Below are 57,524 nucleotides of genomic sequence, written 5' to 3'. Positions count from 1 at the left end.
CATCAACTTAACATAAATGTAAGCATAAGTAATGCTTGAACTTAAACAACAAGGAATGTAACGAGCAAGAAGGAAATCATACACACTAGTGGGAGAGTTGAGAATCGCTTCTCAACGCCCATACTAGGTTCAAATATCACACTTTAGATCATTCAGACATTTCTACAAACACTTAGAATACATAAAACAACATACATGACGTATGTTGAAATACACATATTTGGACAATTCCTTTTGCCAAGGAGTTATCGCACATACATCTAGCATACATACAAGACAAATAATTATGACAAACACAGGTTCATATTTTATACGCATACGGTACTTTATACATACACATAGAATACACAAATCTCAATATAACACATGCATATCAGGAACGCAAAGTGAACATAACATTTGGCATGTGAAATCTCATCCATAACAAGAATAAATCATTCACTGGCATTGAAAGCCTTGAAAACCATAACCTATACACTTAAAGTCCACACCTTAAGTCAGAAAAGAACACCGAATTGATTTCAAACGAGTTGTCTTCGTCAACGGCAATAAAATACCCTAAAGCAAGAATAGAAATGAGATACAACAATACCAAGACTATTCTAAGCTCTAACATAGATTAGGGTTAGGTTAACTTACCCAAAGATGAACTCAGAATCGTCAGAATAACGATTCAAAGTGAAGGTTAAAAGATGAAGAAGAACAGGAAAGAATCTAAGATGATTCACGAACTTCTCTCTCACTTTCTCTCTCTTTTCCACTCTCTTTCTTAGGTAGGGTTAGAGAAAATTCATATGGAAAAGAGAGCTAGGGTTTCAAGGACTATAAATAGGCCTAATATTGATTAAAATAACCCCAGGGCCAAGGTATACTTTGGGTATAACCAAAACCTGCCTCTCGCGATCCAACGAAGCACTTCTGGTGGGCCTATTACCACGAAAGGTCGGACTTAAGCTCATTGACCATGGATCTAGGTCAAGCTGAGTTTTCGTACCAACCAGATCTTCAGATCAGCCGTGGCGGACCACACTCAATTCAACGGTTATAGAATCTTGATCAGGTCCACAAGCACAAGGACATGCCTGGACCACCTTCCCTGATCAGAGGGTGAAATTGGGTCAGAATCCAACGGTCAGATAGCTTAAAATCGTTACGCAAGCGACACGACTCAGATTTCATAAAAGCTTATTAAATTTCCAACCGTTCTCACACTCTTCACTCCGAACTCAATCAAATCGACCCAAAACATCACATGGACTTGATTTTTGAGGTGATGGTCAAGCCCAACATGGTGATCGCAACAGCCTAAGATCATCGCTATCGGACTTTCGACGCGCGGTCCAGGTCCGATCCAGAACTTCCAAAAATTCTCCAGAACAACTGGATTTAGTGATGGATCCCAGATTTCAGAGTAACATAGCGCTAACTAATCTACAAGTTTTGAGTCATGCAGATACAGTTTAAAGTGATTGATGCAAATTTCACAAGCAATCGAGTATAGCGCTAATTACCCCAAAAACAACTACTTAAGGAAAGATTAACACAAAATTTCCAGGGTCATTACAGCTCTTCTACAAATGCCCCATAAAGATGCTATCATTGAAGCCTTTTGAACTACACTAATATGAAAATAATTATATTGCTTTTATGCTATCTATTCAATGTATTGTTTGATATCATCATACAACTTTAAAATTTAGTAGTATTTTCATTGGTGTGAAATTTATGAGCCAGACCAATTCAATGATCATAACCATCTGATTGATGGCCTCTAATATGGGCAACCAAGATCATTTGTATAAAATTTAGGTCTAACAAACAATCAAATCCATCTATTTGATAGTCCTATCATGGATCACCTATGATTTTAAAGAATCATGTGATAATGAGGTAGATCAAAAACACATATAAACCATACCACACAAAACAGTGGGGATCGAATGGCTGAGGGTGACAGAAGTTTTGGATCAGGATGATATTTGCGCCCACAGTTTATCTGAGTGATAATAATAACCCTATGAACAGTTTGAATGGCATATAAAAATCATGGTCAGCTCTGGAAAGGTTTCAACAGTGGACGATTTCACTCCCACTGTTTCATTTTATGTGGCTCCCCTGAGTTTTAGAATCCTGTTCTATTTTGGTCTTTCAAAACAGATGAACTGAGTGGATTCGTCATGGACATCTCTAATGAGCCCCACACAACTATCCACTTCCCATAAACAGTAGTTCTCCTTGCATGGTAAAGAGGATATTACCTAACTATCCTTAAGTATATTTCTTCAATCTATCCATGAAAAAGAAAAAGAAATTCCCTAATTCTAAATATAGCAAGAAAAATAGAGAAGCAATTGGCTCCAAGGAATAAGTATGGATATAGATTTAACCATTCTAAATATTATATATAATTATAAATATCAAAAAAATTTATAATTATTAAATTCCCAGTCGAGTTAGGTCAACTCACCAAGTTAACCCGCCCAAAATAACATCAAGTCTAGTTGAGCTTTTACATTTTTAGACTATTATCAGTACAAATTTTCATGAAATGTAGTGTAACCAAACACACCTTAACTTATTTATTTTTTTAATTCAATAGTTTTTATTTTAACATTTCTACGTTGCTATTGCAGGAGTTGCTATGGAATTCCTCCAGGAGATTGCCAGGTATGCATGGGTTCAATACGACTACTCTAGAAGGCTTAAAGAGAGTTTTGATGTTCAGAAAACTGAAATGCAAGAGTTAAGTAGCCAACTGCAGACATCCCACCCAGGCTAACATCGAAGGCTAATTAAAGACAATCCGGGGATCATGATTATATCCTAAACCCTAATCCCAGCTTAAACCTAACCCAAAACCCTGACCCAAACCTCAAACTCCCAATCCGCAACCTGAAACCCTAATCTAACCGTTTAACACACATGCAACCACTGCCTATACCCTATACCCTGATCTGAGCCCTTTACCCAAACCCAAGTCTACCTATCTGAACCCCAAAACCCCAAAAAGGGGACTAGCGGACAAACTAGTACACCAAACAAACCCACACGCTTGAGCCCGGCCCAAGCCCTTATCGGGTGGTAGTCCAACTACCGCCAGCAGTAGTTTAACTACTGTCGGCGGTACTTGGAGTGCCGTCGCTCGCTGCCCGTGTGTGAATCTCTGGGGACAGCTGTCTCAGCATCCGAAAGTCAACTTTCTCCAAAATTATCCCCTTATCCGACCTTATTTACCGTTTTACCTATCCCAATAGCCAATGGGAGTGCGCCACGTGACGTTTCTCTCCCCTCAACCATTCACCACTTGCCACACAAGTATTCACCCCTTTCAAACCCAGTAATTATAGCATGCCATTGGAGAAGGCTATAAATAGCCCTCTCCTCTTCACATTTAAAGACAACTACTCCTCATTTCCAAGCTTAAGTGAGAGGGAGAGAAAGAGAAAGGGAGAGAGTGATGGTGAGGGAGAGCTCTCAAGCCTCTAAGATCAGATTCTTCCAACCATCTCTTAGCCTCCTCCTAAACTCCTCAATCCCAAGTCTAGCCCAGATTGTTCATGGTGCAACCCATGTCTTACCCTATTCAAGTTCCAGCCCAAGATCCTCTTACTTTATACAAGCATTTATCATGACATTTATTCCCTTCTCAACCCCATTGCTCCTTTAGATCTCTACTGAATGTATGCTCTGTGACTTGTCGTATACCGAATCCTATCACATCATAAATTTCTAGCGATATAGTCCTGTTTTCTTACTTCTTTGCATAAGCACCATACATCCACCTTCTAGACACGCCATTGGACGTATGCTCTGTGGCTTGTCAAAATCTCGAATCTTGCCACATCAAAAATTCATGTGTGTGCCTAGTCCTATCTCGACCACATCATCCATCCTTTAAGATTGTTTTACCACACAAAATAAAGACCGTACATTCGTATGGGTAGAGAGGGTGCCTAACACCTTCCCTCTTTGTAACCAAGGTCTATTACCCGGAATCCCAGTTCGCAGATAAGGAGTCAATTTAAGGTAGGAGAGTCTTCGGATTTCTCCAACCTTACGTTTTCCGTGTGTTTTAGCCGACTGCGAAATTATGAAATTAATTAGCTAGTGGCGACTCGAATATCCACAAATCAACCTACTAATCCCCACCTGCCAAACTATAAAAAGCATTTAAATTTACGTAGGCGGTGATTTTTCAGTGCCTACACTGGTAGATCGACATAATTATTGCACTAAATGCAGCAGAGGTAATGCATGAAAAGAAGCCAAAGGCAGAGGTGAGTTTATGGCTATGTAACGCCCTGAAATTTAGGGGTCGAGTAGGAGCCTAACTCTCGAGTCCCAGCACATCACTTATGCAACATAGATAATGATGATTAAATGTTATTTGTATTAATGCCTTAAACATGAGTGAGATTATACCGAACAACATATCATACTCCAGAGACAGTTAAATTTCGCAAGCGGAAGACTGTGATAGATATATAAAGTACATAGATGTGTTTCCCAACCTCCCGAGTATGATGGCATTACTGAGCTGAATAAATACATATCCGTTCCAAAAAAATACAAAATGTGAATGTCCAACTAATCATATATCCCTGTAATCCCGTCGATCAGAGCGGCCTACGTAAACCCGCCTGATAACTTCATGTATGAGAACTCCTCCTCATCATCATAGAAGTCTGGCTCGGCCTCATACGTCGCGCCAGAATCTGCATCTAAGACAGAGTCTGGTTGGTGTTTAAAACACCGTCCCAGAATGTGGGAGTGAGTGATCAACTCAGTGGAACTATGAAGCAAAGGTTAACATATTATCAATTCAGTCAAGCAGTAATGATAAAGCAGTACAACCATAAGGTCCTAAGTACTCTTATTAATGGAAGGATAGTATGTGTTAATAATGCATGTCATCGCCTACACTCCCTCTTGCGACAACATCTTACGATCGCGGCATGCACCCCTTCCTCTGTGCACTTCCTTGCCAAAGCACCGTGCAATGTGATGCATGGCCATGTTAGCCAAGTTCTTAATTAGACATATTCATATAGCAAGATTAGGAACTAAGGCACCTCCCTTTACATCATAACCCAAACATTGATCCATCTAAGGTCGTCAATTCTAGTAGTCACATATGATAGATGGTTTCCAGGTCGCTATAGAGAGACTCGTCACCGTCAGCGTAGGCCTAATTTATACTCTAGTTTACTATGGAAAGGCTCGTCACCTCAACGTAGTTTCTAGTGTATGCTCGAGGTCACTACGGGCTCGTCATCTGATCGTAGGCCGATAGCTCAAATACAGTGTCTCATACCACCGTATTCGGCTAACGAGTCTAGGTTTCTCACTGGACACTACGGGGAGGCTCGTCGCCCCAGCGTAGGCCAACCGCACAACCACGGTGTCCCATACCACCATGCCCGGCTCATGAGTCTTAGCGGATCGAAGAACCAAGGTTAAATGGGTTTTAGACTGGTAAGTTGGTACCTTAGATTCAAACAGTAGTGTTTATACATGGTGAACATACATTGGGTCAATCGAATTACTTGACAAGCTCGACTGGTACGAGCGTACGTATACTTAATCGACATGGAGTGCATAAGCATTCCGCGTGACCTAACCACTGTCGTCAAATGACGTATGACTCGGATTCGTCGAACGCATCCGTCGTGGCTAAAACAATTCGACCACCGATTGTAAACCATTACCGATTGCCTGGGCTACATCGTAGCCCCAAACACACTCCAACAATGGTATTCGCATGTGATAATCAACGTCAGCATATGATAACCAATGTAAATATAAATCTTACTTAAGCATTTAAACAACCACATCATACACATGTTATCACACATAAGCATTTCATCTATAATCACATAGTAGTAAGATAGGCTTAACACAAGAACTATAACTACGTATAAGGGGATTGAAAATCCCATCTTAACACCCTCACTAAATACATTACATCAAGCATTTTCTCATTCAGGCATTTTATCAAACACTTAGACTACACAAAATATATACATGTAATAAATTGGTTAAAACACATATTATAGCATATCCTTCTACATAGGAGTTGCCACATGTACAATAATCATGTATTCGCAACCAATAATCATAGCAAGCACAAATCATAATTACATACTCATTCAGACATTCAACAAATACATGAAATGCATTAAAATCAACATAGTTCATACATATATGTAATATACGTAAAACATCGCATCTAAGCATGTGTGACAGCAATCAAGTCAGTCATAAATCATTATTGACATTGAAAACCTTGAAAACCATAACCTAAACGTTTATAGTCCGTACCTTTCTCCGATAAACAAGTATCGAACTCAGTTTGTATGTCGAGTCTTTATCTACGGCACGTCGGCCACTTATAGCATGAAATAAATTAATTATTTCATCACTTACACTATTTGAAACCCTAAAACAGATTAGGGTTAGTATTTCTTACCTACGAACGAAGTCGGAATTGCTGGAATAGCGATACAGACGAGGTGGTAAAGCACGTGGAGCGGAAGGGAAAGATCCTATGAACAGACGCCAACGCTCTCTCTCTTTTCCTCACTTTCTTCTTCTCTTTTCTTCTCTTTTCTCTCTCTTCTCTCTCCTAGGGTTAGGAATTCGTATGGAATGAGAGAGGGGTGGGTTTAGGCCCTTATATAGGCCCAGAACTGATGGGAATGGCCCTAGGGCCATGGTATACTTAGGTTATAGCCAAAGACTGGCCATTTCGAACCAACAGAGCACATCTAGAGGCTCCTTTTCTAGATGCGGTCGGACTTAAGCTCCCTAACATTGGATCTAGACCAGGCTCAATTTTCGATCCGATCGGATTTACAGATCGACCGCGGAGGACCAGTTTTAGTTCGATGGTCACCGGTACTCGATCAGGGCCACAAGTACACTGACAGGTGTTGAAAATTTTCCCTGATCCGAGGGTGTAATTAGGTCAAATTCCGACAGTCTGAATCCTTAGATTCGGCTTGTAAGCGAACGACTCAATTCACTTAAGTTTCAGTTCATTTCCTAAAGATATTCGCTTTTCTCACACACTTCGCTCCGGGCTCAAGTTGTGCGCTTTTGGGCACTATTAGGACTTGATTTCTGAGGTGGTTATCAAGTCCAATAATGCAGTCATAACCGTATAGTTTTGGGGCAATCGGACTTTCAACGTGCAGTCCAGGTCCGATATGGAGTTTCATGATGCTCCCGAGAGCAACTGGGTTTAAAGATTGATCCTAGATTTCAGGGTAATGTAACGTTAATGATTCTATAAGTTTTGGTTCTACAGATCGTATTTAAAGTGATTAATACTAATTTCACAGGTAATCTAGTTTAGCACTTAGTTAATTCTCGTTTAATTTCTAAAGGATTTGGTCCTGAGTGATTTTTGCCTGAGGTGGTACTCGGGTCCTTGTACTAATTTTTCCGAGACGTTACAATCTACCCCCCTTAAAGAAAAATTTCATCCTCAAAATTAGTACTTTTTTGTACTCCTCGAGAATCTGAGGGTAGTTCTTGCGAGCCTCGACTTCTGTTTTCCAAGTAGCCTCTTCCTTAGTGTGGTATGTCCACAGAACCTTCACAAGTGGAATCACCTTACTATGCAACACCTGCTCCTTTCTATCCAGAATATGCGTCGGTCGTCGTATATAAGTAGCACCTTCACTCAACTGTACCTACTCCCATCTGATAATGTGGGAAGGGTCAGGAACGTATTTCTAAATCATCGATACATAAAATACATTGTACACGCCTACGAGTGGTGTGGGCAAAGCTAGGTGGTACGCTACCACCCCCACTCGATCCAGTATCTGGAATGGGTTAATAAATCTCGGCGTAAGCTTCCCTTTCTTCCTAAACCGAAGAGCTTCCTTCATTGGAGAAATTTTCAGGAATACGTGGTCTCCAACCTCAAACTCTAGTGATTGCCGTCTCATATCGGCGTAGCTCTTCTGTTTACTCTGTGCTGCCAAAAGCCGACGTCTGATAATGTCAATCTTCTCTGAAGTCGCCTGAACTAACTCTGGGCCAATCAGGCTCTTCTCGCCAACCTCCCAGTAATGCGGTGCCCGACAGGGACACCCATATAAGGCCTCATAGAGAGTCATGCCAATACTCGCCTGAAAGCTGTTGTTATACACGAACTCTACATAAGGAAGACAGGCATCCCAACTGTCCTTGAAATCCAGCACATAAGCTCACAGCATATCTTCCAATACCTGATTCACACGCTCCGTTTGCCCGTCAATCTGTGGGTGGAACGCGGTACTGAATTTCAGTTTCACACCCATTATTTCCTGAATACGGGTCCAGAAGATAGATGTAAATCGCATGTCTCGGTCCGACACGATCTCCATAGGAACTCCATGAAGACCTACAATCTCCTTGATGTACAGCCTGACCAAGTCATCTATAGAGTTCAAAACTCTAATAAGGAAAAAATGAGCCGATTTTGTCAACCGGTCCACGATCACCCAGATGGATTCATGTTCCTTCCTCGTCTTCGGCAGCCCTGAGATAAAATCCATAGAAATGAAGTCTCATTTCCATTCCGTTATGGGCATGAGCTGAAGCAGTCCAGGAGGTCGGCGAAGTTTGGCGAAGTTCGGCCTTAACCTGCTGGCACGTGAGACAACATGATACATACTTTGCTATGTGGGCCTTCATATTATCCTACCAATACGATCGCTTCATGTTACGGTACATCTTCGTACTGCCAGGATGCATTGCCATCCTCGAATTGTGAGCAGCCTCGAGAACTTTCTTCCTCAAGTCGTAAAGGTTCGGGACACATAGGCGGCCACGGTAGCGTAACCCCCATCCATACCAGCTCTCCATTCCGAGTCCTCACTGTCACTGACCTGCTCTCTCGTCTTCACCAATAGCTCGTCGTCTTTCTGAGCTGCAATGAGCCTATCATCAATAAGTGGCTATACCCAAATATGTGCGATGCTCTCAAATGGCTCCTCCACCGTGAGTTTCTACTCAAAGTCTCATACAAACTCTACCATATCCCAATCTGCTATCATCAGCGGAGCCACAAATGCTAACGTCTTCTTGTGGCTCAACACGTCTGCCATAAGGTTGGCCTTACCAGGATGGTAGGAGACCTCGAACTTGAAGTCCTTCAAAGTTTCCATCCACTACTGCTGTCTCATATTCAAGTCCCTCTACATGAATATGTACCTGAGGCTCTTGTGGTCGCAAAAGAGCTCGAACTCCTCTCCATAGAGGTAATGTCTCTAAAGCTTTAATGCAAAGATGATAGCTGTTAACTCTAGGTCGTGTGTGGGATAATTTTTCTCGTGTTCCTTAACTGTTGTGAGGCATAGGCAATCACCATGTTCTTCTGCATAAGGACGCAACCCAAACCAACACGAGACACGTCAGTATATATCGTATACTTGACCCCTTGCTCTGGCAATACTAGCACAGGGGTGGACGTCAACTTGTTCTTCAGCTCCTGAAAAGCTGCCTCTGCCTTCTCATTCCAGGCGAACTTGAGATCTTTCTGAGTCAGTTGAGACAACGGTCTGACCATCTTGGAGAAGTCCCGAATGAATCGCCGATAGTAACCTCCCGGGCCAAGAAAACTCCTCACTTCAGTAACTGAACCGGGCTGCTCCCAGTCCTAAACTGCGGCTACTTTAGCAAGGTCCACATCTATTCCTTCATTGGACACCACATGTCCCAGGAACTTGACTTATTCTTTCCAAAAGTTGCACTTCTTGTACTGTGTGAACAACTGGTTCTCCCTGAGAGTAGTAAAGACCGCCCGCAGGTGCTCCTCGTACTCTTCCCGACTCTTGGAGTATATCAAAATGTCATCTATAAATATGATGACGAATTGGTACAAGTACGGTCGAAACACCCAGTTCATCAAGTCCATGAATACGGTCGGTGCGTTCGTGAGTCCAAATGACATCACAAGGAACTCGTAGTGCCCAAAACTAGTCCTGAAAGTTGTCTTCTGCACGTCATCATCTCTTACGCGCAACTGGTGATACCCTGACTATAAATCGATCTTCGTGAAATACTGTGTCTCCTTCAACTGATCGAACAGATCGTCTATCCTGGGCAAAGGATATTTGTTCTTCAATGTCACTTGGTTCAACCGACAATAATCAATACACAATCGCAGTGATCCATCCTTCTTCTTCACAAACAACACAGGTGCTCCCCAAGGAGATACACTCGGTCGTATGAAGCCTACATCCAACAGATCATCGATCTGTTTCCTCAGTTCCTCCATCTCATATGGAGGCATGCGATATGTCGACAGTGAAATGGATGTCGCACCAGGCACTAAATCGATAGTAAAATGATCTCACACTGAGAATGCAACCCAGGTATCTTTTTGAACACATCCTCAAAATCCTGAACTATAGGCGTGTTCCCAAGTGTCGGACTATCAGTACTCTCCAATAGAGAAGCGTAACAACTCAAACGAGAAGGGTGACTGATCTGAACAGGAAAAGTAAAAGCCGTGCCCTTAGGTCCATGGGCTGTCACTACCCTAGCCTCACAATCAATCTCTGCCCTCATCTCAATGAGCCAGTCCATACGAAGGATAACGTCATAATGATACAGGGGGGCAATAATCAGATCGACTAGTATCGCCCTGCTTCCTAAATCTATCGAGCAACCCTCACAAATTCTGCTAACATCTGAAAAAGTCCCTATCGCTGTAAGGATCCTCACTCCCTTCATAGGAGTTGTATCCAACGCTAGCCACTTGACTATCGCGCATGATATGATGGAGGTAGTGGACCCAATGTCCATCAATAAGAACACTGGAATACCTTGGATGAAAGCCATTGGTGCCATGTCTACTGTCTTGGATGCCTCCGCTGTAAGTGAATGCACCTGAGTCTTTTGAGAATGGTTTGGCTGCGATACTATAGGTCACTGAGGCGGCCTAAATCGAGGTGCAAGCTGCCAAAAAGATGGATGTGCTAGCGCTGACCGTAGAAGTGGAGCTACAATCATCTAAGGAAGCGGGCGATTGATCCTCTGAGGTGGGGAGAAGCCGTTGTCCCTCATCTTGGTGAAACAGTAGGTATCTGCATGGCCCTACCTCTTGCAGTAAGCGCACCACAAGTCTGGTCGTCTCACAGGGGCTGGTGGAGCTACAAGTCTAGGAGGCGAGTTTGCACGGGGTCTCTTGCCGAGGAACGGCCTGCTTGGCAAATCTGGTCGCGGCCTAGGAACCATAAGCATGCGCATGTGGGACAATCTATCCCCATCCTGCTCCACTCGTAAAGACATACCCACCAGCTTAGCATAGGTAGATATGCTAGCGTAGCACATCTTCAAGCGTATCTCGGGTCGCAGGCCCTCTGAAAACTGCTGTATTCGCATCGGCTGATCGGCTAATATCAACGGAGCATACCTAGCCAGCTCCGTAAATCTATTCTTGTACTCAGCAACAGACATCCCTACCTGATGGAGGTGAAGGAACTTACTCTCCTTCTCATGTCGATACATGAGAGGAAAGTATTTCTCATGAAAACGGGTCTCGAAAGGCTCCCACGTCCACACGTATCTGGCAGTAGTGGTCCGGAGGACACTGTCCCACCAGAAGTTGGCCTCCTTCTAAAATATATAGGTGACCAGTTCCACCTACTCTGCCTCAGTGCAGTGCAGCGGCTTCAACATCTTAAAGATGCGATCAAGCCAATACTCAGCCTCCTTGGGTCTGCGAGTACCTGCAAAGGTAGGAGGGCGAAAGCGCTAAAATCGCTCAAACAGGCCACTAGCGCTCATATTGCCCGCAGGCTACATAAGAGGTGTAGGTGGAAACACATCCATGCTCTTGGCAAAGACCCCTGCGATGGTGGCCAAAAACTGTTACTGCTGCTGCATCAGTAGTATCATTTGCTCCAACCTATCAGTAAGAGGAGCAGACTGAGGCACGTAAGGCATCGAGGTAGACGCACGGTTCTGCTCAGGAACTGATGGTGCAACAGGTGCAAGCCCATTAGTGGAGCCAGTAGTCGGCTGCGAATCCGGCATAGTATCGTGAGTCGGGCCCAAAATAGGGTCCGTATGGCTATCGCTCATGGGAGGTGCCCCGTCAATCAAATCTACAAGAGTGAGACGTGCCGTACTCCATGTGGCCTTAGGTGGCATTCCCTATATACAACATTGGGTGCAACCTAGGTCAGATTCAGCTTGCTCACAAACTCAACTACACAACATTCACACACAGCTTAAAGGAACTTCATACATTTCATTTACCAAAATTGTCATAATACATGAGATACAGCGTTACATGAATCATCACAGAAGATGCATGTGAGCTAATACAATTAAGGCTTCAAACACTAAAACATACAACCAAACTACCACACTACTAAGCCTATCGAGGCTACACATAGAAACAAGCAAATAAAGCAAAATAAAAGACGACTACATGCACGACTAATCGTCAGAATTCGGTGATGGTGGAAATGCACCCTTATCCTGTACACAGCACAGGATAGCCCTCAAGGTGCGAGACACCTTCTTGAATTTCCATTTCATGAAGACCTCGTTCTCTTCAAGCTTGGCTCGGGTCTCTCCAAGTTCGGCCCGGACCTGCCCGACCTCTTGTCGCAGGGCGGCTTGGCCCTCCTCGATTCTAGCCCAGCGGGCTTCTGATGTAGCCCGATCACTGTCACGCTCATGCATAGCAGGAGGAGAGGCCACATCAAGGCCTTGGGCCTCCACTTCTTCCTCTTCTTGCCCTTCCTCCTCACCACTGTTGCCATCTCCATCGCCATCCTCACCACTTCCTTCTTCTTCCTAGCCACTTTGTTCCTCATCCTCGCTTTCCTCGATCTCATCACTTTCCTCCTCGATATCGTGACTCTGGTCCCCAAGGCGGCTTTGGCGTTGCCTTTTGCCAATCCCCATATTGTCAAGAGTGCCTGCATTGGTAATATGGATTGGGGCGACGTCATCCATATGGAGTTGGAAGTTGTAGTGGCGGGCGATCTTGCAAATCAGTCGGCCGAATGGCAGCGTGGTGCTTTCCCTATTGGACCTTGCCGCTTTAATTATCTGCGTCAGGATGAGAGTGGACAAACATACTTTGTCTCCTTTTCCAACTCGAAACAAGAAGTCCACCATGAACCTCATGCACTCGGTGCGGTTACTTGATTCGGATACACGTTATACATGCATATGTTGTGGAATAGACGGAAGTCATTTGACATCTTAGTTGAAGCGAGGCCAGTCCCCCACCTCCAATGCTCGAGCTAGCCACAGAGGAATCGTGTGTGGAGTCTCTTCTCCCGCTTACTAGTGCAATCCTTTTCGTTAGCATGCACCAATCCCTTCTCAACACCCATGACACAAGCAATCTCATCCACACCAATTGTGTTCTCCTGTCTTCCCAAAGGGATAGAAAACTGGAGAGGCTTATATATCGGATTCTGAATAAGGGCATAAAAGGTGCGCATAGTTTTTGCACTAGCAGGAACTTTTCACTCCAATATGGGACCCCACCCATGGTCTAGGAGGAAGTCGATGACTGGATACGTCCCAAACATTTTCTCATCAACATGTGCCTCAAATACGACCCTGCAATTGTGGAACTTACCCAGGTCGATGTTTGGCAGTAGGAATCTTTCCAACGAGATCTGAGGATCGAGGTCCCGCTTAGACCTCCGTTCATGCTTGGCACCAGTACTTGCTTCGGCGTCCGCCCTCCTCGCAGGATGACGTGGTTGGCTTGGCCCGGCTTCATCCGGGGCCGCTCTTTTCCTCGTCATGAGAGACAAGAGTGTAGAGATGGAGAAGATGGCGGTGACCACTTCAAAGAAAGCCGTTGGGAATAGGATGGGTTGGTGGGTCTTGGAGTTTTGAGACACACAAGTGGGTTTGTGTACTCAAATGGGAAGGAAAGAGGGAGATGGTGTGAAAAATGAAGGAAAATGTGGTGTTTGGAAGGTATGGAAGAAGATTTGAGAGGGATTGAAAAAGTTAGTGGGGTTTGACTCACTTGGAAAGAGAAATAGGAAGGTAGTGATGATGAAAGAAGAAGATTTGAAGCTTGAAGATGGGTTTAGTGTAATGGATTAGAGAGGAACAAAGATTTGAGGGGTTTGAGAGAGAATATGGAGTGGAGGGGGGTTGGGATTTTACAAAAACACCCTAAAATGAATTTTTAAAGGGAGGAGAGGGGTCCCACACGTGTGTGAACAACCAAGCTGGATTGGACCCACCATGCTGCACATGTAAAATCCACTCCATCAATCCATCAGTTGCACTTTCTAATGTTAGGCCATGGGACCAAAAATCAGCACCAGTCAATAGGATATTATTTTGATATTTTTGTATGCACCAAAGAAAGGTTATCACCGAAAGGCCTTAATTCCAGGTTGGATCACGTGCTCAGTGTCCCAGCAATGTCCCCACCCTGAGGTAGACCCGAATTCCCGCTCCCCCTAGCTAAATGGGGCTCACCAAGATGTCTGTGAGAAATCTACTCCGTTCATCAGTTTCCAAGCTCACAATATGACAGAAGCCCAAAAAAATGAGGCAGATTAAAGACTAATACGTGCCAATTACAAGAAACAGTAGGGTTTGAACACCCACCATTGAAACCTGCGCGGGGCCACAAGAGTTTAAGAGTATGCCAATATCATCCCAGTGTCAAAATAACCTTTTGAACTGCTTAGATGATATATAAACATTACGATAGGCTCCAGGAAGGTTTCAAAGGTGGGCATTTTCATTCTCATTATTTGCTGTCATGTGGTCCACCTGATTTTTGGATATTTCTAATTTTTGGGAATTTATCCTATTTTGAACTTTCTAAACCGATGATTAGAGTGGATTTCTACAGGATTTCTCATGCATAGGAAATTCGCTTCCCCTAAATTGCATTGATTGAGCTCATGAGCAGCGTGTTGCATGCGCGAATCATTCCGCATTTCTCTCGTGGATAATTAATATATATGAACACCACCTCCAACACGGGAACGGATTGGCTACTCCCCCTGCCACCATCCCCTTGTCTGGTGGCTGGTTCTCTGTGGGACCCACCATGATGTATGCGTTTCATCCATTCCATTGATCCATTTTTAAAGATCAATTTAGGGCTTTATCCAAAAAATGAGAGGATATAAATCTCAGGTAGACCACACCATGGAAAAAAAAAAAGTGATTGGATATCTACCATTAAAATCCTCCTAAGGCCCACTGTACTGCTTTTTTGATACCCAAACTGTTTATTAGGTCGTACAGACCCAGATGGAGGTTTTAAAAAAAGATCAGCTTGATCCAAAACTTTCATGGCCCTTAAAAAGTTTTTAATGGTCGACATTCATTCAACACCGTTTCCTGTAATGTGGTCCACTTGGGATTGGTATGTCCTCATTTTTGCTCTAATACCGTAAAATGATCTAAAAAATAGATGGATAGCATGGATGAAACACATACATCATGTGGGTTCCCATAGAGCACCGACCATCAGCCATTGGCAGGTATCAGGGGACGGATTGGCTACTCCCCCTGCCACCAGCCAATGGTTGGTGGTCATCTCTGTGAGCCCCACTATGATGTATGTATTTCATCCATGCCGACCATCTATTTTTTCATATCATTTTATCTTAACAGACCAAAAATTAGATATATCACAATCTCAAGTGGACCACATTAAAGGAAACAATGTTGAATGAGCATTAACCATTAAAAACCTTTCAAGGGCCATAAAAGTTTTGGATCAAGCTGATCTTTGTTTTTTCCCTTCATCTGGGCTTGTATGAACTAATCAACAGATTAGATGTCAAATAAACAGTACAGTGGGCCTTAGGAGAATTTTAATTGTGGATGTCCAATCAATATTTTTTCCTGTGGTGTGGTCCACCTGAGATTTATATCCTTTTTTTTCTTTTTTTTGGAACAAGCCCTAAAATTATTTGTAAAAATGGATGAACGGAATGGATGAAACACATACATCATGGTGGGGCCCACAGAGCATCGACCATCAGCCACTGGGCTAGTGGCAGGGGGAGTAGCTAATCCATTTCCCTCTAACACCGCATCACCGAACCATGCGCGGATTGGATGCTGAGAAGGTCAGTAGCTAAATCACTATTGAAGTGACGTCACCAAGCTCTATGGACCCCGCCACGATGCATGTGTTATATCCATATCGTCTTCCCTTTCACAGACTCTCACCATTCATAAAAATTTAAAAAAAAAAAAAAAAAAAAAAAAAAAAAAAAAAAAAAAAACACAAGGAATCAAGGAAAAAAGAAGAAAGAAGGGAACCAAAAAATATCATCATATCCCTTTCACGGCTTCCTTCCCTCTCGTGAAAGAATCGAGAATTGAAGAAGGAAACAACCAAATGGCCATCGTGCGGCAATGCCACTTGTTTTGAACTCATCCACATTTTACGTGGAGCCCACTAAATTGTCGTGAAGTAAATCCAACCCATCTAGTGTAAGGGGTTTTAATTTTATATTTTTGGCCTAAGTTTCAAGGTAAAACTCATCACAGATGGACTACATTGAAGGAAACAGTTCAAAATTAATGCACAATATTAGTTAGAGGTGGGCATTTTTGACTCGATCCGGTGGATCCGACCCGATCTGACCCGATCTGACCCGTTCCGAACCGAACCGACGGCCTGGATCGGGTAGGATCGGGTAGGATCATTTAGATCCGACTAGTTTTCAGATCAAGATCGGATTGTGGTTAATCCGAACCGTTCCGATTCGAAAACCGGATCCGAATCGATCCGGACCGTTCCGATCCAGCCAGATCCGGAGTAAAAAATCAATATTTTTACTTTTTCTTATGGTGTGGTCCACTTGAGCTTTGAATATTCATCAATTTTGGGTTCAACAGCTAAAATAATTTGAAAAAACAAATGGACGGCGTGGATACACCACATGCATTCACGGTGGACCCCAACAAAGTTCACTCACATATGAGAGTTACTTGCACGGCAAGTCAACAGGCGGGCAACAGCTGTTTACTTGCTTTGCAAGTCAACATGGTAGGTTGTGAGAGTATATATTAAAGTGGCTTAACCAAGTTACTTGGGCCCCACCATGATGTATGTTTTGTATCCAACCTTCCATCCATTTGGAGAGATCATTTCAAGGCAATATCCAAAGAATGAATGAAATCCAAAGCTCCAGTGGACCCCAACATAGAAAGTTCCATGGACAGAGACGCCCACCATTAAAAACTTTTAAAGGCTACAAAAGTTTTAGATCAACCTGGTATTTGTGTTTTCCCTTATTTCTTTATTTTTCAACTTTTGAAGAGGTTGGATTTCAAATAAACATTACGGAGGGCCTTAGGATAGTTTCAACGGTGGGAATCATTCTCCCCACTTTTTTCTGTGATGTGGTCTATCACAAATTTTTATCTACATCATTATTTGGCTCATGCCCTAAAATGATATCTCAAAATTGATGGACGGTGTGGATATAACACATACAGTGTAGTGGGGCCCACAGAACTTGGTAACGTTACTTCAGTAGCCTGCCTGATGGGACATAACTTGCCCGATACGACAACACATGCAATAGGCATTGATACAAATTTTTTATAGTCATGTGGGGGCCACCTTGATGTATATATGTTATCTAAGCCGTTCATCCTTTTTGACATATCAATTTAGGTGTTGAACAAAAAATTATGATACATTAAAGATTGAAGTGGACCACACCATATGAAATGATCCGAATAGTGTCCAACCCGATCCAACTCGGTTTGCCTCACCGAGTCAGACTTGGATCGGGTCAAATAATTCAAGCATCGGATCTGTTCGAGTCAAGTGACCTGAACTCGGTCTCGAATCGGATCGATTTCGGGTCAACCCATTAGAATTTCGGATCTGACCGGGTTGGGCCGAATTCGGTCCGACCAGGACCGATGCCCAGCTCTAATATTAGTGTAGTTATGGGCCACAAACATCTTCATATAGAAAAACCTTTTCATGGGCTCATGATTGTCTGATTAAAATGAATGTATCAAATAAGCCAAAGAGAGGTCGAATCCTTATTTTTGATAGGGCCCATGCCTCTTTTTTTCAAAAAAACCTTTCCCCCTCTGAAAACAAGTTTTAACATCTTACAAGGAACAGGTATAGCAAAAAAAATGAAAAAGTACCCGTAGGGCTAAAAAAACCTTAATTCATGAAATAAGAAGCTAATGCCATGACCATATTATATCACAAGGTTATTTTGACTTAAAACCTGTCCATGACACATTTTTCACAAGACAAGGTGCATTAGAGTATGTAACAAATAGGAATCCGGATCCTCTGCTTTCTACATATAGAAAATTCTTATTTTCCTACATTGTGAATGGTCCACATCATCACTAATGTAGTCAGCACTGCTACATTAAAAGTGTTGATAATGCAGCCCAATCACATTGCAATAAATAGAAATCTCCTGTTTGTGACAAATATAGGATCCATATTCGACATATAGACACATGAGGTGCTTATAGATTAGTTGGTAGCACATGTCGTAGATGGGAGCACTTAAAGATGATGACATCATGCAACATATTGAAACGCTGGATATATTAACATGTAGGGCAATCAAAGATGGTGGTGGCACATTTGCACTTGTTGCACTGCACTTGGTACACTGTCGTACGGTGCTTTAAGATAGATGGGAGTCTATTTTGAACATGTGGTGCATTGGCACATGTGAAGTGAGGAAAATATTAATTTTATTAGAAGCCATGTTTCCATAATTTATCTTTTAGTGAATCCAAGAAAACCACACTATATTATTTTTCCGGTACCGGCTATAAGTGGAGCCCACATGATGTATTTGGACGGTCCAACCCATATTAGAGGCGTCATCTCAATAAACACCTAAGGCCAAATATTTATAACGATCCAAACAGAAGTGACCTACAGTAAAGGAAACAAGCTAGGAGAGAACAGCCACAGTTGAATTGAACAGGGCACACGTAAATCGCAAGACAGCCTCCTGGCAGACTCATCCTCTGGCCTGACCTAAGGGTCTGAACGTTCTAGCTAGATTTTATATATACAACATAATAGGATCCCATTCTAATTAATGGTGGATATTCCTTCCCAAATGTGCCATGTGCTATGGCTCACCTGAGTTCTGGATGGAGCTGGTTTTGGGAATTGAGGTTTTTTTAGGTGAAACATTTGATGGACAGGTTGGAATCCATATCATGACCAAGCGCACTCCACGTCATGTAGGGAGATATATAGGTTTGGATGGTATGAACGACCAAGAATGCAATTAGAGCCGCGCATCGAGTCTAGTTGGACCGAGTTAGTGCTGTCCCGACTTGATTCGGTTTTGAAATAGGCCTGACCCGAACTCGACCTGACTCGGTACCGAGTCCAGCATGCCTGACCCGATTCGAGTCGGGTCTGGCCTGGACTAATCTAGACCGAGTCTGACCCGGTTACAAGTACCGAGCTGGGTCAGGCGCAGCGGGTATCCACGGGCTGAAATAACAACTCAAAACCTTGTCAGAATTGCAACCTCTCCATCAACCACACAACATCTCATATCTGAAATGTTATGTCTAAGTTTTTTTATTATAAAAAAATTATATGTACAAGCCGAGTTTTGAATTGAGTTAAGTCAATATTGAGTAGGATTTCGAATCCGGTCGAGTAAAGTTACCGGGTGACTGGAACTCCACTCGGTTTGAGTTCGGATTAGACAATGTCAACTCGAATCAGATCGACTCACCTACTCATTTCGAATTAAGTTGGATCCAAACGAGTCGGGCGAGTCGAGTTTGCCGAGTCGACTCATCCCGTGCCTATCTCTGAATGCAATGTACCGACATGGGCCTGTTGGGACTAACCAAATGAGTCACCAAAGTTTCCCTGGAATCCAAAGTAGATTTGCTTTGCACCCAGTAAGTCAACAAAGTTACCCCTAGAATCCAAAGTAGATTTCTAGCTACCCAGCAAGAAATTTCATGGCACTATCGTTCCAAACAAAAAATTCATCATCAGCACACTTGCTTTGCACCCAGCAAGAAATTTCAGGGCACCATCGTTCCAAACAGAAAAATCATCATCAGCATCATAAGAGAGAATTTTGGTATGCTGTAACCTGTTTTCTTCTATTTGTTTTTTTTTTCTCTTCTTTTCTTTTTTAATACCTGTTTGGCTGCACCAATATTGTAAAATTTCATGAGATTTTGCACAATAAAAAATATCACGATATTTGTGCAACAAACGCACATCGACTTTTAAGTTTTATCTAATTTATTGTGAACAGAAACCAAATTGCTTCTGAAAGCCGTGAAACAGAGACTACGGCTGTGTACATCTTCCTTCCTTTCTTTTTCTTCTTCTTCTTCTTTATTTTTAAGTAGAAATGATTTGATTTTAGATAATGGTCAGATCTTCCTAATTAATGTTTTGATGGGAAATAAATAAGTGCATGACACGATAATGGCCAAAAATCAGATAGATCCAACCATTAGGTGGGCCACACTGCAGAGAATAATGAAAAATCACCTAAAAAATCTCCGATTTCTTAGATGTCTCGCCCGAATTTTGTGGGAAAGCCTCTCGTATGAAGTTACTGCAACGGGAAGTTGGGTGAGGCCTACGGTGATGTTGTGAGAAATTCACCCTGTCCATGCATTTTTCCGGATCATTTTAAGACATGTGAGAGGAAAAATGGTGCAATCCAAAGTTCAAGTGAGCTGCATGAGAGGAAACACTGAGGATTGAACATACACAGTAGAAACATTCGTGAGGCTAGAGAAGTTTTAAATCAAGCTAATATTTTTGGGTTTTCAGTTCATCCTATTATGAATGACCTTATGAACAGTATAAATGCCATATAAAAATTGTGGTGGACCCAGGGAGGTGTCAGTGGTAGGCATTTCCCAATCCACTATTTCCTATTGTGCGGCCCACTTAAGTTTTGGATTAGCCTCATTTTCTGTCTCATGACTTAAAATGATTTAGCAAAATGGATGGACCGAGTGGATTTCTCCCAAAGATCACCGTTGATCCCACTTAGCTTTCCTCTGCAATAACTTGTAAAGGTTTTGGTAGGAAATCGGCATTCAGACCACGGGATTGCCTAACAGAACACAGCACCTAGCGGTTACCTTGTTGATGTGACAAAGTTCTGTGGGCCCCACTGTGTTATATGTGCTAGATCCACACCGTTTATATATTTTTTTAATATTAATTTAGGTCATGAGCCCAAAAATGTGGCAGACCCAAAGTTTGAGTGGACAACATCACAGAAACTGGTGGAGATTGAACACCTACGTACAATCCAAAACTTCTTGGGGCCACCAAAGTTTTGGATCAAGCTGATATTCGTGCTTTCCCTTCATCCTGATTTGTGTGACCTTATGAACAGGTTGGACGGCTAAAAAACATCATGGTGGTCTTACGAAGGTTTCAATGGTGGGAATCATTGTCCCCACAACTTTTTGTGGTGCAGTCCATTTGGGCTTCGGGTTTGCCTATTTTTTGGTTCATGCCCTAAAAATAATGTGACAAAAAGGATGGATGCAGTAGATATGATACATACATCATGATGGCCCCGAGAACTTTGCTATGTCAACTTAGTAGTTACACATTTAGTGATTTAGAACAGAAAGCTTGAACAGGGAACTACGAAAAGGGTAGAGTTGTCATTTAGAAAAATATTTTAACTTGAAATGATTTACTGCATTCCATGTTAAGTATTAAGTCAAAGAGTGAAAGCTTAAAATATTTTTATTTTTTTTTAACACTTTTTCTTTTTTACTGCCCGTTTAGTGTGGGTGGGAACAATGCATGATACTATTTAGTACGAGAAATGTACTGTGCAAGCCATTTAGTGAAAATCCAAAGTTAAGCACTTAAGTTTTAAAATTTATCAAACCATCTAAATTAGGAAAATTCACTTAAAAAGGCCTATTTCAGTATTAAGTGCTGAAAATAAGTTTCAACAAACGGACCTGAAGTCTTACTTCCTTTGAGTCCAAACAGTATTTTCGGACACCATTGTTCCATACATGAAAAATCAGCATCAGCACGATAAATTGCAGCTAGTTTGCATCACTAGAGTTAATTTTTGTACTATGGATCCTTTCTTTTTCTTCTTCTTCTATTTGTTTTTTTTTTTTTTTTACACTTCTTCTTCTTCTGGTTGTTAAATGCGACCGCATATGCGAATTACCATATGCATATCGCATATGCCATTGCAGTGCATATGCAATCGCATATGCCAAATGTGTGAGGATATGCAATCGCATATGCGATGTATGCGATCGCATATCTGCCAACTGTTGGCACATTATTTTATTTGTTTATTTTTTATTTTTGCAAAAAAAAAAAAAATCAAACTTTCCTAAGTAGTGTAACTTTGTAACTATAAGTTGTGTAAATATATTATTGAATGTAACTTAGTGTTAGTGTAACTAAGTTGTAAATTGTAACTTGTAAGTAGTTTTAGTGTTATAATGTATAAATAATCAACATTAAGATGTAAATTCAAAATTGTATTTGTACAATAAATAACTTATTGATTATTCTGTTAATTAACTATATTGTTGAATGTTGAATTTGATGTACTTCATTCATTTTTCTAACAAGTCACAAACTAATTTTATATATGTAAAATTACTATATTAGTTATCTATTGACTTGGGGAAGCTTCTCCTAAGTTCTTATATTTTTCTACATTTTTTTCAATTTTTCTCCTTGTTTTTTTGTTTTTTTTTCAAAAAATAAAATAAAATGCGACCGCATATGTGATTGTGCGATCACGTATGGCACAAGCATATCCAATTGCACAAAATTGCATATGCGGTTTGACAACATTGGATGTAACTCCTTTCGTGGTGTGTACAGTAATTGCCTCATGACTAAGGATTCACCATGATCCCCGATCATCTATTTTTCGTTACCAGCTCCTTTCTCAATGGCTTATTGATCTTCATCAAAGTTAGGGTCTTCTTCTGCTATATCACCTTCAATGCCCCCTTCAGCAATGGTCAAGGAGGCTGCGAGATTTTGAGGGCAGGTGTTTGATTATTGACCTGGTTAGCCATAACAGTAACAACTGTTCGGCTTTGACTGATAATAAGGATTTGGAATCTTACTTGGGCCCGTTGTTGTGGGTGCTACACGTTGAGGCCTAGATGGGCCACTCACCGTGCCACAGTTTGCGTTTGCAGGAGGTTAAGAACGTCCTCTTACTGGTTCTTTCCCTCGTGCCAGCATTGGATCCTACGAGGGACTCGTCATGGGGGCCAAGTTGAAGGGTAAGGCCGAGTAAGGACTCTTGCAAGCTGCGTTTCTGCCCTCCCTGCCAACTGAACTGCTTCATCCATGGTCCCGACCGAGTGCATGAGTGCATTCGAACTCGGTCCTGAATCGTCAATCGTAATCCACCTATAAATCGTGCTACCTTTTGGGATTCGGTTTCTAATAGGTCATTCCACGTTGTCAACCTCTGGAATTCTTCAATGTAATCTGTGATGGCTCGATTCCTCTGTTGGCAATTTTGGTATTGCTGGAATAATTATTAGGGAGGAATCGTGATCGAAGAAGGCATCTCATTCGTGACTAGGATCGGATGGGCACTTTGTTCTCTTGAGCACGTGAAAGTTATAATTGGTCCCACCATGCCGAAGCACTAATTTCACCCTTTCATGCCCTGACACGCCCATGTAATCAAAATATCATTCTACTTCGGCTAGCCAGTCGAGGAAATCTTCCATACGTAATAAGCCATTAAAACAAGGAAGTTCAACCTTACCCCGATAGTCTCTTTCAGCACGATCTAGACGATCGCCTCCATGGACTAGTCGTCTGGCAAAGCCATCATCGAGGTCCTTGTCACTAGAGCTCGAATAATCTGGGGTAGTCCTACGATTCACCACTGGTAGTGTTATACGAAAATCGGGGTTGTAACGTACAACAATTATGAGCGGTTGAGCATCGCCTTGGCTCGAAGCGGAATTAGCGTATCTGCAAGACGGTCGAGGGTTGCCTACAATCCTTGTATGGTGAACTAACTCTCCCGATGAAAAGCTTTCATTCTTTCCAAAAGATAACGAATCTTAGGATCAGCGTCCATAGGATTTTGGTCCATACCTTCGTTATTTACCATTAGTCTGAAAGGAGTCCTTACTCTGATACCAATTGAGTGTCATTGTCCCCACAAAGTTCTATGGTTTGGTTCACCTGAGCTTTACGTTTACCTCCTTTTTTTAACTCATACCTTAAATTGATTCATAAACATGAATGGACAAAATAATACATACATCATGATGGGATTCAATGAACTTTGTCACATCCAAACTCACCGCTTATCGCATTCGGTGCATACACTACCTTGGAATTGAATTTGTTTTCATTAAGGACGGTTTTTAAGTGTTTTAAACAAATACCCAAAATAGCATATTAAATGGTCGTAATCTAATTTTCAGATTTCAGGACATATCAAGTGATAAACAAATAGCCCCTTAGTGTATAAACTGATACTAAAGCTTCTTAAATTTAAAATGGCCGGCTGACACCCAAATGATGTAAAGTTGTATCATCACGCAATCCCCGTCCCTACGGGAATGCGAAGAACTCTGTTTGTGGGTGGGAACAATGCATGATACCATTTAGTACGAGAAATGTACTGTGCAAGCCATTTAGTGAAAATCCAAGTTAAGCACTTAAATTTTAAAATTTATCAAACCATCTAAATTAGGAAAATTCACTTAAAAAGGCCTATTTCAGTGTTAAGTGCTGAAAATAAGTTTCAACAAACGGACCGGAAGTCTTACTTCCTTTGAGTCCAACGAGAAATTTCGGACACCATCGTTCCATACATGAAAATCAGCATCAGCACAATAAATTACAGCTAGTTTGCATCGCTAGAGTTAATTTTTGTACTACGTAACCTTTCTTTTTCTTCTTCTTCTGTTTTTTTTTTTTTTTTTAACACTTTTTCTTTTTTACTGCCCGTTTAGTTGCACCAAATATTGTAAAATTTCCTGGGATCTTGCACAATCAATAAATGTTGTGATATTTGGTGCAACAAACGCACACTAAGTATTTGAGTTATATATTTTTATTATGCAGAAACCAAATTACTTCTTAAGATTTTAAAGAGAGACTTCAGCTGGGTACATCTTCATTTCTTCTTGTTCTTTGCTCTTTTTCTTTTTCTTTAATTTAACTAGTTATGATTTGACATTGGATGGTGGCCAGATCTTCTTAATCCATTTATGATGTTTTGATGGGGAATAAGTAGGTGTAGATGGTTAGGTAGCCTAATGACACAGGGATAGGCATGATGAGGTCGATCACCGTCTTCCTCAAGGGGATAACTACTCTAAATCTACGGAGTTTCTCTAGACTCCTCATAGAGATACCTCGAATCCAAGTGGAAAAATAAGAAAATAGAAATAAATTCTAGAAATTTGAAAATTAATTGATAGATGATAAAAATGAATTTACAACCCTTTAAATAGTGATACCAAACCTTGGAAGAAGTTTTAGAATCAAACTCTCTAAAATTTGTGGCTTACTATAAATAGTAAACTTAGTATCTATAAACGGTCATGATTCCTACTAGACGTAATGGTTTTCAGCCAAAAATAGTAAGTGTCCTATTTGGCTTAACCATGTTATTCTCCTAATTTTTCTAAGCACTTTTCATGTTGGACACAATTCCTAAATCTCAATGGATGAAGAGTAATAATCAAACTAAAACATACTATAAATAGCAAAAATGAAAATAAAATGGATTTTCGACCGTCGATATGATGGAATCTCGCAAATTTGGCGTGGGGTGGCTAAAGTAGCTTCTCCTACCCCAAAATCATATATGGTATGTCAAATAACTTATTTTGGTTTGCGAGATACACCTGTTTTATGGTTAATTTTGACGATCCGGATGACTTTTGCCTTCGATCGGGCCTTCTCTGGTCCATCTTGGACATGAAAGTGTCCACGACCCACTCTACATTAGTCCCCTCCACTTCAAAAGAACTCGTCCTCGAGTTCTTATCCCGCTTCGATTCATGATACTCGGTCAGGTTTACGATGTTGAAAGTACGCGAGATCTCTATGTCTTCTGGAAGATCAATAATGTAAGCGTTGTCATTGATATTTCGGAGGATCGGTACCGGTCCAATTTTCTTGTTCATTCAACTTGTTGTAAGTCCTGGTCGGAAATCTCTCTTTGTGTAGATGAACCATAACTTGGTCACCCATCTTGAACACTTTTTATCGCTGATGCTTGTCGACTTGCTCCTTATATTAATCGTTCAAGGCATGCAACTTGGCTTACACCTCCGCATGAATGTCCATGATTGGATCCGCCATGTTTTCTACTACAATACTCATGACCGAAAACTTGGGTAAAGGGACCAAGTCAAGTGTGTGGCGAGGCACTCGACCATAAATAATCTCGAATAGAGACTTCCCTGTTGAGCAGTTCAGCATGTTGTTAAATGCAAACTCCACTTGAGATAAGGTCAAATCTCACTGCTTCAGTTTGTCTCCTAAAATACACCGAATGAGGTTTCCCAACATACGATTCACAACTTCAGTCTGCCCATCAGTTTGTGGGTGATGGGCGCTGCTGAATTGAAGTTGTGTATCGAACCGACTTCATAAAGTCCATTAAAAGTAGCTAACGAACTTCGTGTCACGGTCAGAAGTAATGAACTTGGGAACCCCGTGTAGCCGCATGAACTCTCTGAAGAATAGGTTCGCCACGTGTATTGCATCGAGAATCTTCTTGCATGGGATAAAGTGTGTCTTCTTTGATAAACAATCTACCAACACGAACACCAAATCCATGCCGCATTGTTATCGTGGGAGACCAAGCACGAATTTCATAGATAAATCCTCCAAAGGGTCGTCAGGCACAGGTAACGGGGTGTAGAGGCCTGTATTCTGAGACTACCCCTTTGAGGTCTGACAAACATGACAACGCTGCACTGCTTTTTCCATATCACGTATCAATTACGGCCAATAATACCACTCCTCTACAAGGGCCCACATCTTGTCTCCTCCAAGGTTTCCACTAAGACCACCTCCATGTAACTCTTGAATAATCTGCTCCCTCAGAGAACTTTGAAGGATGCATAGTTGATTCCCTTTGAAGAGAAAATCATCTTTCATAAGTAGGTCAGTGGGATGACCTTCTTGGCACCTCATCCATGCATCCTTGAAGTCTTCGTCAGTGGCATACTGCTCCTTGAGATAGTCAAATCCGACTACCTCATTGTTTATTGTAACAAGTAGTGATGCATGACAACTAAGTGCATCAGCCACCTCGTTTTGCCGTCATGACTTGTACTTCAGAACGAACATGAATTCCTGTAAAAACGCAACCCATCTAGCATGCACAAGATTCATGTTAGCCTAACTATTAATAAATTTTAAGGCTTTATGGTCAGTATAGAGAACAAACTCTCTTTAGATCAGATAATGCTGTAAGTATTGCAGTGCTTAAACAACTACGTATCGACCACTTCTTTCAGGTTTCACTGAGTTTTTCATTGTAGAAGGCTACCGACCTACCTTCCTATGATAAAACTCCAGTTCTGACGTATGAGGCGTCACACTTAACCTCAAACGGTTTGCCAAAACTGGGAAGAACCAAGACCGGTGTTGTGGACAATTAGTGCTTGATTTTATCAAAGCTCTTGTCAGCATGATCGGTCCACTGAAACAATCCCCTTTTTCATGCAATTTGTAATAGGTAAGACTATTGTGCTAAAATTACACACGAATCAACGATAGAAGGTCGACAACCCGTGGAAACTCATCATTTCATGAATGTTCTTCAGGATCGGCCATTCCCGAATAGCTCACATATTTTCATTGTCTACATGGACGCCCGCTAACGTTACAACAAATCCTGGAAAAAACAGGCTATCCGTTAAAAAAACTATACTTCTTCAAGTTAAGGTACAACTTGTTAACTTACAGGACCTGTAGCACCTGCCTGAGATGTTCCATATGCTCCATCTCATCCTACCTATATATCAGGATGTTATCAAAATATACTACCATAAATTGACTAATGAACGGTTTCAGCACTTGATTCATCAAACACATAAAAATGGTTGGTGTATTCGATAGACTGAAGGGCATGACCAGCCACTCATACAACCCTTGGTCTTGAATTGTTTTCCACTCATCACTGAGTCGAATATGAATCTAATGATACCCACTCCTCAAATTTAGCTTAAAGGACACCTTGACACCTTCTAACATATCAAGCATGTTGTCCAACCATGGTATTGGGAACCGATATTTTATGGTAATCTTGTTAATTGCTTGGCTATCGACACACGTGTGCCAGCTCCCATATTTTTTTGTGCCAACAACACTAGCATAGCACATGGGCTCATGTTCTCTCTTAAATGACCCTTACGGATCAATTCCTCCACTTGCCCCTAAAGTATCTCACACTCTTTCAAACTCATCCGATAGTGGGGGTGGTTGGGTAGGCTAGCCCCAGGAACGAGGTCTATGTGATATTAGATATCCCGCATGGGGGACAATCCATCGAGTAACTCTTTAGGCCAGATTTTCTTGAATTCGTTCAGTAATTGCCTTAAACTTGGAGGAATGTTTAAGGGCTCCGATTCCTCGCCTTTACAACTACGGCGTATACCTCACCGATTTCATTGGATTCCTTCGTGAAATCCCGAATGGTCAGGAGGGAACTCCCCTCCACTTTAGAAGCTTCAAGATGGTTCTTTAGTCCCATAGAGACAATGACCATCTTTCGACTGTCCTTGATGAAGATGTAAACATTATCTTGTCCCCGGTGAGTCGTGTCATGGTCCGACTGCCATGGTTAACAGAGTAACATATGACATGCTTCCATGTCGACCACATCACAAAGTACTTGATCCTTATAGTTTTTACCAATTAAAAATGAGACAATGCATTGTTTGGTTACCTTTGTCTCGTTCACCTTTTTTATCCAATCAATTAAGGAGAAAGATGTTTTATCGTAGGTAGCCACAACTTGTCCACCATTACTTTCGAGACGATGTTCTCGCTGCTACCAATATCTTGATTACATCACTGACCTTGCTGTTGATGGTACACCACATATGGAATATATTGTGCCATTGTGGATGTAACCAGTGTTGTTAAATGCAACCGTATATTCGCATATACGAATTGCCATATGCATATCGCATATGCCATTACAGTGCATATGCGATCGCATATGCCAAATGTGCGAGGATATGCAATCGCATATGCGATGTATGCAATCGCATATCTACCAACTGTTGGCACATTATTTTGTTTGTTTATTTTTTTATTTTTGCAAAAAAAATCAAACTTTCTTAAGTAGTGTAACTTTGTAACTATAAGTTGTGTAAATATATTATTGAATGTAACTTACTGTTAGTGTAACTAAGTTGTAAATTGTAACTTGTAAGTAGTGTTAGTGTTATAATGTATAAATAATAAACATTATGTAACTTCAAAATTGTATTTGTACAATAAATAACTTATTGATTATTTTGTTAATTAACTATATTGTTGAATGTGGAATTTGATGTACTTCATTCATTTTTCTAACAAGTCACAAACTAATTTTATATATGTAAAATTACTATATTAGTTATCTATTGACTTAGGGAAGCTTCTCCTAAGTTTTTATATTTTTCTACATTTTTTTCAAATTTTCTCCTTGTTTTTTTGTTTTTTTTTTTTCAAAAAAAAAAGATAAAATGCGACCGCATATGCAATTGTACGATCACGTATGCGCACAAGTATATCCGATCGCACAAAACAGCATATGCGGTTTGACAACATTGGATGTAACTCCTTTCCTGGTGTGTACAGTAATTGCCTCACGACTAAGGATTCACCATGATCCCCAACCATCTATTCTTCGTTACCAGCTCCTTCCTCAATGGCTTATTCATCTTCATCAAAGTTAGGGTCTTCTTCTGCTGCATCACCTTCAGTGCCCCCTTCAGCAATGGTCAAGGAGGCTGCGAGATTTTGAGGGTAGGTGTTTGATTATTGACCTGGTTAGCCACAATAGTAACAACTGTTCGGCTTTGGCCGATAAGAAGGATTTGGAATCTTACTTGGGCCCGTTGTTGTGGATGCTACACATTAAGGCCTAGATGGGCCACTCACCGTGTCACAGTTTGCGATTGCAGGAGGTTGAGAACGTCCTCTTACTGGTTCTTTTCCTCGTGCCAACATTGGATCTTACGAGGGACTCGTCATGGGGGCCAAGTTGAAGGGTAAGGCTGAGTAGGGACTCTTGCAAGCTGCGTTTCTGCCCTCCCTGCCAACTGAACTGCTTCATCCACAGTCCCAACCAAGTACATGAGTGCATCTGAACTCGGTCCTCAATCGTCAATCGTAATCCATCTATAAATCGTGCTACCTTCTGAGATTCGGTTTCTGATAGGTCATTCCACGTTGTCAACCTCTGGAATTCTTCAATGTAATCTGTGATGGCTCAATTCCTCCGTTGGCAATTTTGGTATTGTTGGAATAATCATTAGGGAGGAATCGTGATTGAAGAAGGCGTCTCATCTGTGGCTAGGATCGGATGGGCACTTTGTTCTCTCGAGCACGTGAAAGTTATATTTGCTCCCACCATGCCAAAGCACCATATTTTAATTTAAATGCTACTAATTTCACCCTTTCATGCCCTGACACGTCCATGTAATCAAAATATCATTTTACTTTGGCTAGTCATTTGAGGAAATCTTTCATATGTAATAAGCCATTAAAACAAGGAAGTTCGACCTTACCCCGATAGTCTCTTTTAGCACGATCTGGACGATCACCTCCATAGACTAGTCATCGGGTAAAGCCATCATCGAAGTCCTCGTCACTAGAGCTCGAATAATCTGGGGTAGCCCTACGATTCACCACTGGTAGTGCTATACAAAAATCAAGGTTTTAACCTACAACAATTATGGGCGATTGAGCATTGCCTTGCGCTCGAAGTGGAATTAGCGTATCTGCAAAATGGTCAAGGGTTGCCTACAACCCTTATATGGTCAACTGACTCTTCCGGTGGAAAGCTTTCATTCTTTCCAAAAGATAACGAATCTTAGGATCACCGTCCATAGGATTTTGGTTCATACCTTCGTTATTTACCCTTAGTCTAAAGGGAGTCCTTACTCTAATACCAATTGACGCAAGGATGGGCGTGATGAGGTCGATCACCGTCTTCCTCAAGGGGATACTACAAATCCATAGAGTTTCTCTGGACTCCTCACACAGATACCTTGAATCCACGAGGGAAAATAAGAAAATAAAAATAAATTCTAGAAATTCAATAATTGATTGATAGATGATAAAATGAATTTACAACCCTTTAAATAGTGATACGAAATCTTGGAAGAAGTTTTAGAATCAAACTTAACTCAAACTCTTTAAAATTCGTGGCTTACTATAAATAGTAAACTTACTATTTATAAATGGTTATGATTCCTACTAGACTTCATGGTTTTTAGCCAAAAATAATAAGTTTCCTATTTGGCTTAACCATGTTATTCACTTAATTTTTCTAAGCACATTTCATGTTGGACACAACTCTTAAAGCTCTAAGGATGAAGAGTTATAATCAAACTAAAACTTACTATAAATAGTAAAAATGAAAATAAAATGGATTTTTGATCGTCGATCTGATGGAATCTCACAAATTCGGTGTGGGCAACCTGGCATAGTGGGTTGGGTGGCTACAGTACGTAGCTTCTCCTACCCCAAAATCATATATATTACATCGAATAACTCATTCCAGTTTGCGAGATAAGCCTGTTTTAAGGTTCTGATGGTCCGAATCACTTCTGCCTCCGATCGGGCCTTCTTTGGTCCATCTTGGACATGAAAGTGTCCGCAACCCGCTCTACATCACCTAAAAGACAGATCCAACCATCAAGTGCCCATACCATTGAGAACAATGAAAAATCATCATCCCAATCCTAGGTGGTTGCACCCCACCTAAAGCTTGCTTTAACATGATTTTTAGTATGTCCCATCGTCACAATTGTGGTGGGCACAACTTTCGATGGGTTAGATGCCGAATAGATGTTATGTGGAAAAAAAAAAGATATTATGTGGACCCCACTACTAGATCTTGGGGTTTTTTTTATATAATTGCACAAGATCTCTATGGTAAGGCCCACCTAATGATTATATATATATAAAGAGAGTGAGAGAGAAGAATGCTCACCTGCGCACATTTTTACATGTGTACCCATGCACACCTTTGCACATGTCTTATGGTCCTAGAATCCAAACGGTCCACATGATGCGGCACCCCTTGAAACTCTATTGGCCCAATTTTCAACCTGATCCAAAACTCTAGTTGACATAGCAAAGAGAAATGCAAATCAAGGGATGAAGTTGTTTCCTTTTGCCATGGCCCACCAGAGTTTTGTATCGGGCTGAAAGTTGGGATAGTGAGGTTTCAAGGGGTGCCACATCACGTGGACCATTCAGATTATGGAACCATGACACATGTGCAAAGGTGTGCATGAGTGCGCACCTAAGAAGGTGCACATGTGAGCATTCCTCTCTCTCTCTCTCTCTCTCTCTCTCTCTCTCTCTCTCTCTCTCTCTATATATATATATATATATATATATATATATATATATATATAGGGATCACATTTTGGATGGGTGTGCGTTGTTGGTACCGCAGTTGCGGGGTGCCACCATGGTACCGTGTGAGCCATGCCTTGAAAGGGCATGCAGATTGCGTAGTGAGCCTAGCACCACACACATCTGTGATGATTCAATGTGGTGGGATTTGATTGGACATGTGCCACTTTTAGTAATGGAGGAGCCCAGTGAAACATGTACTTAACCTAATGACTTTCGAACATGCCTTACGTAAGTTTCATTTTTTTTATTGTGGCACATGACCCAATCAAATCTGGCACATCAAATCATCACAAATGTATGTGGCGGCAAAGTCATCATATAATCCGCGTCTCTTGAAAGGACGTAGGTTGCCTTATCCAAGGAAATCCCTGCTGACATGACATGTCGCAAAGTGAGTGTTGATTTATAAATGGGCTCAAGAATGATAGAAAAGGAAAGCATTATTATGTGTAAAAGATGCCATTTGGGTCGAGTAAAAACTGAATCACACACGCCAAAATCTAAAATTGGCCATTCCACCCAAGGGGATAGTGTGAAGCATGGGTTTTTTATGCCTATTTCATTTAAGGGTGGTTTGGATGCCGCTAAAGTTTGAAGTTGTAAATAGTTTATACCTAAAAAGAGTTTAAATTGTTAATTGTTTACATGCTATTTTGTTTGGTTTTTAAGTAGTAATTGGTGTACATGAAAACTAATTATGCATTCGGCTTTTAAGTGGTAAATGTACTATACACGTCATGGTAGGCCCCACACATCATGATTGTGTATCAACATGGCGTTCTATTATTTATAATGTCTTTTTAACTACAAAGACTTTACATGTAATCTGAAACATGGCTTTTTGCTAATTTTCAAATTACAACTGAAAGGAATAATGTGTTTACAATCGGTAAAACCTTTATAGGCAAATGCAGATATCCAAGCAGCCCCTATAATCTCATTACAACTCAAGGACTTTTACTAGCAACAAAACGACCACTTAAAAATTACAAGTGGAGATAAGGATTAGTGTTTTGATTTTGAATGTAAGAAAACACAGAGGGCTTGATCATAATCTATCAAGGAAGAAGAAAAAGGTGAGTTTGGTGGTAATTTTGTAAATTTTGCAGCACTTGATCTGGTGTTTTCACATTTTTATTCATTTTCTAGTTAAGATTAATTTTGGTTTTATATGCATTTGGTCTAAAAATGTTGGATTTTTTATTTTTTATTTTTAGGTCATGATATTAATCGTTAGCTGTAATTTGAGCGTACACTAGCATGCTAAACTCAGTTCATCCATCAGAAAAGTGTTCTTTAGCTGTTCTTCGTGATCAACTGTAAGAATCTATTTCCCATTCCATTCTGATGTGTATTGAAAAGTCCTTTCGTACAAAAGGCAAAGGAGTAACCCATCATCAAAGAACGAACCCTACCCTTTGAATATCGCCTGATCCAATTTACACACTGAGCAAGTGGCTGAATAGGCAACCGATCTCTTCATATCTCGATCATACACTACATGTCTGCCTATCTCGACGCTTGGGGTCATTGTTGTTCGGTTCGAATTGAAGCCGCAATTTCAATTTTGGCATGCCAGCGTACCAGTGTAGAAAACAACAACAAATAATTTTCTAACACGCCCAGTGGGACACTATAACATGAGTCGGTATGAAAGTAATGAGAAAGCGAGATAGTCAATATATCTTTCTAAGATAATGATGACTTGGCTATGTGATATGCAAATGGTGAATCGGCATACGACATAGCAATTACGAGCTCAGGCCGAGCAGTTACAAATTTTTAGGCCAAGACCATTAACAGATGGATGGTTAGCCAAGCCGGAAGCCTAAATCTGTTGTTTTTTGAAAGAACATTTCTTGTGTTGCAGCAAAATGTGCCTCAGCTAATTGTTGAATAATAGTTCTGTCGAAAATCTGGCATCAGTACCGCCAGCATTGCAGTTACCTTTTCTGTCATAACATAATATTCATCAGCTCCAATCCAGAAGATACGGAACACTTCACTATCTGCCGAGTTCAGGAAAGCAGAGTGGGAGGTCAGGAATTTTATTCCTGGAGTAAGCCATTCCTTGGGAATTCCACTATATCATGGAAAACAAAATCAGGTAGGTCCCGATCCACCTCTAATGCCCAAATCGCACCGTTTGAATTGTGACCAAATTATTCAAATAGTTCAAGAAGTAACAGGCCAAGTTCGCAGCCGTATTACTACCTCGGTCAACCATAAGCCTTATTCAGAATGGATTGACTGACAGTCTCCATTGTCACGACCAATTTTGTCATTTTTCGATTGAGACGGCCGAGTTCAGCGAAGTTGTCCGACTTTGACGTTTTCCGATCAAGATGACTGAGTTCAACCAAGACAGCCAAATTCGTTGTCTCTCAATCAAGATGGTCGAGTTTGACCAGGATGGCCGATTTTGCCATTTTTCAATTCAGATGGCCGAGTTCAGCCAAGTCGGCTTAATTTGATGTTTTTCGATCAAGATGGTCAAGTTCGCCTAAGTCATCCAACTTTGACATTTTCCGATCAACATGGTCGAGTTCGACCAGGACAGTCGATTTTTCAATTTTTCAATTCAGATGGTCGAGTTTGGCTAAGTCAGCTGACTTTGATGTTTTTCGATCAACATAGTCGAGTTTGCCCAAGTCATCCAATTTTGACGTTTTCCGATTAAGATGGTTGAGTTCGACCATGATGGTCGATTTTTCCGTTTTTTGATTCAGATGGCTGAGTTCGGCCAAATCAGCTGACTTTGATGTTTTTCAATCAAGATGGTCGAGTTTGCTCATGTCATCTAACTTTGACGTTTTCCAATCAAGATGGTCGAGTTCAACCGGGATGACCGATTTTGTCATTTTTTCGATTCAAATGGCCGAGTTTGGCCATGTTGCTGACTTTGATGTTTTTCGATCAAGATGGTCGAGTTTGCCCAAGTCATCCGACTTTGACGTTTTCTGATCAAGATAGCCGAGTTCAACCATGATGGTTGATTTTGCCGTTTTTTTATTCAGATGGCCGAGTTCTTCCAAGTCGGCTTACTTTGATATTTTTTATCAAGATGGTCAAGTTCAACCAAGATGGCTGAAATTAATGTTTTTAGACGACCGAACCATCACACTTATTGCACCAAACAATGATTTAACATTGCATTCACCTTTTACCAAAGGCGAAGTAATGTGGGGGGCAATGTTGTACCGAATCCCAACCGTTCTTGGGAAACCGAATTGGAAAGGACATGCGTTAAAGCAATGAAAAGATATTGCATGCTAAAGATCTCCAAGGATGTTTGTAATGCATTTTACGAAATCACAGCTGACAGGATGATAGGATAGGGAGCAGTTGGGAGGAAATAAAAAGCAAATCAAGTAGTTGTCCAAGCGGCCGAGTGTCATCCTGGAGGTCAACCAATCGACCAATGTCCATCCTATAGGTCGATCAAGCGGCCAAGTGTCATCCTGGAGGTCGAGTAAGTGTCTAATGGCCATCTAAGAGATTGAGCAAGCGGTCGGTGGTAATCCAGGAGCTCGATTGAGCAACCGAGCAGATTGCGATCGAGTTAGCAAGAAGGCCTGGAGTGGTTACTAAGATAGGTGGCAAGGAAGTCTCCAGAAGGCAATCGTGTTGAACGGTTATTGTAACCGTCGAAACGTAAGAAGGATCTAGATGGTTGGATCAAAGATATAAATAACAAAGAAAATCAAGAAGGAAAATCGTATCATACCAACCCAAACAAACAAAATCTATCTTTCAATTATCCTTTCAATTACCAGTCAATTTACATTCCATAGTGTAATCCTTTACTTTTACTGCCTACTGTTTATATTCCTTAATGTAATCCGTAGCAGTAACCGAGTAGCTGATAATCTTTAACTGTAATTCGAGTGTACGCTAGCACGCTGAACTCAGATCATCCATCGGAAAGGTGTTCTTCAGCTGTTCTTCAGTTGTTCTTCATGATCTATTGTAAGAATCTCTTTCCCGTTCCATTTTGATCTATATTAAAAAATCCTTTCATATGGAAGGCAAAGGAGTAACCCATCATTAGAGGACGAACCCCCCCTTTGAATATCGCCTGATCCAATTTTACACACTGAGCAAGTGACTGAATAGGCGATCGATCTCCTCAGATCTCGGTCATACACTACGTGTCTGCACCTATCTTGGCACTTGGGGTCATTGTTGTTTGGTTCAAATTGAAGCCGCAATTTCAATTCTGGCATGCCCGGGCACCTAGTAGAAAAAACAATAGCGAATAGGTGGCACATGACTCAATCAAATCCGGCACATCAGGTCATCACAAATGTATATGGTGGCAAAGTCACCATGTAATCCGCATCTCTTGAAAGGACGTATGTTGCCTTACCCAAGGATATCCTTGGTAACATGATGTGTCATAAAGTAATTGATGATTTATAAATGGGCCCTAGAATGATAGAAAGGAAAGCATTATTATGTGTAAAAGTTGTCATTAGGGTCTGAGTAGAAACTGAACCACACAAACCAAAATCCAAAATTAGCCCCAAATTCCTCTCTCTCTCTCTCTCTCTCTCTCTCTCTCTCTCTCTCCCCTTCCTGAGAAAGGAGATAGTGTGAAGCAAGGATTTTTTAAGGTTTTTCTTTATCATCACTGCTCTTGGTTTTGTATTGGATTTTTAAGGTTTCCTTTCGCTCCCTATTTGCAATTTTATCAATATTCTAAACTTCTAGAGTTTTCTCCCTAGGTCTTATCTTAGAGCTATAGCTAGGATTTATTTATTTATTATTATTATTATTATTTTACAAATTCATTTCATTTGTCTTTGCCATTTCATCCATTTATGCCATTTTCCTTCAACGGTTGTTTGGATGCCTATAAAGTTTAAAGTTGTAAATACTTTACACCTAAAAGGAGTTTAAGGTGTTAATTGTTTACATACTGTTTTGTTTAGCTTTTAAGTGGTAATTTGTGTATATGAAAACTAATTTGTATTTGGCTTTTTAGTGGTAAATGTAATACACATCATGGTGAGCTCCACACATCATGATTGTGTATCAACATGGCGTTCTGTTATATATAATGTCTTTTTAACTATAAAACTTTACATGTAATCTGAAATTAGACATTTTGCCAATTTTCAAATTATAGCCGAAGGGAATAATGTGTTTACAGCCTGTAAAACCTTTATATGCAAATGTAGATATCCAAATAGCCCATGCAATTAGATTACTTATAATCTCATTACAACTCAAGGATGTTTACGGGCAACAAATTGGCCTCTAAAAAATTTTAAGTGGATATAAGGATTAGTGTTTTGATTTTGATTGTACGAATCTCAAATTCGATCTCATTAAAGAAGAGGCACAGCTATATTTTGCTGGAAATCTTTAGTTCTATTATCCTTCCTCAGAGAAGAAACGTAGAGGGCCCAATCATAATCTACTAAGAAAGAAGAAAAAGGTGAGTTTAGTGATAATTTCGTAAATTTTGCAGCACTTGATCTTTTGTTTTCACATTTTTATTCATTTTCTACTTGAGATTAATTTTGGTTTTATATGCATTCCCTCTATAAATGTTGGATTTTTTTTTTTTTCAAGGTCATGATATTAATTCAATGCAAATGTGTTGCCTTTTTCTATATAAAGGAGTCTCATCCTTTTTTGTTTAAATAAACAAATAAGATAAGTGCTGCTTCTTAACTTTTCTATCATTTTATTCTTTATATTCTACTTTGTTTATTACTCTCTTGTTTGAATTTTTATGTGAATCTTTTTTTAGTAACTTTTGCTATTCTTTGTTGCTGTTTCATTAGAGTAGTTTGTAACATGTACTAATTAGATCTTGGTTAGTTGTCATTAATGCTAGGTTATGAATAAGGTACATCATGAATTACAACTTAGAGAATCATGTGAAGTAAATAAATTGCATATATAATCAAGCAAGATGTTTGATGCCAAAATCCGACACATCGAAAAATCTAGGAAGGCTCTTCTACAAATGCCCCATAAAGATGCTATCATTGAAGCTTTAGAACTACACTCACATGAAAATAATTATGTCGCTTTTATGTTATCTATTCAATGTATTGTTTAATATCATCATACGATTTTAAAAATTATTAGTATTTTCATTAGTGTGAAATTTATGAGCCAGACCAATTCAATGATCATAACCATCTGATTGATGGCCTCTAATATGGGTAGCCTAGATCATTTGTATAAATGTTAGGTCTAACCAACAATCAGATCCATCTATTTGATAGTCCTATAATGGATCACTTACGATTTTAAAGAATCATAAGTGTTAATGAGGCAGATAAAAAACTCATATAAGTCATACCACACGAAACAGTGGGGATGGAATGGCTGAACGTGACAGAAATTTTGTATCAGAATGATATTTGCACCTACAATTTATCTGAGTGATAATTATAACCCTATGAACGGTTTGAATCACATATAAAATCATGGTCATCTCTATGAGCCCCACACAATATCCGGGTCATAGGCAATCCACTTCCTGTAAACAGTAGTTCTCCTTGCGTCATGTACGGTAAAGTGGATATATATTACCTAACTACCCATAGTAAGTGTATTTCTTTTGTCTGTCCATGAAAAAGAAAAAGAAATTCCCTAATTCTAAATATAGCAGGCAAAATAGAGAAGCAATTGGCTCCAAGGAATAGGTATAGATATAGATTTAACCGTTCTAAATATTCTCCATAATTATAAATATAAAAAAATTATAATTATTAAATTCCCAGTTGAGTTGGGTCGGCTCACCAAGTGGACCCGCCCAAATTAACGAGTCTAGTCGAGTTTTTGCAGTTTTAGACTATTATTAGTACAAATTTTCATGAAATGTACTGTAACCAAACACGCCTTAACTTATTTATATCTTTAGTTCAATAATTTTTAATCTAACATTTCTAAGTTGTTATTGCAGGAGTTGTTATGGAATTCCTCCATGAGATTGTCAGGAATTCATGGGCTCAATACGACTACTCTAGAAGGCTTGAAGAGAGTCTTGATGTTCTAAAAATCGAAATGCAAGAGTTGAGCAGCCAGCAGACCGATGTAATTATTGCACTGAACACAGCGAAGGTAGTGCATGGAAAGAAGCCAAAGGCAGAAGTGAGTTTATGGCTGGAAAATGTGGAAAAGGTTACAAGCGCAGTGACTAAAATAGAAGTGGTTTATGGAGAAATAGAGAGAGATTTCTCACTCCCACGTGTTGCATTGGGAAAGCGTGTCGTACAGAAAATTGAAGAGGTGGTGAAGCTTAAGGAGAAAGGTCGATTTTCAGAAGGGTTACTTGCTGATTTATTACCTGAAAGTGGAAGTATGCCCACAACGAAATTGGTGGGTAGAACGACAGCAGAAAGAAATTTAGAACAGATTTGGGAGTCGTTGATGGATCAGGAGGTCAGAACTATAGGTGTGTATGGCATGGGGGGAGTGGGCAAAACGACCATCATGACCCACATCTTTAATAAAATACAGAGCTCTAGAATATTTGGTCTTGCCATTTGGGTGACGGTGTCTAATGATTCTAATATTGAGAGACTGCAAAATGGTATAGCACGAGAAATAGGATTGGACATTTCCTATGAAGATGATGAAATGAGAAGGTCAAAGAAATTGTTTGAGGCTTTAAAGCATAGGGAGAAGTTTGTTATCATCTTAGATGATATGTGGAAATCATTTCCATTGGAAAAGGTAGGGATTCCCGAGGGCAATACATTCAAGATAGTGTTGACTACTCGATCAAAAAATGTATGCCAAGGCATGAAGTGCCAAAAAAAGTTTGAAGTGGAGGTTCTTTCGCGGGAAGAAGCGTGGGAATTGTTCAAGGAAAGGCTTGGGGCTGATGTTGTGCTTTCTTCGGAAGTAGAACAGATTGCGAAGCTTGTGACTGAAGAATGTGGTGGTTTGCCGCTTGGAATCATCACAGTAGCAAGTGCAATGAGAGAAAAGGACGATGTTAGAGAATGGAGAAATGCATTAGAGGAGTTAAAATGCTCAACGATGGAGATCGAAGGCATGGATGATCAAGTTTTTCCAATTTTGAAATTTAGTTACGATCGACTAAAATCTGACAGGATTCGATCTTGCTTCTTGTATTATGCTTTGTTTCCAGAGGACTATGCATTCCGTGATGAAGAACTGTTAAAGTATTGGATAGCAGAAGGATTGATAGATGATATGGGAGACTGGGAAAAGGAACAAGACAAAGGCCACACGGTATTGATTGGACTGATAGATGTATGTATGTTGGTAAGGAGGTCTGAAGGTCGTGTGGTAATGCATGATTTAATAAGAGATTTGGCCATCGGAATTACAAGGAAGAGGCCTCTGTTTGTGGTCAAAGCTGGGATGAGGATAAGGGGATCAATTGGTGTAGAAGAATTTACCGAAGAGGTTGAAAAACTCTCATTAATGAGAAATCAAATTGAAATGATTTCAGGTGAACCTAACTGCCCAAAACTCTCCACATTGTTGTTGCAAGAGAACCCTCTCTCAGGCAACATTTCTCATGAGTTCTTCAATTGCATGAACAGCCTCAGAATTCTCGACCTCTCTATGACTTATATTGAGTATCTGCCAGAATCAGTTTCCAACTTGGAGAACCTGTGTATGCTCTTACTAAACAATTGTTGGATGTTAAGGGAGGTACCGTCCTTAGCAAAGCTGAAGCGTCTAAGGTTTTTGGACCTCTATAAGACTGGAATCAAAGAAGTGCCAGATGGGATGGAATGTTTGGTTAACCTCAAAGAATTTTATGTTTCATCTGCTAAAGAGACAGAGAGGATAAATGCTGGTGGTTGCAATTCCTTAATGCTTACTGATAGTATTATCAAGCTGAAAATGGGGAGATGCGATCTGTCAAGCTTACACTGCCTGTCTCGCTTGCAACACTTACAGTCATGTGACATCTTGGAGTGTAGCATGAAGTGGTTGCTGCCGATAGGAGACAACAGCACCATAATTCCGTCTTTACCCTCAATACAGTCTTTGGATCTAATGGATCTTCCGAATTTAAGGGGTCTGTGTGAGGGAGTCTTGCTGCCTCCCTCATTTGCATGCCTCAGAAACCTGGTTGTCTGGGGATGTCAAGTATTGGAGAATGTCATGTCACTAGAATTGTTTCAGCATCTCCAATGCCTTGAATACATCGATATTGAAGAATGCAGTGAGATGGAGGAGGTGATAAAAGGAGGAGAAGAAGGTGATAACAACAACAATAACAATACCATCATCCTACTCCCTAACTTGAAGCGGTTGGAATTGACAAAATTAGCAAAATTGAAAAGCATTTGTAAGCGGGTCATCATTTGTCCTTCCCTGAAAGATATTATGATAAGAGGTTGTCATCAGCTGAAGAAGATCCCTCTTTCCTTTGGCAACTCAACTTCTGTTATGAGAGGAATGAGAGGAATTATCAGAGGAAGGAAAGAGTGGTGGGATGCATTGGAGTGGGATGATCCCAACACCAAAACACTCTTAACTTTTGGTAATGAAGAAACAATACATGGATTGAAAAGAAAAGCAGAACAAGTAGAAGAGGTTGCATCGACGTCACAGCACCGATAATCCAGTTTGGTTTTCTATGCTTTTTTATTTAGTTATCTATTTCTTCTTTTATATTTCAAATGTAATGTTACTGAGAATGTCTTCTCTTCTTCTTCTCTCTCTCTCTCTCTCTCTCTCTCTGTGTGTGTAAAGGATGTCAACGGAACTTTACCACACAAGCCTCCCTTAAAGGAGAATCACAGCACACGTGCCAATGTAGCACACGTTAATGAAAGTCTAACACACGGATCTTCTATAACACCTGTTTCATAGAGAGCATGATACCGGATTGCGCATTGAGTAAGCTGTGGGGCCCACAAGTAACTTAAATGTCTTATCCACACCGTCCATCCGTTTTTCCAAATCATGTTAGTGATTGATTCCAAAATTGAAATATATCCAAAGCTCAAGTGGACCACACTACAGGAAACACTGGGGATAATGGCGTCCACTCAATACGGAGTCCGTGTCCGGGTGGAACAACCAAGCTCGATCGGACCCTCCATCCATCCATCAGTTGCACTTTCGAATGTTAGGCCATGGACCAAAAATCAGCGCCAGTCAATAGGTTATTGTTTTGATCTTTTTGTATGCACCGAAAGAAAGCTTATCACGGAAAGGCCTCAATTCCAGGTTGTATGGCTAACTCACATGCTCCAACTTATGACATTTCTAGTGTGAGTAGAAAAGTACGAAGCAAAGTGCTTGGAGATCAGGCGACTTTATGGGGCCCACTATGATGTATGTTTTATCCATGCCGTCCATCCATTTTGCTATCTCATTCCCAGGCGTGAGCCAAAAAAATGAGGCATATCCAAAACTCAAGCAAACCACGAGACATGAAATAAATGAGATTAAATGCCTATTGTTAAAAACTTCTTGTGGCCAGCAAAAGTCTCCCAAGAAGGTTTAGGTCTCTTAACCTTACCAATAAATTAGATGGCAAATAAACATCACGGGCCCAAGAAACGTTTTAATGGTGGGCATTATTTTTATTTTTATTTATTTTTATTTTTTTTGTATACACTTACTCATACTCCTTACACACCCACCCACTTACACAGGGTGACTTTTTTATATCAATATTGGTACTGAAACCCATGAGGCATGACCAAGGACTGACGGTTGGCATCATTATCCCCACCATTTCCTATTATTTGGTCCACTTGCGCTTTTTCATTAATGTTGGGCATCTGTTGGTAAACCTGTCAAATGCTTTATGAAATAGGCTGAGTATTATTAATGCTAGACAGAGCATTTTTAAGTGTAAAATGAACTTATGCATACAAATCATTATTTTAATATAAAGGATGTGAAACCAATTGGTAATTATAGTCAATGACAGATGTATTATTATTATTTACTTCTCAGTTGATAATATATATTTTCTTTGTCTCGACATTTGAATTGCAATAAAATATTTAAAAAATGACATGATTTAACCTCATATTAGTTGGAATGCAGCAGACAATAAACAATGGTTAAACTCGAGTATCGATGTGCATTGGAATCGCAGGAACTAATAGTCATTGATGTAATTAATGATGTCATTGATGTTGTTGTCTACTAAGTGATGCTTACAGGGGCGGCTCAAATGGGGAGGTAGGTTAGACAATCGCCCAAGGGCCCCTCATTATGAAGGCCCTATATTGTAGTAAAATTAAAATTTTATAATTATGAAGGTCTTATATTATAGCAAAATTAAAATTCATAAGAAAAAAAAAAGGCCTAAAATTTTTGAAATAAAACTTATTGAAAGGCCTACAAAATAGGAACATCTAAAAATTAGTTTACAAATTTGAAAATAAAAATAAAAAACAAATCTTAGAAATTAATACTATCAATAATAACAGTTTAACTCTATCGACTCTTTTCAAAATAATAGCATCATTCCCAATAAATTCTTCTCCTAAAACCTAGGACCACAACTACCTACTTTATTACTAATTAAGTTCTCAAAAAATTAAATTCTAACGTCATTTTTTTAAATTAAATTCTAACTTCATTTTTCTAACGGTGTGGATTTATTTTAAGAATTAAAAGTTTTAAAAGAAATTACAAAAATAAAAATTAATACTCCAATTGAAATACTTAATTTAATAAAAGAATTAGATTGTTTTTCAAAAAATTTTTATTGCATATAAAGTTTTACTTACTATAGATGTAACAATTGCATCTGTAGAAAGAAGTTTTTCAAAACTAAAAATTATAAAAATTTATTTATGAACAATTTTGTCTCAAGATAAATTAAACGATTTAGCAATTTTATCTATCAAAATTGATTTATTGGGTAAACTTGAATACAAAAGTTTAATTAGTAATTTTGCATCTAAAAAGGAAAGAAGCAAATTTATTGTTTAATTTTGAATTTATTATTATTATTTTTTTAACTAGAAAGCCTCAATTTTACAACTTGCCTAAGGCCGCAAAAATGTTGAGCCACCCCTGGATGCTTAATCTACTTTTCAAAAGATCAGAAAATGTTCGTATATATATTTTAATTTTCTAGTAATGAGCGACTTCCATGGAACATCTGAGCCGTGAATATGATGGCCATAAGCTAAAGATCACCTTGAGCAAAAGTTGGAACAACCCATTAAGTGGGCCATACATTAAGCTAGACCATTCATCAGTTTTCTATTGATTATAAGTGTGCTTGCCCGCCTGATAAAAATGGGTTATTTTGCTTTTTGCCCATGGTGGCTTTTATTATGTGTCCCACCTTTTGAACGGCTAAGATTGGGCTGTACTATGAGTAGCCGTTCTGAGGAGTGATTACAACTAACCAAGCAGGAGGAATGCGCATCAGATCGACCCCGTCCATCAGGTGTTCTGCTACCTTTTCATTATGGGTTCCTAAATTCATTTCAATCGGATACTTAAGTTACCCACACCTGAAGGAAACAGTGTAAAATCATGTCTAAAACTGTAAATTTCACGTGGTGTGGCCCACACCACTCTTGAAGTGTCCTGATTTTCGAGTGTGGTGTGTCAGATGACGTGTCAGATAAGTGATTGGATGGCATATACAGACCATGGTGGACACTGAAGACAATTTGAACAGTTTTAATTAAGATTCCCAGCTCAACTGTTTTACATGCCCACATGAGCGTTGAATCGGCCTATTTTTTTGGCCTCGGTCCACAACCAGAGTGTTCATCTGATGGAAGGCGTGGATCTCGTCCACGTGAAGTCCTGTATCCATGTCAGCGAACAATGACGCCCCCCATGACCACGCTATAGTTTCCGTACGTCATTTAACGTTAACATTTTTATTTTCTTAAACCTACACGTTTTATGCAACTGTTTTTATGAAAGAAGACAAACCTTGTTTTGCAACTTAGACCTCCACGTGCGGATACTGAATTTCAGGATGAAAATACCCCTCCTTTCACGGAAACGGATTGGGTACTCCGCCTGCCACCAGCCAACGGAGGATGGTCGGTGGTCTGTGGGCCCCAACATGATGTATGCTCTTCATCCATGCCATCCATATATTTTTCCAGATCATTTTATGATATGAGACCAAAAATGAGTTATATCCACATCTCAAATGTATCACATTACAGAAAATAGTGTTGAATGAGCGTCGACCATTAAAAACTTTTAGGGGGCCCACTGTGATGTTTGTGAGAAATCCTCCCCGTATAAGTTCCTTCATAGGGTCACAAAGACCTGGATGAAGAGGAAAAATAAATTTCATAATGATCCAAAACTTCTGTAACCCCTAAAAGGGTTTCAATGGTAGACGTTCAATTCCCCACTGCCTTTTACAGTGTGGTTCACTTGATAGTTAGATCTATCTTATTTTTCGTTTCAAGCCTTAATATGATCTCTCCAAATATATTGATGGTTTGGATATAATACAGACCTCATGATAGGACCCACAAAAGCAACACAGCTAAAAAAATAAAAAAAAATAAAAAACAGAGACCGCCGCGGTGCTGCTGTCGAGCAGTCTGCTACGGTTTTTGCTACGGTTATAATCCGTAGCTATTGTGTATCGAAAATTACACCATTTTTAGGCAAACACGCTAGACAGTTAATGGACCTTTTCGATAATATTGAAAGGTTGTCGATATATCGACGCCCTATTGCTACGGTTATAATCCGTAGCTATAGGTCTACAACAATTACTCGGTATTAGTTATCAATACTATCGATCATGTCTCGATATTATCGATGACTTATGCCCGATACCATCGAACATATGTCGATAATATCGAAAATTTATCCATTTTTCGAGTTTTGTTGCTGGCCAATTTGGCATTCATCTTCGATATTATCGAATTATAGTCGATAGTATCGACAATCTATGGCTACGGTTATAATTCGTAGCCATAGGTCTGTGGTCATTTTCTCCTCTCTTTTCCCCACAAGTACTATTACTTTATCAACTTTCTTCTTCACACTTGATGTAAAAATAAATAAATAAATAAAACAAAACAAAACAAAAAAAAAAAAAACAAAAAAAAAAAAAAAAAAGAAAGAAAGAAACAAAACATTAGGACACCATAGAGAATGAAACCTTAAAAGGCAATGTAACCTTTAAAAAAATGTAAAAAATAAGGGAAGACTTGCCTATGAATGAGTGAATGAGAAATAAAACTATAAAAGAAAAGGGAAGAAATGAAATGATCTTAATTGTTGAATCTTGATCTTCAATGGTTGAACGCTTCAACTTTAAACTTTAAATTTGAAGCTCGATCTTGGATACTCGAATGATGAATCTTCATCTTGGATGGTATTCTTGAATCTTGAATGGTCTTGGAAATGTTCAAATTTGTAAATGGGAAATGAAAAGTAATAGAGAGAAACTTGAAATAGTTGTAGAGAGATTAGAGTAAGAGAGAAAGAATGAGAGCTTTAGAGTCAAGAATAATGAAAATGGAGGGGATATGAGTGCCTATTTATAAGCAAAAGTGTCCCACATTGCAAAAAAAAAAAAAAAAAAAAAATTGCTCCCAATGGTCATATTTCTGACTATTGAGATTGCTCCCAATGGCCATAGTATGCATATTACACCATAACTCTTTCAAGTTATTTTGAATTTTCAGTAACAATCCTCCATATTATCATGCAACAAGAAAGGCTTGTTATTTGATTAGTTACTCTTGAATTTAATAGGGACTTAACATTTGAATCATTTTATGAACATGTTTGATAATAAACAAACATCACTGTTGGGCCTAATATGGTTTCAGCGGTGGAAATCATTATGCCCACTGTTTCCCGTGGTATGATCCACTTGATCTTTTATATGCTTCAATTTGGGGCTCAACCCTTTAAATTAGATGGAAAAACGGATAGACGACGTGGATATACTACATATATAATGTGGGCCCAACTGAGTTTACTCAGTACGATGGGAGTGTACTGACTAACTTAGTACGCAATCTGATTACACTTGCTACTCAGCGGGGCAAACTAAAAATTGAGCGGGGCAAACTGGAAATTGAGCGGGGCAAACATGAAATTCAGCGGGGCAAACTGAAAAATGAGCGGGGCAAACTAGAAATTCAGCAGGGCAAACATGAAATTCAGCGGGGCAAACTGGAAAATGAGCGGGGCAAACATGAAATTCAGCGGGGCAAACTGGAAATTGAGCGGGGCAAACTAGAAATTGAGGAGGGCAAACTGAAAATTAAGTGGGGCAAACATGAAATTCAACGGTTTTATATATATTAAAAAAAAACTGAAAATTCAGCGAGGGTAACATGAATTTCAATGAATTTGAAATACAATTGAACTAACCTAATACATAATTGAAATGCAATTAAACTAGCTTAATATGAATTTCAATGAACTTGAAATGCGATTGAACTAGCTAAACATCAAATTTTAAGGTCATTACTCGAGGAATTCAACCAATCATGAACCGCGAATTACAACGGAAAAAAAAAAGAAGCTAGCTATCAAGTGGACCACACTGTAAAAGGCAGTGGAGGATTGAACGTCTACTATTGAAACCCTTTTAAGGGTCATATAAGTTTTGGATCATTATGAAATTTGTTTTTCCTCTTCATCCAGGTCTTTGTGACCTTATGAATAGATTGGATGGAAAATATATGTTATGGTGGGCCCTACAAAATTTTTAATGGTGAAAATTAATTTTCCCGCTGCTCTTTGTGGTGTGGTCTAATTGATCTTTAGATATGATTCTTTTTTTTTAAAAAAAAATAATGCCCCCAAATGATCTCGAAATATGGATGAACGTTCTGGATATAATAAATACATAACTGTGGGGCCCATGTAACTTTGATCTCCTTTGAGCGGGGCGAACATGAAAATTGAGCGGGGCAAACATGAAATTGAGCGGGGCAAACTAGAAATTGAGTGGGGCAAATTGAAAATTGAGCGGGGTAAACATGAAATTGAGCGGGGCAAATTAGAAATTGAGCGAGGCAAATATGAAATTGAGCGGGGCAAACTAGAAATTGAGCGGGGCAAACATAAAATTCAGTGGGGCAAACTAGAAATTGAGCGGGGCAAACTTGAAATTCAGTGAGGGAAACTTGAATTTGAGCGGGGCAAACTTGAAATTTAGCGGGGCAAACTTGAATTTGAGCGGGGCAAACTAGGAAATCAACAGGGCAAACTAGGAAATCAGCGAGGCAAACATGAAATTGAGCGGAGGAAACATGAAATTCAGCGGGGCAAACTAGAAAATCAGCGGTGCAACAGATAATTTCATAGATTAAGCCCCAAAAACTAAACATATCCAATGTTCAAATGGACCATACCACATAAAAATTTTGAATTGAACTTCTCATGTTAATCATTTCTTAGGGGCCACAGAAGTTTTGGATCAAGCTTATAATTGTGTTTTCTATTAATCCATGTCTATATGATCATATGAATAGGTTTGATAACAAACAAACATTGGATCAAGTTTTGGATCAAGCTTATAATTAGATCAAGTTTTTTTTTGGGTTAGCTTGTTGTATACACCCATGTCAGTACACACCCTCCATGTTAGCCATCCCCACTAGGAATCGATACGAAGATGAATAAATTTCATCCTTGTTGGGAGTATTTGAAATTTTATTAGGGTGAGACGTTGGAGTTATGTGTTCTTGAATTTGCTGTGTGAATAATAGTACAGTATCTTGTTTGCTTTTAGTGCTTGTATTTTTTAGCAATCAACCAAGGAAAACGTACCTAAATAAGACTTTAATTTTACTACTAAACTATGGAGGTGTCCCAAAGGAATAATTTATGGATCTTCTGAGGAATAATTTGAATGATGCTTGAAATGTTCGTTCCAATAAGCACATTGCATTGAGAGGTATGTTTTGTACTTAAGACCTATTAGATGTGTTGTTGAAAGTGAGTTTAAATGCACATGCAACTGCCATAAGTTTCTACCATCATAGATTTCTTAAAATTTAATAACTTCCGTAGAAATCTGATGTAGTTTTTCCATATTGCTCCAACATGTTGTCATCCAATTGTTCCAGGTGAATAACCTAAAAAGTGTACTTTGAGCAATATGTTCTTTAAAAACATATTTGTTCTATGCTTTATTTCTACTAATGATATTCTTGTTATTCTACTAATGCTACTCTGATTGTCCTTATCGTTCAAACATAGCACAAGAGAATTTCAACATTTTCTCAACATAGACCAGAAAAAGTATCCTGTGTAAACTAACATAAAAGCAGCAAACAATGCTTCTACACTACACATATGAAATAGCATGTTAACACTATACATATGGATAGAATTGTTAATGTTCTGTAGCAATTCTCTCAGAAGAAGATCCAAGTACAACATGGAAGCTCAGTTTTTCCATCTAATGCATGTGGTCCAATGTAAGATTCTGATATTAGCAGTAGCAGTAGCAGCAGAAGTGAGTGATACTGTAACTTTTTTCTTTCTTTCTATTTAGATAACTTATACTATACATACAGATGGAAAAATGGGGACTATTTTTTTTTCAAAGGGTAAGAAAAAATCCTAATAAAGACAAGTTTTTCTGAATTGTATTATATATGAATGGATGACATGAGGTGGTAAAAAATACCTTTTTGATAAAGTTTGGCCAGTAACTCCTGGACTCCAGGGTCTTCAAAAATAACATTAACAGTTAGGTTACAACTTCCTATCACCAAGAAACCAACAAAAGATACAACGATGGGGCCTACAACCTTGAAGATGGAAAAGTCATTCCATAACTTCTTTGAATGTTTCAATGTGACTTTCAAACTCGACATTTTAATTAGAAAAATAGAAACCACTTTGGTGTGCTAGAGAAACATATATTGTGAAATCTAGGGCTGTCAGCAGGCCAGGTTGGGCTATGTCAAGCAAATCAACACTGTTTTCCGTGGTATGATTCACTTGATCTTTTGATATGCTTCAATTTGGGGCTAAACCGCCAAAATTAGATGGAAGAACGGATGGACGCCGTAGATATACTACATACATTCAATGTGGGCTCATCTGAGTTTACTTAGTACAATGGGAGCGTACTGACTAACTCAGTACGCAATCCAATTATGCTTGCTACGCCACACAATGATGTTTTATTTGTAATACATCATATTCATTGGATTATGTATACACCCAAACCCCATATGTGGGAGGGAACTTAGACACTGAGGGAGGGAACCTAGACATTGAACGAGGCAAACATGAAATTGAACGGGGCAAACATGAAATTCAGCGGGGGAAATATTAAATTCAGCAGGGAAAACATGAAATTCAGCAGGACAAATCATGAAATTCAACAGGGGAAACATGAAATTCAGCAGGAAAAACTGCAAATTGAGCGGGGCAAACATTAAATTCAGTGGGAAAAATTGAAAAATGAGCGGGAGAAACATGAAATTCAGCGGGGGAAACATGAAATTCAGCGGGGCAAACTAAAAAACCAACGCGGAAACCTAGAAATTCAGCGGGGCAAACATGAAATTGAGTGGGGGAAACATGAAATCAACGGGGCAAACTCAAAAATCAGCGGGGCAAACTAGAAAATCATTATGCCCACTGTTTCCAGTGGTATGATCCAGTTGATATTTTGATATGCTTCAATTTGGGGCTCAACCCCTTATATTAGATGGAAAAACCGATGGACGGAGTAGATATACTCGTTGGCCCCGCTCAATTTCATCTTTGCCCAGCTCAATTTTCAATTTACCCCGCTGAATTTCGTGTTTGCCCCGGTCAATTTCTAGTTTGGCCGCTCAATTTCATATTTGCCTCGCTCAATTTCTAGTTTGCCCCGCTGAATTTCTCGTTGGCCACGCTCAATTACATATTTGCCTAGCTCAATTTCTAGTTTGCCCCACTCAATTTCATGTTTGTCCCGCTCAATTTCTACTTTACCCCGCTCAATTTCTAATTTGCCCTGCTCAATTTTCATGTTCGCCCTGCTCAAAGGAGATCAAAGTTACATGGGCCCCACAATTTTGTATTTATTATATCCACAACGTTCGTCCATATTTCGAGATCATTTGGGAGCATTATATCAAAAAAAAAAAAAAGAATCATATCTAAAGATCAACTGGTCCACACTACAAAGAGCAGCGGGAAAATTGATTTTCATCGTTAAAAATTTTGTAGGGCCCACCATAATAGAAATTGAGCGGGGCAAACATGAAATTAAGTGGGGCAAACTGAAAATAGGGCGGGGCAAACATGAAATTGAGCGGGGCAAACTAGAAATTGAGCGGGGCAAACATGAACTTGATCGCGAAGTAAATGAAATGAATGAAATTGACAACGAAGTGAATGAAATGGATTTTCGACCATCGACCTAATGGAATCTTGAAAAATAGCCGAATTGGTTGGCTAAAGTAGCTTCTCCTACCCCAAAATCATATAGGATATGTCAAGTAACTAATTTTGGTTTACAAGATATTCTTGTTAAATGAATAAAGAAAGAAATGAAAAAAAGAGAGAAAAAATTTTTATATGCTTATATATACATATTTATATAAATATGTATTAGAGAATATTGTAGGTAGAATAAAGTTCTTCATGTAAAAAAATAAAAATAAAATAATAAAATAAAAAATAAAAATAAAAATAAATTTTGCATAGACTAGCTACGGTTATAATCCGTAGCTATAGGTCCTTCAATATATCGAAAGGTTTTCAATATTATCGAAAAAGTCCAGAACTGTCCAGCGAGTTTCCCTAAAAAATTGTAATTTTCGATACACTATGGCTACAGATTATAACCGTAACTATACTGCGCGGCCGCAGCCCTGCTCCAATCTGTGGTTTTTTATTTTTTTAATGCTATGTTGCTTATGTGGGTCCCATCATGAGGTTTATGTTATATCCAAACCGTCCATCTATTTGGCGTGCTCATATTAAGTCTTAAGACGAAAAATAAGATAGATCTAACTATCAAGTGGACCAAACTCTAAAAGGCAGTGGGGAATTGAACGTCTACCATTGAAACCCTTTTAGGGGTTACAGAAGTTTTGGATCATTATGAAAGTTGTTTTTCCTCTTCATCCAGGTCTTTGTGACCCTATGAATGAACTTAGACAAGGAGGATTTCTCACAAACATCACAGTAGGCCCCCTAAAGGTTTCTAATGGTTGACGCTCATTCAACACTGTTTCCTGTAATGTGGTACACTTGAGATTTGGATATAGCTCATTTTTGGTCTCATACTATACAATGATCTGGAAAAGTATATGGACGGCATGGATGAAAAGCATACATCATAGTGGGGCCCACAGACCACTAACCATCCGCTGGCTGGTGGCAGGCGGAGTACCCAATCCGTTTCCGTGAAAGGAGGGGTATTTTCGTCCTGAAATTCGGTCTCAGCACGTGCAGGTCTAAGTTGCAAAACAAAGTTTGTCTTCATTCATAAAAACAGCTGGATAAAAGGTGGGGTCCACAGTCATAAATTTCTCTAACATTTTTATTTTCTTAAACACCGCTATCATTCAGGTCAATAAAATACGATAGAAACGCATCTATGGTAATAAGATAGACTCCATCTTTTCATCTGCCATTTATCTGGATAAAGTTGAATCTAGACCGTAATTATAATGGACCCAACCATGTATTATCATAAATATTCATTTATGACCGTTAATTAGTAAGCACAAAGAAAAATAAAGATTTTTAGTGCTTGAAATTTGGAGAGCACGATTATAAAAAAAGGTGGGAAAAGTATCTTATTATTGTAGTTTATAAACCACACCATATAGGATGTTGGTCCTACTAGTTGGACGGTTTTGATGCTCTATATAGGTCTCTATTCAACGTGAATGGTGGAAAGTGGCTCTATCATTAGGATTGAAGCGGTTCCACCATATATCATTTTCCGTTATTTTCTTTGGAGAAATTTGGGACTGTGGACCCCACCTTTTATCCAACAGCTTTTATCAAACAATACAAACTTCGTTTGGGAATTTAGACCTGCTCGTACGGAGAGCGAATTTGAGGACGAAAACACCCCTCCTTTCATGAAACGGATTGGGTACTCCCCCTGCCACCAGCCAATGGCGGATGGTCGGTGGTCTGTGGGCCCCACCATGATGTATGTTTTTCATCCATGCCATCCATATATTTTTCCACATCATTTTATGGTATGAGACCAAAAATGAGGTATATCCAAATCTCACGTGTACCACATTACAGGAAACAGTGTTGAATGAGCATCGACCATAAAAAACTTTTTGGGGGCCATAAAACTTTTTGGGGGCCCACTGTGATGTTTGTGAGAAATCCTCCTCGTCTAAGTACATTCATAGGGTCAGAAAGACCTGGATGAAGAGGAAAAACAAATTTCATAATGATCCAAAACTTCTATAACCCCTAAAAGGGTTTTAATGGTAGACGTTCAATTCCCCATTGCCTTTTACAGTGTAGTCTACTTGATAGTTAGATCTATCTTATTTTTCGTCTCAAGCCTTAACATGAGCTCGCCAAAAAGATGAACGGTTTAGATATAACACAGACCTCATGATGGGACCCACAAAAGAAATGTGATTTTGGAAAGCTGGGTTTTCCTATTGCTACGGATTATAACCGTAGCCATAACCGTAGCCCCTGCTTTTTCAATATGTCCTTCGATATATATCAAAGGTATTTCGATATGTACTTCGATATATTGAAGGTCTTTCGATATTATCGAAAACGGTCCAGAATTGTACAGCGAGTTTGCCTCAAAAATCCTGCAATTTTCGATACATATCAAATACTCGATATGTATTGAAGGTATTTTTACCTATAGTTACGGATTATAACCGTAGCCATAACTAGTCTATGCAAATTTTTTATTTTTATTTTTTATTTTTTTACATGGAGAACTTTATTCTACCTACAATTTTCTCTAGTACATATTTATATAAATATGTATATATAAGCATATAAAATTTAAAAATTGTTTTCTCTCTTTTTTTTTCATTTCTTTCTTTATTCATTTAACAAGAATATCTTCTAAACCAAAATTAGTTACTTGACGTACCCTATATGATTTTGGGGTAGGAGAAGCTACTTTAGCCAACCAACCTGGTTATTTTTCAAGATTCCATCAGGTCGATGGTCGAAAATCAGCGGGGCAAACTAGAAATTCAGTGGGGTAAACTAGAAATTGAGCGAGGCAAACATGAAATTGAGAGGGGCAAACTAGAAATTCAACGGGGCAAACATGATATTGAGCGGGGCCAACGAGAAATTGAGTGGGGCAAACATGAAATTGAGCGGGGCAAACATGAGGTCTGTGTTAGGGACCGAATGCATTTTATATAGGGGAGTGGCTATGGGAGAGAGATCTGTGGATCTTATCACGGGGTATGTGTTATATCCAGATCGTACATCCATTTGGGGAGCTTGTCTTAAGGCTTGAGATGAAAAATAAGACAGATCTAACTATCAAGTGGACCACACTGCAAAAACCAGTATAGGATTGAACGTCTACCATTGAAACCGTTTTTGGGGTCACAGAAGTTTTGGATCAATATGAAATTTGTTTTTACTCTTCATTCAGGTGTTTGTGATCTTATGAAAAGATTGAATGTAAAATAAACATTACGGTGGACCCTACAAATTGTTTAACAATGAAAATCATTATTGCTGCTACTATTTATGGTGTGGTCCAGATGATCTTCAGATATGTTTCAATTTTTGGATAATGCTCTAAAATAATCTAGATATAATAAATACATCACTGTGTGGCTATGTAACTTTGATCTCCTTTGAACCATCCATACAACTTGGAGATCGAGGAGCGTCAGTGCTCCTCTTCCAACAACACGTACCTACAGCAGTTGTACACCAGCCAATCAACTTCCCTCTCCGGCACAACACGTGATCATTTGAGGCGCTGACATGTTAAGAAAGCCTAAAGGTGGATTAGGTACTGCCATGCCAGTTCTGAGTTCTAGACAGACTAGTGCTCCTTGGCTTAACATGTTTATTTGTCATCTAACTGGTTCATAAGGTCTCTTAAACATTAATAAAGGGAAAACATAAATATACTTTGTTTCCCACCATTTGCCCCGCTCAATTTCATGTTTGCCCCGCTTAATTTCTCGTTCGCCCTACTCAATTTCATGTTCGCCCCGCTGAATTTCTAGTTTGCCCCGCTCAATTTAATGTTTGCCCTACTAAATTTCATGTTGGCCCCACTCAATTTCTCATTGGCCCCGCTCAATTTCATGTTTACCCCGCTCAATTTCTAGTTTGCCCTGCTCAATTTCTTGTTTGCCCCGCTCAATTTCTAGTTTGCTCTGGTGAATTTCGTGTTTGCCCCACTGAATTTCTAGTTTGCCCCGCTCAATTTCATGTTTGCCTCGCTCAATTTCATGTTTGTCCCGCTTAATTTTTCGTTGGCCCCACTCAATTTCATTTTTGTCCTGCTAAATTTTCAGTTTGACAGCAAAGTGATTGAAATTGACCACGAAGTGAATGAAATGGATTTTCAACCATCGACCTGATGGAATCTTGGAAAATAACTAGGTTTGTTGACTAAATTAACTTCTCCTACCCCAAAATCATATGTGGTACGTTAAGTAAATCATTTTAGTTTAGGAGATATGCTTGTTGAATAAATAGACAAATAAATAAATTAAAAGAGAAAAAAAAAATTATGTGCTTATATATACATATTTATATAAACATGTATTAGAGAAAATTGTAGGTAGAATAAAGTTCTCCATGTAAAAAAAATTAAATTTTTTTAAAAAAAAATGCAACGGACTATAGTTATCGCTACGGTTATAATCCGTAGCCATATGAGAAACTGTAGGATTTTTTTAAGCAAATTCGTTGGACAGTTCTGAAACTTTTTCGATATATCGAAACACCTTTGATGCATATCGAAGAGTAGGGCTACGGCTATCGCTACGGTTATAATCCGTAGCTATATACATACCATAGCTATAAGTTCTTGGTTTTTTTTTTTAATTTTAATTTTATTTTATTTTTTTATTTGCTGTTGTAATCCCCATCGCCTTTTGTGGGTCCCATCATGAGGTCTGTGTTATATCCAAACCGTCCATCTATTTGGCGAGCTCATATTAAGCTTGAGGCATAAAATAAGACGAATCTAACTATCAAGTGGACCACACAGTAAAATGCAGGGAATTGAACGGCTACCATTGAAACCCTTTTAGGGGTTATAGAAGTTTTGGATCATTATGACATTTTTTTCCCTCTTCATCCAGGCCTTTGTGACCTTATGAATAGATTGAATGAAAAATAAATGTTATGGTAGGCCCTACAAAAATTTTAACAGTGAAAATCAGTTTTCCCGCTGCTCTTTGTGGTGTGGTCCAGTTGATCCTTGGAATTGATTTTTTTTTTTTTTTTTGATAATGCTCCGAAATGATCTCGAAATATGGATGAACGTTGTGGATATAATAAATACATAGCTGTGGGGCCATATAACCTTGATCTCTTTTGAGCCGTTCGTACAACTCTCGGTTGGAGGAGCGTCAGCGCTCGTCTTCGAAAGGAAGGGAGGGGTATTTTCGTCCTGAAAATCGCTGTCCGTACGAGAAGGTCTAATTTCCCAAACTAAGTTTGTATTGTTTCATAAAAACAGCTGTATAAAAGGTGAGGTCTACAGTCCCAAATTTCTCTTTTCTTTGCCTTGCGAATGAAGTCACTGAACCTCGCGAGCAGCCGATCAGGCAGAGAAAATGTTATTTTATCGCTCGAGTGCACTTGGAAGTTACACTCGTGTCACTGTGGGACAGGGACCATACGTACAAGATATCAGACCCGCTCTCCAAGTGTTCCTCTCCGTGTGAATTCTACACATCTAAAGGTGGGAAAATATTACTATCAGCTGGGCCATATCAGTGATGACTGACAATTAAAAATTTTTTGTGGGCCACAAGAAATTTGTATCAAGATGATA

At 39.5% G+C, this 57,524-nt stretch overlaps 1 protein-coding gene across 1 annotated transcript; it reads left to right on the top strand.

Moving 5' to 3' along the window:
* Window positions 1-12,687: 12,687 nt before the first annotated feature.
* On the top strand, window positions 12,688-42,205 carry LOC131249749 (probable disease resistance protein At5g63020). The gene is made up of 2 exons (XM_058250514.1): window positions 12,688-13,030; window positions 39,558-42,205. Exons 1-2 carry the CDS (start codon window positions 12,688-12,690, stop codon window positions 42,203-42,205), a joined length of 2,991 nt encoding a protein of 996 aa, XP_058106497.1.
* The last annotated feature ends 15,319 nt before the right edge of the window (window positions 42,206-57,524 follow it).

This window comes from Magnolia sinica, chromosome 6 (assembly GCF_029962835.1).
Source record: "Magnolia sinica isolate HGM2019 chromosome 6, MsV1, whole genome shotgun sequence".
NCBI classification, from domain to species: domain Eukaryota; kingdom Viridiplantae; phylum Streptophyta; class Magnoliopsida; order Magnoliales; family Magnoliaceae; genus Magnolia; species Magnolia sinica.
Note: the sequence above shows the minus strand (reverse complement) of the source record. Positions and strands in the feature narration are given on the sequence as shown.

Excerpts from the sequence above, each read along its gene's own strand:
- LOC131249749 (XM_058250514.1), top strand. The coding sequence starts at position 12,688 with ATGCATAGCAGGAGGAGAGGCCACATCAAGGCCTTGGGCCTCCACTTC. Across the intron at positions 13,031-39,557 it reads GTCGGCCGAATGGCAGCGTG|GAGTTGTTATGGAATTCCTC; the intron begins GTGCTTTCCCTA and ends TTGTTATTGCAG.